The sequence below is a fragment of the Dermacentor andersoni genome, chromosome 2 (assembly GCF_023375885.2).
Source record: "Dermacentor andersoni chromosome 2, qqDerAnde1_hic_scaffold, whole genome shotgun sequence".
In the NCBI taxonomy this organism is placed as follows: domain Eukaryota; kingdom Metazoa; phylum Arthropoda; class Arachnida; order Ixodida; family Ixodidae; genus Dermacentor; species Dermacentor andersoni.
The window spans coordinates 29821561-29893649 of record NC_092815.1 but is presented as its reverse complement, the minus strand read 5'-3'; the positions used below and the strand labels follow the sequence as shown (position 1 = coordinate 29893649).

Below are 72089 nucleotides of genomic sequence, written 5' to 3'. Positions count from 1 at the left end.
TTAAGAGTAGGCTACATCTCCCGGTGGATGCCCGTTTCCAAAGCGAATACCATATCCACTCGAGGGAGGCACAAGCCGTCTCTACAGGCGGGGCGATCCACTCTTTCAAAGAGCGCACCGCGCCCGCGTGACGCCGGCGCGCGTCCTCCAGCCCAGGGCAGATGCAGAGCAGGTGTCGGATACTGTGCCATTTCAGTGTTGCAGTGATGGTATCTGTCGGTGCTTGAAGTCTGGGCTGTTGTTGAGGCGGCGACATCGCCATCTGGCTCGTCTTCGGCACTACTCGCACTTGCTTGCTTCAAGAGCGGCAAAAGTTAAATCAGGTGACGTAAGCTTCGAATGATGCGTCACTTCAAATATAGAATGAGAGTGTCTTCCGCAAATTGACATTTGAAAAATACATTGGGCAGAAAACTCGCAACAGAATAAGCGTCGGGCAAAAAGTAATTAATGCACCGCGTAGGGCTTCGGCTAAGCCTACCTGAATGACTCCCCGATGATGCGCGTCCGATTAAAAACTCGTTTTGTAGCGTCGACTACGCCAATAAAGCACGAAGCAAGGTGGTCACCTGCAGGGTGAACGAATCTCGCCAGAAGCACGTCGCGATGGGAGCCGAGAGGCCAGCGAAGCCTCGCAGCAGTCGAGCGCGAACGCTAACGTGTCTCGGGGCCTGCGGGGAGCCCATTCCAATTATAAGCAACGAGAGGGCGGACCCCACGACCGGTGTCGCACCGTGTGCCTCCCGCTGATTTCCCTTTGCTTCCTTGACGGCGCGCACAACGCGATTATGCAAATTTGAGGCGAGAAGCAGAAACACTTCACGTAGCTACACGCGTCGCGGTCACTCGCTAATTGTCCCTTTGCCCTGGAGCTCTGAAACTGGACGCCGGTATATTTAGGCACCGCTGATTGCGGCCCCGGGGCCGATTTTCTTTACTGAATGCCACCTCAGGCAAAAGCGAAAGCGGACCGCAGGGAAGAGGTCGCGGAGGGAGATGGGCTGGTTAGTCAGCTCGGCAGTTCATCTCTGCCTACGCGCACAATGACCGGCCGCCATCGTTTCACACTTCTACATATTACACACAAAAACATACAATTTCGCGGCTTGCGCAATACACATACAAGGAAGTATCACTGCACTGCACAAATGTCGAACGACATACGGCTATAGTGAAAAAGAAGGCATATTATCCCCGTTGTGTCGACCGTTTGGTCAAAGTGCCCTAAAATATGGCTATACCTCAAAAGTTATCCTTCACGCAGGGTTGGCGAAAGCTTGCGGTGGCATTACTCGTAGTATCGCAGCAGCTGAAGTAATCTAATCAGGTGCTTTGTGACCCCTTCGACGCATGAAATTGAAGCATGACTGTGGTGTGAAAACTCGGAAATTCGTACATGACTTTAACGTCGAATTGATTAAGGATTCTGTATGGTTGACGGACATAATATTGTTTGCGTGGGTCCAAGCAGGCACTCGTATTTCGTCTTCATACTTAGAACAGAGTCCAGTGTGGAATGAGCGTGGGGCAGAAGCATAGTTGACTGACCAAATCGATTTCTTTAGTGTGGGTACGAGTACTGTAATGTCGGTCACAAGCCAAGTGCAGTAAAAGCCACAGTCGACAGGTTGTACTGTCTGGGGAAGCCTTAGGTCACCGACGGTTCAGGTTTAGCATACATCGCTTAGGCCGTCATATGTAACTAAACTTCACGTACAAAGATTGAGTCAAAAATTACTTTGGCCAACAAAAGCTCTTCATGTGCATGCGTTTCGTCCAGTAGCAGCAAGTGAAGCCTATTTTGCGACTTCTACACGCACAAATGGTCGCTTATCGGAATCAAAATTTAAACTTTCCGGTGCGGAAAGAAATGGTTTAGCTTGAAAAGCGCCTGTGCGAGAGGGCTCAACAGCACTCAGAATAAAGGACGGCGCACCGCTGTGGCGCTCTGCTTCCATCTTCTCATATGTGCGCTTTGTGAGCTGAACCCGTTCATGAGAGATATCGAGTTATTGCATTTCATTTATGGTTTGTCTCGCCTTCACTCTACTTCTCCACACACGGTAAAGTGGAAACGCTTCTTTGGAAGAGTAGTCGTGTGTTGAACTAAAAGAAAGATCTTGGTCTCACTTCGGTAGGAGACACCTACGTCTTCTGCCTTGCGTATATATAACAAATAAGATATTCTTCAACGAACCGGAATTTTTCCCAGACGTACAACAAAGAAGACATTCCTAAAAGAGCGGATGTCTACGCTTCGCACGAGATGGAAGCCGATGCTCAGTCTGTAGTCCAGATGGAGCCGTGTAACACCCTTGCTGCAGTGGCTATCGTCAGTCCTTTGCTCAAAAGAGGCGCGCCTGCACGGAGAAGTAAATGAGGATAAAGCGACATGTTCGCAAAACAAAAAATGCTAGGCTTCTTTTTTTTCCTCATTTTGTACCTTTTTGTTCTTTTAGCACGTTCTTTTCAGTTGTGCATAAAGAAAGAACGGACAAATAAACTCAGCGCAACAGAAGCGCCATGAAAGGAGCCGACACAAGATGTCCCCGCACCGGCCAGATGCGGGATACTTATGTACGATCGACTGGCTTCCTCACGGCCAAGGCTCCCCCGTGTATCGGCGAAGTCTCGCAAGCATCGGTTTCAACATTTGAGCGAAGTATTCGATGGAGCGATTTTGTTCGCCTCCCTGTTTCCTCCTTCGTTTCGAACCGCGCTGCCCGTATTTCCGTTTTACCCGTGCTGTCCGCGTCGGTTGCCTATTACATGGCAAGCTCCTCGCGAATTCCTGGTGCGTACAAAAAGCTTCTTTAAGAGGATCTGGAGCGTCTGTACGAAGGCACAAGTGGGAAACGGTTCACGCCTCCGAAAAGAGTGAAAGGCAGCAAAAATAAAGAACTGCAGCGTTGGCGACCGCTTTATGCTTTAAAGCTACGTCTTTCTATTTGATGCGCTCTGTAAAGTTGACGCTGATGTACTACGTTTTCGTGCTTTGCTGGCGCTTCCTTTAGCATTAGGTTAAAGCTTAGTTTACTGTCAACTAAATAATTCCCCTTTAAAGAACACAGCGAAAAAGACTAACCAAATTTGAGTAGCATTCTTCATAAATTACGCAGTCTTCCAGTAGGAGCTATTGCAACATGGTTTGCAAGTAAAGCACCGAACCATGAACACTAATCGTCGGGAGTTTTTCCAGCTCCTAATTACAATTAGGGCGCCTCGCGTAAAATTAAAGGGATCGCAGGCAAATTTTTTATACATATATACGGCTTCTGCGGCCGCATTCACAAAGGGCTTTTGCGCTAGAATTGATCGTAAGAGCAAATTCGAATCTGTCCTGATGCTGAACGTATCATTCGCGAATGTGGCCGGTCAATGGCAAAGACCACTTACGAACGAAGAGCTTTGTAAATTTGGCCCCTCTTCCCTACGCATTTCTGGGGTCGTGAGTGCGACACTCACGTCAGTGAATTGCTAAGGAAGTAATTCCATCGTACGTTCTGTTTTTATTTTCATCACTTTTTGGGTTTCCTACGCCACATAACTACCCTGTGTCAGGCAAAGCCAGCTTTACAAGCCCCCAACGGTAAACTTTCAAGGTCAAAAATAACATAAATCAATGTGAAGGAAACCCGCAGGACCAAAGGTATGGCAGGTTTAAAGCCGATTAAGAAATAAATTAATAGTGATGTAACACCCAAAAGAAAGCTTAGAGAAATAACCAATTAGTGAAAATAAAATAATGTGAGATAAAAGCTGACTGAGAAATGGCGGGGATAATATAAGATAAGAAGCGAAGTAGTTGACAGGAACAATAAATCTATTATGTGTTGGCGGGTTCTATCTACGTGATTCTGTTCCCCTCCGGTAGAGTTAATTGAAGGGGAAAATATTTTTTAACAACCTTGACAGAAGAGAGGCGGACAGATATATTTAGAAGAGGGTGCCATCAAAAAACCAGGAAGGTTGAATAAGTCTTCGAGCTGTTACACAGGCAAGAGGCTGTAAAGCTTTAGCGTAAGATGTGAAGTAAGAGTAAGGAAAAAGAAAATGAATGAAATTAAAAGGAAAATAAAGGGAGATAATGGGTTTCGTGGAAAATAGGCAGGTGAAGATAAAATAATAGTCGATTTAATCAAAGATGGAGGTGGTTTCAAGTGTACCGGAGAGCTGGAAGGATGCCAACGTTATACTAATCTATAAGAAGGGAGACGTTAAAGAATTGGAGAAATATTGGCCTATTAAGTTGCTTTCTCGAATTCCTAATGCTATTCACTGCATGCTTAAAATAGGCATTCAGGCTATGAAAATGGGAAGGCTTAGGAGTAAGGATCATCGGCAAATATGTCAACAACTTTTGGTTTGCCGATGACGTTGTCCTGTTCAGCAACACTGGGGATGAATTTCAACAAATGGTTAAGGATCTTAACCTAGAAAATGTAAGAGTAGGGTTGAAGATTAGTATGTTTTAAGAAATAAAGAATATGGTTTTACGTGTCAAAACCACGATCTGATTATGAGGCACGCCGTAGTGGTGGACTCCAGAAATTTGGGCCACCTGCGGTGCTTTAACGTGTAGCTAAATCAGAGTACACGGGTGTTTTCGCATTTCGCCCCCACCGAAATGAGGCCGCCGTGACCAGTATTTGATCGCGCGACCTCGTGCTTAGCAGCCCAACACCATGGCCACTAAGCAACCAAGGCGGGTAAAGATTGATATGTAGCAAACAAGGTAATATTCAATAGCTTGGCAATGAAACAAGAATTCGTTATTGCCAGTCAGCCTCTAGCGCCTGTGCAGCAGTGCGTTTATCTAGGTCAATTACTCACAGAAGATCCTGATCATGAGGAGTAAACTTGCAAAAGAATAAAGATGGGTTGTAGTGCATATGGCAGGCATTACCAAAGCCTGGCTTGGAGTTTACCAATATCGTTGAAAAGAAAACTGTACAATCATTGAATTTTACCAGTGCTAACATATGGGGATGAAACTTAGCTGTTAACAAAGAATCTCGAGAACAAGTTAGGGACCGCGCAAAGAGCGATGGAACGAAGAAAATGTCTGTAATGTTAAAGAACCCATCACCAGGCCCCATATAAAATTTTGGTTATACTCTGGAAGCTGTTACGTGTCCTTTCGGGAGCGTTCTGCCGCAAAAATTTTTCAAATCGGCTCATTAAGAGCCGAGATAGAAATATTTGAGTGTCGCGAAACCATGATTTCAGCAGGTGGGCTCCTCTTCAAAGCAAGACGCTCTTCTCCAGTCGCTCCGTCTAGCTTACACAAGCGAAATTCCTTCCCTGCGTTCTCTCATACCGGACTTCGAGAATCGCGTGACGCGTACGTCACAGGACCCGCCTTCACATTTTTTTTGCTCCTCGATTTTTTTTTTCCGGCGCTACGCACTTCCGCCGACGGCGTCGCGCGCGACCTGTTGTCTCGGTCGCGCAGCGCGCGATTTAGCACGCTGTGCACAAGGAAACGTGACTAGTGGTATAATTCAGGGCTACACAAACACTGAGGCAGAACAAGCGGATCGCAGAGCATGATCCCGCGCTGGAACAAGGTAGAAAATGGCGTAGTTTCGGTAGCTGCGCACGTGACCGCATGACCGTGGGAACAAGCAGACGAAGCGGAAGTACATCCATCTTGCTTCGGTGCGAAGTAAACAAAAAATACGCAGACATTCCGTTTGTGTGTTTTATTATTTCTCTAAACTTCAAATCGTCAATTCAAGCAACAGGTCGCACAGATAACAGATGTTGTTTTGAATAATTCTCGAAGTCACGTGTCACCACGAGCGACGTCACACTGCGGACACGACTACGTAAGCGCAGGGGCACGACTACATCACCGTCCGGCTTGGAGTGCGGCGGCCGCGTGGAGAAGGAAAAACGGTGTTCGGTTTGAAATTTCGGATCTTACCTCGGCGCGTAGTGTTGTAATACTTTGCAGACACGATCGTTATCGGGCAATGTATGCTCTGCGCTTGTCAGCTCAATATGGCCAGACCTAGTGAGGAGCCCTTTAGGAGACAGAAAGAGAGCGGTATGGATCAGAGAGCAAGCGAGGAAAGCCGATATTCTATTGACATTAAGAGAATAAAGAGGAGCTGGACAGGCCACGTAATGCGTAAGGCAGATAACAGGTGAAGCACTAGAATCACAGAATGGGGGCCAAGGGAAGGAAAGAGCTGTCGAGGATGGCAGAAAATCAAGTGAAGTGATGAAATTCGGAAATTTGCAGGCACAAGTTGGAATCGGCTAGCGCAAGGCAAAGGTAATTAGACATATAAAATATCAGGGAATCTAAAAATATGCGGATGATGAGTAGGAGGAGGAGGAGGAATGCGTTATGAGTAAATAACAATGACGTGGTCCAGATGTGATCAGGCAGTCCTATTGTCGGATAATAGGAGCCGTCCTTACCCCATACTTTATATTTCATTTAGAAAGAGAACGTGTTTATTACTTCAGGAATTATGAGGGCTGGGGAGAGCGTTGCTACAGGACTCCAAGGCAACAGGCCTTTGGACCATTGATGGACTTGGTGCGCATCCTCACATGTGCGCGCTACTTATGTTCTCACTCGCTCTCCCTCCGTCTTCTTTTTTTTTTTCTCTTTTAGCCCCTATGACCATTTCTGCAGTTGTGCAGGGCAGCCTACTGGACGTGCGTCTCGTTAACATTCCTGCCTTTCCTCACTTTTCTCTCTCTCTCTCTCTCTCTCTCTCTATATATATATATATATATATATATATATATATATATATATATAATAACAATATTCAATACTCTAATAACAATACAAAATCAATTTTCGCCCACCCCCCTGAGTGACATGGCATCTTTCGGCCGAAACTACACTTGTGTGCTCGGTCCCATAACAACCCCACCACCACCACCACCACCTCATCGGCTGTTCCCCACAACTGTCTTCGCTTTCTTATACGTAGGTTGTCACTTAACGGGTCTTCCTTTTGGATTTGTTCCTCCATCAGGCTTCTTTTTCTTTAATTTCTATCTTTAGGCCACCCATGCGAGTCCTGACAGACTACTTCACTTCCTCTTCTTATTGTTTCTATGTGTCTACGGCAAAACATGCTCGCCTGCTGCAACGCCTTCACAGTCAAGTGTGGCAATTCGCTGGAGGTATCAGTGGACAGATGGCTGTCGACTTCGCAAACCTCTGTCGGACACTCAGCGTACCTGTAGATCTTGCCCGACGAACAGACATCTAGGGTAAACAGCAGCAGCGCTGAGGACTGGAGACAAATTGTACGCCCAAGGCTGGGAGGGTGGCGCATTGTACGGTCACGCACCGTTCGGCGCCGAACACCTTCATTTGTCTGGGTCTCTTGGAAAAGAGCAAGGCGTCTGAGTGCCCTTATCGATATAGGAAAGCACCTTGCACCGGGTAAACAAAAGAGCTGCGAAGAGACGAGCCAGCCTGGTATCTCTCGTGTCGCGTGTTATTTTTCTGCAGTACCGAACTTTGTCTTTATTTCCTGGCGTTGGTTTCCAATCGAGTCTCGTCTTGCCCTCTTTATATCTTTACCACCAATCAGAACCTCAAGGTGTGTTCTGTACTTCTCTCTTCTGGTTTTATTATCGTCTTTTTCCAGGCCCATCAACTCCGAGTGCACGGCATCGTGACTCGCGCTCTCCTTTTTGTTTCCTTCTATTTTTTTTCTTTTTTGCTGAATGCTGTAACAGGTCGATCAAAAGAAGCACTTTACATCGACACGCGATGTTGTAGGTGAGATGCCGGGTTTGATTTTTTTTTTTTTTTGTCTTTTACTGCCTGGCGTGGCATACGCCTCAAGTTCCCTTCATCCCTTAAGACTTCATTGAACATAACTGTGCATGTACGCATTACATAGTTCACATATTATATGCCACAGCCCACACTTTCAAGTTAAATGTAATAATAATCTGCTGTAAAATGATCACATCTGTCAACATAAATGGCAAAGATACGAAGCAAAGGCCCCTCTGCTTACACACCAACGTAAAAGTCTCTAAAAGGTCTATGATGTTTTATTAAGATGCTGGTCTTTAAAATTGGCTTTTACTACATGACGCATTCCTTGCGACCTCAAGTGTACAAAATGCTTTTATTTATTTCTATCGTATTTCTATGCTTGCAAGTTTCTATTCTGTGCAAGTTAGCCAACCGCGGCTAACTTCCCTACATTCCTCGCTCCCCCTTTCTCTCTATTTCTCTCTGCCTAGGTTCAGATTTCGCTGGCTGTAATTATTACACTCCGGAGATGCACTTCACATAACTCAGACGACGACTAAACAACTCTAAATAAAAAATGTTTTATTGTGAGGCGCTCTGGGCTTTCAAGAAGATGGTAAAAAAAAAAAACGCGTCTGACCTCACGGTAAGCACGCACCAAATTTGCAAGAAAAAAAATATTACATTGTGCTGATGCAAACGAAAACTCTTCCATGTAATATTTGCGCGTATTCCCTACGCAATGTTCTTTCAGCGAGTATTAAACGCTCGTTTAAGCTTTAAGTGTATGCAAAACGGGCCACCTAAATATGCAAATTGCGCTATTTCCTCGTTTTTATGAGACCATTTCTGATAAGCCGCAGACAACAAAAGCTGCCAGTTTCGAAGGAGTCTTAAAAATAGAATAACCATAATTGTGATAAAGTGGCCTCGTCGAGTTCAAAAAGTGTATGTATGCTAAGAGTACTTCTTGTTCTAAATATATCTTCAGCGCGGTTAACACGATCGTTGTCCTGCCAGTAGCTCGCGAATCTTCAGTAACGTCTCTTCTGTGATCCATGCCAGAAACAGGAGGGAGATGACAGAGCCGGCCAGTTGCGCGTCAGGGTGTAATCTGTACTCATCAGGGTGGCTTCTGTAATGCTTTGAACGTGTGACTGATATCATTTTTGTTACTTTAGTTACGCAACTGGTAAATTCAATCGACCGGTACAATGTAAAGTCTAGCGGGAGCTTTCGAGGTTTCGGCGGAGGCATCAGGCCCAGCTGCAAGGTAAAATGTTTGCAACACAGAGCGCGCTGCTATTACTTGTTCATTAGTTTATACGCTACGGTAGCCTTTTTCCTTTCTTTCTCGAAACTTTTTACTGTGTAACATAGGGTACTAGAGTATCCGAGGTATTTTTTGGCTGCCTTTTCTTCACAGCTGTACCGCAGCTGCACCGCCTGCGGCTCGCGTGTACGGGCGCTTACTTCTTCGGTCTTGGAATGGGCGATAAACCAACGTGCGACTGTCGTGGACGTCTGTAAAATATCGAGCGCCTGTCGTGAACCTATCATCGATAAGACGCCCCGTGCATCTCTCTTCAGACAGCATTCGACCAGTTCGGCTTCATAGCACTTTATGAAACTAAAAGATTATGCGACTATAGCAACATCAATCGTTGGCTGTCGTCGGCGTGAAAAGCAATTCGAGCGCTACAGAAGCTGTAACGCGGCAGCTTTAAGGGTTTTAAGGGCTTTAAGGTCGCAGAAAATCCGCCCAGTGTCAACCGTCTTGCGAGCGCAAAATTATTTCGAACCACGCACACCTAACCACGCAGGCCCTCTGTGTAGCGCAGAGGCGTTACTGAATTGAATTTCTCAAAATGAAATGCATCAGAAAAATTGTAAAGGCCGACTTAGACACAATCTAGAGACATGATAGTGTCGGAGTGTAATCTGAATATACGAGAAAACATAATTCTGTTACGAGGAAACTCAAGCGCAAACCTCTGTTCCAGCATATAATGGTTTCCAGCAAGTACGGACGCGAGCACAAGAAGTAGAAACAGACAGGACAACGCTGAACCTACAATTGAAGTTTATTGTGAAAACATTCCAGAAATCTCCGACAATTCCACAATTCCACAAATCTCAGAGCAAACTGGTTACGCTGTACAAAAGCATCACAGGAGAGAAGAAAGGTGCGACTAGTGGCTGTGGAAAAAAGCACACCACTTTTTTCACAAAAACTGTGCATCTTCAGTTGTGTATCGCATACCTCTCTCATGCGGACTGTCCTATATCGGCCAGACAGGTGGTTGCATTAATGACCGCATGCGTGAGCATCCTATCTGCTACCTACAGGTACAGGAGGGAACTTGCCATTGCATTGCAAAAAACACGAATGCCGACCAGTTTTTGATAGTGTATCGATAGTGGGGAGAGAGCGCAGCAAACTGGAAAGAGAAATTAGCGAAGCGTTCCACATGAAAAAGTTGGGCGCGCATACATGTGTGAGCGAACCTTCGGTTCATATCAATGATAAAGAACTGCAATTTCTAAATTTATCATGTTGATCCACGTGTTGTTGCCTTTGTCGGGAAGGAGTGTGACTACGCTTTTGTGTACGTGTAGAACTTTTGTTGATAATTGACTACAAACCTTGTTATTGTTCTTGTTCGTATGCGCATGCGTGGCGGAGATTTGTGGAATGCTTTCACAATAAACTTCAGTTGTAAGTCCAGCGTTGTCCTGTCTGTTTCTACTTCTTGTGCTCGCGTCCGTACTTGCTGGAAACCATTATACGTTCACCATGCACCAACTGGCCCAGCAAACAACTCTACTAAACTCTGTTCCAGCGTTTCTACCATTCATAGAGCGGCGCACCGATTCCTTGCAACACCATCCAAGTGCCGCTCGCCTCCACGCATCCGCGGCCCACGCAAGAGGCTGCGTTTCTACCAGAAAGCTCGTCTTCGTGCATAGTGTTTGCCGCCAGCGTTTCCCGGTAAACATTACGGTGGCATAGGCTGCAGTTCCCAGGAAGCGTGAGAACCAGTGCATACGGAAAAAGTTTGCGCGTATACACGAGGACAATGCCAAGAGAAAACAGGGACGAGCGCTAACTCACAACTGAAGTTTATTCCAAACGCACACTCGAATAAATAGAAAAACCGAAGCAGAACGAAACAAGGCTATCATTTTGAGCATCACGTGTTACCCCGTGTACCTGATTGAGTTGGCCAAGAGCCAAAACCCCCTGTCAGAGAAGTGGACGGAAGTCTCACTGGCGCACTTATCTCCGCTGATACGCATATGGAAGGCTTCCATGAGCTCCCGCACAGGCAGACGGAAGAAGACTGTAGCAAGAAAAAAAGAAAAAAAATGTTTGCAGTATCTCACTTTCCGAGCTTCGACGAACGTAGAACACTCAACAGGGCCCTCCGAAGAATGGGAATGGGAAGACAGAATGACCAGGTTCAACGACATCACCAACCATTACAAGATGCAAAGATGCACTTATCCACCGCCCCATCCACAACTCACTAGATCGCAAGCTGTCCAGTGGTGACAACTACAAACCAAATCGTACAAAAGCACGATACTGATGCACACTATTTATGCAGACATATGCACAACAAATAGATGCAAAGGGTGTGGCACCAGAGCCACGCTAGAAGACACGCTATGTGAATGCCAGGGACTAATACAGGACAATGAGAGCGAAGCCTCCATCGACAGCCTTCGCGCGCGTCGGCAGGCCGCGCTGCTCAGCTCGAATCTGGAAGACCAACTCTGGGCAATCCAGCGGTCCAAGAAAGCCGCCGAGAGGAAGGAACTTTTGGCAGTAACCTAGGCGGGTGCCCCATCCCACTAACTCGCGGCCCCGAATCGTTCTGATTCGAAATAAGGTTTTCTCACTCACTCAAGTACACAGCCCCGTTCTTTCCTTGTGCCAAGGAAGTTGTCTACCAGGTGCCATTATCCTGTGGCGCACTGTACATCGGCCAAACCGGACAATGCGTTAATGAAAGATTAGAGCACCGAAGATTACTTGGGGGAGATTCCCTTGATAACCTCCCAAAACATTACCGCCCGTGTGGCAAGAACGATAAGAAAAAGACCCAATGCCAACCGCTCTTCGACAAAACAACAATTCTATTCCGGCACAAGGATCAATTTCTGCGAGAGCTCATGGAAGCCTTCCATATGCATATCAACAGAGATAAGTGCGTCAGTCAGACTGCCGTCCGCTTCTCTGATAGGGAGTTTGGCCAGCTAAATCAGGTACACGGGGTAACACGTGATGTTCAAAATGATAGCCTTGTTTTGTTCTGTTTCGGTTTTTCTATTTATTCGTGTGTGCGTTTGGAATAAAGTTCAGTTGTGAGTTAGCGCTCGTCCCTGTCTTTTCTCAGCATTGTCCTCGTGTCTCCGCGCAAACGTTTTCAGTGTGCATTTCAACCAACTAGCCCAACTGTCTACTCTCCTAAGTATAATCTTTGAATGATACCGCGTTCCACTCTTAAAGGCGAAGTTTAAGCGTCTTCCAAACTTTTTGCCAGACTGGATAAATTCTCTACAGTCCCCCTGCATCACTTAAATGCAAGCTGGGCTCACTTGGTTCGTCGAAATGATGATGCTGGAAAGCAGAGGCGGGAGCAACTAGTAGAGGTGTCACAAACCAAGGAAATTGCGTAGCCGGGAAGTAGCACGTCCTCTAATGCGAGAAAGTTACTTTTCTTCTATACCACCGACAATGTAGGGTAGAAAACTGGGCTCTCTCTCTCTCTCCTGTCTCTCTGTATCCGCATAAATCTATTAGAAGAGAACACCTGAAAGACACCTCTTAAAGCGACTTTTTTCATGCATCTTTGCCTCTACCTCCCACTTTGCAGATGCTGGTTGCTGCTGCCTTGCCGAATAGAGACAAGCCTACTGCACATTACAACCACAATGGAGCCCCACCCGCTAGGCAACTGCTCACTACCTGTGTCGCATGCGGCCTGTGACAACCAGAAACAACAACTGAAGAAGTCGGCAACTGTGAAGTGAAAAGGAGGTCTGCAACGGAAGCGTCTCCTTTATTTTCAGTTTCTCTCCTTAGAATATACTTTTTTTCTTCCATCGCATTGTTACACCCGATTGTCGGCCTGTGGCATATAGTTTCTCACTGTATTACAAGGCGGAAATCTGGCGCTGCTGTGCTGTTATATTGAATTGAATTGAATTGAATTGAATCTGTACATGAGGGGGATGGCGGGAGCAAAAGCTGCACAAGAGCAGCTTGACTAGCTTCCACCACCTGCAAAAGGGTCGCAAAGCAGGGACATCTAATAGTAAACATAAGATATCAAACATGAGATCGGATAATTATTACAATAGTAACTCAGAACTGTTCCGAAACAAAGTTTAACAGGATAAAATAATTATTGCTCAAGCATTAAAAAAATAGAAGGTAAAATGTACACGCATCTTGAAAAGACATAGAATTCGACTACTGTTATACAATTGGATAAACGACACGTATAATCAATGGCTGCTATAAATTAGCACTAGGTTATGAAAACAGTGCTATAACATCTTCTGAAATCATGTTTACTTTGTTCACGTCAACGCCAATAAGATAATTTAGCATCTTCGGAATAACATTGCATAGCATCTGGTCGCCATACTCAGTGGGTGATCTAGGCACTAACCAGCGATTATGCGGGAATGCCGGTGTTTGTTGACTTTGGATTGGCATCGTCCTCGCAGAGCCAAGGCGCCTTGAAGACTTGCTTGACTAGTACCATTTCCTCTGTCACATTATTCATTTCCTATTAAAGTGGCATGTAAATACCTGTTTTACCTTTATTATTTCAGAAAAACCTGTTTTTTTTTAATTATGAGGAATGTAGGAAGACTGGCGACGATGTCCACGCTCACTCTGGAACAGTTTGACGTCTGTGCTTGCTTTTCTTCGCTCGATTCTGCATTGTAGGTGAATAAACTTCATTGGAAGATGTAATATGAGAGAATGAAGACCTTTTATGACGATTTGGTTTTAAGAACGCGTAATCTGTGTCGCCATCTCCCCGTTTAGACGAAGCCTTGTGCCACACCAGCCAACACAACGCTACACCGGCATTCCCATGACGTCACAGCGCTCGTTGGAAAACTCACATAAGCGGTGGCGCCAGAATTTCCTGTAGCTAATATAGTGAGAAACTCTAGGGCCTATGGTAAACCGGCGCTGCCCAGGGGGTGCTCGTGAAAAACGATCGTCAGCGCCGTGAATGAGAGCGCACCGTAACAACCACTGGCCGCGGCACACGGCCAGTGGTTGGCCGTGTGCCACGCGCTGTGCACTGCAGCTGAAGTTGACCCGCATCGGAACTCTCGTTGGTGCTGAACGTCGGAACGCGGACATCGCTTTTAATAAGATGGACACTACGCGTCACTTTACTGTAGCTGACATCACTATGCCTGCAACAGAAGCTGCGTACCCAAAAGATAACCAGTGTTTGTGTCAGTGGTCGCGGCGACGCGTTGGCGCCGCGTCGACGCATTGTTTCTGCAGTAAACACGAAGCGTTCGCCGTTTATGTTCACTGTTAAACTACGTGATTAGCAATGTCATTTGCGGCCGTTTCGTTTTGTCACCAGGCACTGCCAAAGACGCGCAGCGCTGCAAACCAAGTGGCAATTCACCCCGGCTGGCACTATAATATTATCGCTCCCGAGAAAAATACCGCCTGTATGTATTCTTGTACTAGTAACATGTTCTCGGTCATTCCCATAATCACTTTCAATGAACTCAAACCCACACGCATGTTTTGTCCGAGAAGCTCTAAAAAACGATAGTTGAAACGGCGCGCGATATCGCTTGCCTGCGTCCAACGTTGCCGTCACTCATGCTTGTCGTATTCACGAAAAATAATGCGATCGCGGGGCTATACTGCGGCTTTTCTAGTCGTGGAAATTACCCACACAGAAATAACAACGGCCTCCAAGCTTCCTTTTTCTCGCCTTCTGCACGTCCCCCTCCGTCCCGCCACTGGACATGTTCTTCTGCTTGTATGGCTAAATAATGCACGCTATGTCCACAAGGGGGTGGGCTGTGTGTCAGTTTGAAAGTGCAGCGCTGGTTCTCCATCGCCCTTTGTGGGGATCTGTTGAACTGAATATCAGCAGCAGCAGCAGTAGCAGCCGAATGTGGTGGCAGTTACCCAGGCTGGAAACCAATACGTGTGTGTTCACCCGCTCGAGAATCTTCACGCTCACGCTCGCCGCAGGGATGCTCTTCACGTGACGCCCAACACCGACATTCTCGCAATTTCGCAGACGTGGAGTGCGGACCCGCGGCCGATTTCCGGTTTCCAGTGAGTGTGTCAGTAGAACGGCGAGAGCGCTAGGTGTGCCGGCGTGGCAATTTAAAAGCGCGGAACTTCAACATATCTCGCAGTCGGCCCGGAGAAGTTCCTCTCTATGCTACCCGACACAGAGGCCGAGTGCAGTTGGTGTCTGCGACGAGTACTTTGCTGGAGTAAATTGTGGTGACATGATGGTCGCGTTCACCACCCTTTACATCAGTGCGTCAGCAACGCAAAAGCAAGTTAAACAATTTCTCGCCCGGTGGTTTGTTCTGTAAGGTCAGTCCTTCAACGTTGAAAGTAACTTGAAAGAGCGTAGGTTAGGGCGTGTTGGTATTCCATAACTGCGGTTTTTTAGCGCACGAAAAGGGACGAAAGACAGTCGCGAAACGAGGACACAGCGCTAACTTCCAGTTAGCGCTGTGTTAGCGCTGTGTCCTCGTTTCGCCACTGTCTTTCGTCCCTTTTCGTGCGCTAAAAAACCTCAGTTGAAAGTAAATCCTGCACGTTGAGGATCAATCCTGTCGCATGAAGTTCTCGCCAAGTTACGTCCCATATTTATCGGCGCTATTAGAAAAATCAAGAGGCACGTGCGTTGTACCTAATTATTTTCATGTGCGTGTGTGTCGCATGCAAATGACTCCGCACGCGTATCGAAACATCTGCGCCATTGCGTTATATTTGCATTACCATTGCACTGAATTTGCGTCACTTTGCATAAACATTTGCGTCATTCGCTGTACGTTTGCAAAACTCTTGGTTTAATATTTACGTAAGCATAAAAGAACGTTTTGCTGAACATCAATTCTCACGTAAGCGTCTAATTCTTTTATTTCTTCTGCGTGTTATTTTGAGAAGTGCTCCAGAAAGTGAAAGCAGAAGGGGATTTAAGAAAGCTGTGGAAGAAAAAAAAACACGAAGACGGAACTATTTACGCCATGTTAAAATTTCTTCTCCTCATTGTTTCTTTAATGTAAGTAACTGCTGAAACGCTCCAGCCAATTCGTGCTTCGTGAATGGATATCATGGTTTCGAAATCCTCTAATTCTACTTTGTGAATGTCGCCAACAAAGATATAATTAAACGCCTTCTATTATTCAGGTGTGCAAATAACACGAACAAAGACCCGAATTGTCACCAATAATGCGAACCAGACACGCTCAGTGGCCGAAGCTAGTATACGAAATAATTATTCCCGCTATCGGTTTAACTCGGTACAAAGAAAATAAATATGCACAGAAGAGGCGCACACGTGCAAATAGTGCGCGAGTGCAGAGTTAGCAAATGCGGGTCTTGCCGTGCGCGGCCACTTGTGCTGCTTCATCCGCAAATCTCGCGCTGAAAAACAAACACGGTAGTCCTGCCTAACAAGAAGCGTGAAAGAACGCTAAATCCATGGCTGCGACCAGCTCGCTTAGACTGGGAGCCTGGGCCTTCCAACGAGCGACACCACAATACTGTGGATGTTCGTTATCGCTTTACGGAAGGTGTTGCTTTAGCCGAAGGTTCCGACTCTTTAGCACCACGACAGTAATGTGTGCAGTAAAAGCTGATGACATTTCAAAACAAGTCCTTCAGAATAAGGACCGAATTAAAATAAAATTTATTATCTCTTTTGTTTAAGGTACTTGATAGCCTATACAAGCTGAAACATGGCGTCCTTGTGAAGAAGTGGTAGCACAAAAAGTATTTGCAAACTTCAGGACGAATTCAGGAAGCTTTTTGTTCGTAAGTGCCCTTTGCCACTCGTCTGCCGCTTTCGCTTAAAATATGTCCGCCATGCGGATTGACTGTAGTTTGCGCTTACGAACAGTTTTAGCGTAAGAATGTTTCTGTATTCAAATACGGGCCCAGTTTCACAAGGTAAGCATTAAAACCATCAGCTCTTATTCCTAAATTTACGCAACCCTACTTGCACAAAAAAAACTATAAAACATCCATTACAAAGCAAGAATGAAACGTAGCAAATCTTAACCTTGTACTTAGAAAGCCGTCATGCTACTATTTCAGGTGATTTCGTTATTAAAGAAAGACGAAGACACTAAGGTGTTACTTTGTTATATGGGTTTGCAAGCACACGTTGAGCTGCTACAAGAGACTCAAGGGGAAATAATTTAACAAAACACTCAATTCGTGAAATGACTGTTGCCAAACTCAAAGACGACTCAAAGAAGACACTCTGCTGATCTTGTTATACTGGCCTACTCGTATCAAATACAGAGATGTCTAAATGGGGACCTTGTAAGACCTTCGTTCTATTTTGGGTTCTGAAGAGTAGGACCTGACACGCGCGGCCTTTGGGAATGAATGCCGGTTGATGCGCCGGATATTGCTAAAAAAATCTCTCGTTGCTTTTTTTACATAAAATTTCTAATCGTTCCTACAACTGTCTGTGCCATTTAAGCAGTGCCATACTTGAACTCTTCACATTGGCCTCACGCTATAGTGCGTAACGTGGCAAAACAGCCACGCCTACAAAGCAAATTTTGGCGCAATAAAATTGGCGTGACACGAACAGTTACGGAACGAAGCAAAGCTCGCCTATGTTTGCAAACGTGCCGTCCTGCGACGGGGTGTATCACAAGAAGAAATAAAGTCTTTCGCGCACGTTACACAACGCGAGGAGTTCGATACGAACACAGCTGTTTCGCAACGAAAACGTGCCGCGAACTGGATAGTTAACTGTGGTTACGAAATCAGAAAACGCTTTGTGGTTTACGCGCGATATATTCGTTCTTCACTTATTGCGTTATAAAATTCTGGCAAGCTTTCGTCCACTGCCTATTGCAAGGAAATAAATTAAGTTCGAATCCCCCAGAGCTAAAATAAACATAGCGTGATTAGCGTAACTAGTTTGTTTCTTATTAGCACCTGATATCAAGAGCACTTTCAAATTATTTCAGCCGCCATCATTTTCCGCTTATACTCGTTGCAAACATAATAAGCGTCACGCATTTACGTCTTTGTCAGATTGTCACTGCATAAACCTCGCTTTGACGTTGCCTCCGTTTTGTTTATTGCTTCCAAGTCATTCTAGCATCACGAAGACGCCCTGAAGAATCGAGTGATTGCCATCATGTTATTGCTTTGTAATGCATGGCACCCTCTCTCTCGGACAACTTTAAACGGACTGGACTGGAGACTTTTCTCTGCGTCAAAGATACTCGGATCATGGCTACACCCGTCACTGGCACAAAAAGCGACTCGTGCACTAGTACACTACTTGAAGAGCGGGCGTTTAAGAGACCGCTTATATTGTCCCTGTGCATCATCCCACGTGCTCTTAGTGCTCACTCTCTCCCTCTTTTCTTCTTTCTATTCCTGTTTCCTTTACCCCCAGTGCCGGGCAGCAAACCGGGCGCTCGTCTGGTTGGCCTCCCTGACTTTCCTCTCCTTGCTCTCTCTCTTTCTCTCTCTCGCTCTCTTTCAACCTTGTAAAAGCAAGAATTGTAACGTAATTTTCATGTAACCATCGCTGATCTGCAGTATAAAATAATACGGTAGCTAGCTGGGCGAGTCGGTACAACTCCATTATTATTAGTTACAGCGCACACTAAAAACTCGGACAGAGAAGAAAGACGAAATACCAGTGCTAATAATAATGAGGATAAAATGAGGCGCGAATAAGGTGCCTACGCTTGCGAATTAGTTAGAGTTTGTTGCGGTTTAATGGATACGTACCAGGCGTAAGTTTAGTAGCAAAGCTTTCACTGGAGCGTCCCTTTTGCTTGTTCTTCCGCAGTTCCTGTACCTTACTCTACCTCGTTAAATGTACGCGAAATCAATTCCGAACGTACTGGGAAACGCAAAGCTCTTGCTCAAGACAGATGAACGTAGTAGCCCGAGCGCTCTCCTTCGTATTAAGGAACGTGAGCGAAAGCTATGGACAAACTGTGGGGGAAGTATCCTGTATTCCAAAAAAAAAAGGAAATATCAGTTACGAGTTCCCACACCAGCGCGTATTTCTTGAATTCTACGACGGAAAACGTTAGTGCAGCTGGTGCTTCACGTGCAAGCATGGCACTGATGTCTTCTGACAGGGGAGCTGTACGCAATCAAATTCCCTCATACATAAATGGTTGCCTTCCAAAACTCGAGTTGCGAAAGACGCTGTCTTCTTAGAAAAACTTTAAACAGATTAACACGTGGAGTATGAGTACATTCTAACGTAGGCAGGGTAACGTGCCGTCTAACGCAAACGAATGCAACTACAGTGAACTGCTCTGAAAAGCAATGAATGCAAGCCTGAAGTTTACGTAGATATTTTTCACGAACCCGAAGCTCTCCACTGTTCGTTGTAGCACGTAAGTTCTCATTGCATTCGTGTGGGCTTCATGGGAAATCGACAACGTTTGCTGCATAATTACGCGTCATTCCGCTGAGCGTTCAAAATACTTACGGGGTTTGGGCCCATTTGGATGGAGGGCAAGCAAGGGTAAGATTTTTTTTCCTATGCAAGAGAGCCGCTCATTCTTTCTGCTTCTATTTTTTTTTCTTCTCGTCCTTAGTCTCATGTGAGAGGCTTCCTTCCAATGGTGACCGTAAACGTCAGATTTAGAGCTTCCAAGTATAACTACCGCATCGTGAGTCGTATGTTCTTTAAGGCAATGAATTCGGGGAGATCCGCAAAGATCTCTGGAAAACATTGGAAGCAGTTTGCTTCACATTACATGGCAGTGGAGATACGAGCAGTTTTGTTTAAATATGACCGGTCGTTTGTCGCAGTGAAGACGTGTCCTATCGTCGGAGATGCCTGATAAAGAAGTATGAAGCAACACGTAGGCATGGTCCCATAAAGCAGTGTCTTCGAATGCTGGCAGAAGAATACTTTTGCAAGATGGGTGTCCTGAAATCGGAAAGGAAAGCAAACGTAACCACGGAACACTGTTATTTATGACGCCCATTCTAGCTATATGTGCACAAATCGAGAATTTTTTTTTAAATCGGTGGAAGTATCAGGATGAAGCTAAGAGTGAGAAGTTTAATGATACCTGGAGAGGCCTGGTATGCTGCTCCAGGTGGTGAAAGGAGTGAATTTTTCCGAACCAATGCAACGCATTCGTGACTGGTGCAGATAAGGAATGTGACTCATAGAAGACGTGATTATTTGTTTAGCTGATCTGGAAATGCCGAGTCGACGGGAGAAAATTGCTTTGAAAGGCATATTAAAAGATTATGTTAAACAGGTGAAGCTTCCCGCGCTTTATGTTTTATGTGCTCGACAAGGTCAGTTTACTTTATTAGGTTCAACTTGCGCGAACTCAGTAAACTCAGAAAACATTGCTGCGCATGTAGAAGAGGTGGTCCAACACAGATACTCAAATTACACATGCACATAGGAGTGGCTTAAGGAAATAACCGTCAGAAACTTATCGTGATTATAGTGGTTCCAGCACTATTATTGTGTTCTCCTCGCTTTCGTGCCACTGACCTATGCGCCATGTTTTTATTCTGCGAGACTCCATGGGAAAAATTCTTACTTTTGGTCACGTTTCCTCTATGGCATGCGAGAACGGTTGTCGAGAAAGCGCTCACAGATGACATACTTCCATCATACGCGTTTTCATAATCATAAAGTTGTGAATGCTGAAAAGAACAAGCAGCTTGGTAAATTAGCAAGCTTGCGGTCTTGAATACTATGCACTTAAAGACGAGAAAGGGAGGAGGTGACAGGTTTTATTGATAGGAACGAGAGGGAGGTCTACCTGAGCTGGTGCGCTCTAGTCTGCTACTCTGCACTGGGCAAGAGGTAACGAGAGTGAAAGTACTGCGTTGGATGATGATGATGAGAGAAGTCGTGAGTTCTCATGGACATTACACTAAAGACAAGAAATACAAAAGACGTGTGTGGACGAGCACAAATGAGGCCGAAATGCAGCAGCCATTACAAGTTATATATACATGACAATGCAGTAGCCTCTTCAAATGACGGCGTGGACCCGCTCTTCAGTGAAGTCGACTACTCTGCAGCACACCGAGATGCGCTCGCAGTACAACACGGTTTCTTTGTGTGAGACAAATACAGAGAATGAGTGTTCCATCACGTATTCCCAGATCAAGGACTCGTTGCGCGACGATGCTGGAGCATGAGACAGGACTACGTTCACGAAAAATACACGGGACAGCTAATTATGTGTTCCTCCTTTCTGAAGCACACCTGAGATTAAGCCTTCGTGCTAAATGCCACTTCGAACAAGACTCGTGAGACAATATATCAATATATCATTACTGACTTTTATAAGCATACTTGTGTGTTCCGAAAAATCTTCTAGCAGTAATTAGATGGCTTGTGCTTGGGCTTCCTGACTGTTACCGCAAGCTCTCTCATGATCGAAAAGTGTGAGCGTTGTTAAGCTGCGCCTTGAGCGATAGAAGCAAGCTGAAAATTTAGCGTCGTTACCTTTGTAATGGCTACCTGTAGCTTTGAAATCCATTGTTCTTGAAGAAAAATAAGTACCTTTCAAAAGTCTTTTGTCGCTAGCAAAAGTACATCGTAATTACACAAAACACGTATCACAGCACAGGTCTCTAATGGCTGTTAAGTTCGATGCTATCATACAAGCAAGCATATAAATTCTGTACTTCTGCGATGTAGTTTCCGCTTTGTTAACTGATTTTACGCTATTGATGCGCCTGTATTGCATAAATGCCGCAATACATAACATTGGTGGCTTGACCATCATGTACAGACTGACGTGAATCTTTGTTGCTTTGTGTCGACAATAATCACCACGTAAGACAACCTCGATGACGTCAGAGCTTTAATTTACATCATTAAAGAACCAGTTTGTGTAAGTATACGTAGGCTGTGTTCACGACGTAGATACTTGAAAACTCGAAGGCCGACATCACACGCTTGCGACGTCCCGTCCAACGTGACGCTAATTAGTATTGATTTTTGAGGCAATTCGGAAAGTGACCGAAGAGTCTTTAGCAGGACATTGCAACTGAAACGACGTCGCATTGCATCGCCACGTCAAGACTGCGCGCGACCATCTGTGTTCATACCACGTCGCTGAAGTGAGTGGCATGCGCGAATCATGCACGTGTGTTCGCGCGTTCCAGTGGTGTGGATTTCGTCTGTCGACGTGACGCCACCTGCATCGCGTTTCCGATTGCGGTCGCTGGGCGAGCTCCCCTTGGTGCGTGCCCAGGAGTAACGACGGCGTGCAACAGCGAAGGCGATCGGCCAGCAGCTGCTCACCTGAGTGCTGCCCGTGTTCTTGCCGCCGGTGACGGGCGTGAGCAGGCGCTCGCAGTAGGAGCCCTCGAGGAAGAGCACGCCCGACGGCCGGGTCGTCGTGTCGTTCTCGAAGTAGAAGAGCAGGTTCTGGTAGAGCACGAACCAGCGGAGCTGCCAGCGTGCGCTGTCCGCCGTGCGCTTGCAGAGGTAGCCACGCAGGCAGTTGTCGTGCAGCGCCTTCTCGGACAGCGACAGCAGCTGTGCATCGTTCATGCGCAGCGCTCGCTGCATGGCCCCCCGCGCTCAGCCGGCCCGCCGACGACGACGCAGCCACATGCAGCCCCCGTCGTCGCAAGACGTCGCGCTAGCGCCGCCTCCGCCGGCCGCCCGCGCCATGGGGCGCCGCGTGCCGACGTTGACGACCCACCGATGCCTGTTGGGCCTGCCGCTCGCCGACTCTGCTTTCTGCCGACGCTGCACGGACGGGTTCGGGGTTGGGGGAAGACCCGCTGCTGGAGCTGGTGTGCAGCTGCCGCCGCCGCCGCCGCTGCCGACGCGATTGCCGTCGCCGACGACCGACGGTCGATGCGATGCCGGCACGCGAGCCCCTGGCGGCCGCCTCTTCCCGCCGTCACGTGGGGGGAGGCGAGCAGCCTCCGCCTCCCCCGGCATCTTCTTCCTCCGACTCACCTGGACGCGCCTCCTTTTCTGTCCCCCCTTTCGCTCCCCAGGACGCCGCTCCCGGCCACCCGTGCGGCACACCTCCGCGGCCCCCTCTCGACGCACCTGTGGGATCGCGAGGGAGCGAAAAAAAAGGCGTCCCGCTTCTTGCTCAGCCAGCCCTTCTGACACAGAGAACGCCGGCCCCTCCGATGGGCAGAACTGGGCTAGGCCATCAGAATGTGTGTCACAGGGACGACGCCAGTCGCTCTGTGGGTCAGCCGACGGCGTGCCAACCACGATCCCTTGTGAACTGCTTAGACGCACGAAACGGGAGCTCGAGGTGTAGAAGACCAGCTTGATGTCTATGGCACTTTGTTTTCGAAGCATTTTAATGTGATTAGCATTTTTAGAGTACTTCACGAACTTTCAAGGGTAACCGTTTAGGAAGGAAGGAAGGAAAAAGTGGAGAAGGAAAGGCAGGGAGGTTAACCAGTTTAGCTCAAAAGGTTTGCTACCCTACACATGGCAGAGGGATGGGGCGATGAAAGATGGGGAAGGGAGAGAGAGAGAGAGAGAGCACATAGCACAGCACACACACATCGTCCGTTAGAGTCTATCAATATGGCGTGGTACGTGATATCACTCTCACAGCCACTTGTCCAATCCCGTCTCTTTCAAAAACCGAAGTAGTCCCTTCGTCGCCTTCACCTGCGATGTCTTCTGTCGGCGGCATGTGAAAATCGTGTCGAGCGACAATGGTCTAGTGTGAAGGGTAACCGTTTACCTACCCACTGGGGTTACTGGGTAGGCAGTCCGGTCTGATGGGTTGCGCATCGAGCTGCTACGCTGAAGGAACAGGAATGGAAACAAAGTGCCGCATCAACTTGGGTCACTGCGTATGTGTACTGCGTATGTGGCACTGGGTACCTGCCGTTGTTCAACGAACCTACCGTTCGGCCTGTCCACTCCTTCATCACGTCCCGTCCGAAGTCCGGTTCTTTTCTTCTTTCAACGAACCTCTTTGATGCTGACTTGGGCAAATAGGTATGGGCCATTTGGTCTGGGCCGGTTTGCAATGAACCTCTTTAATGACAACTTTAGTAACTGGTACGCGCCACGCACTTTTGAGTGACGAAAAATAACCTTCAAAATTTCTCCGGTACTCGGCGGAATCGAAGCCGCGCCACGCGCGGATTTCGCGGTGGCGCCGCTAGATGGCGGAGCGTGTGCAGTGGCTAGCAGTGACCCCGGTAGCATACGTGTTTCGGCATTGACGATATGGCATGCCGCTGCACTACTTCAATGCTAGTCGCATTAACGTCGACATTTATTGTGAGATGTGTCCTGCCTGATTTTTTTTTTCGAGCGGTTAGTAGGCCACTGCGCGGTGCACAGGTGACCTTAGAAACTTCGTCGAGATTATACATGCCTAACCGTTATATGTTTCCCCTGATTTCATTTATGTTTTCTTAAAGGCCCATGGGGCATTACATAAGGGGACGCTTGAGTACACGCTTTCATTGGTCGCGAGAACAATACAAACGAGAAAATAAAAAAAGAAAAAGAAAAAGCGATTACGTGGTAACCGGTGGTAAGGAAATGCTAGTCTGGGTAAATCTAACAGGTATACAAACGCTGGTTATCTTTTAGAACGCGAGTATATAGGATGATCAAACATTCAACACAACAATAGTCTACAAAGTAACAATAAATTATTTTGCGACAAGGAGAATAAGTTTATCTGATGTAAGGTAGCATGTTAGTTTATCATAAAATGAATTTCGATTGCTTCATGCGATAATGTTATGAGGGAGGGTATTCCATATGACTATTTCTTGCGGAAAGAATGAATTTGGCACTGCTAATGTTTGAACAGGGATGCGCATTAGGAGTATGCTGTGAATGAGGCGACTGTAAGTTCGGCAAGACGTTTTTAACAAGGCATGCCTTGAAACCGGAATGAGAGAGAGAGAGAGAGAGAAGGGAACACGGAAAGGCAGGGAGGTTAACCAGACTGAGTCCAGTTTGCAGGAAAGCATGTACAAGATACAGGTGAAGGAAGGCCGAGTGTGCCCTTTAGTAGTGTAACACTAGGTTTCCTTGAGTAGTATGATGTGCTGAATCGAGCGACGCGGTTCTGGATTGTTTCAAGGTGTGAGGCGAGGTACATTTTAGATGGGCGCCAGGCAGATGTCGCGTATGCGACTTTAGGTCGGATGTACGTGAGGTGTGCAAGTTTCTCGACCTCTGAAGACGTTTTCCTAAGGTAACGTTGCAGATATCTGAGCATGAACGAAACTTCAGAGCATATCGTTTCGGTGTGCACCGCCCATGATAGTGAAATGATCATGCGACACTTATGTGATGGCGTGTGCTTAACAGGAACTGAGTAGAGATGGCGGTGTGTTAAGGTGCATAAACGAATAAGTGCCATGATTTTACGTTTTTAAGTTTTAACGGTAAGAACAATTTAATTCACAGGATTACGATTGAATCTAGGTAATTTTCAAGGCCAATAATGTCTTCTTGGTCAATGACCGAACCGCAAACAATATAATCATCTGTGAAAAGGCTCACTTCTGACTTATGTTTGTTCAGGAAATCAATAACATAAACTAAAAATAATTACCAACGTAGAAAAGTTACATTGCGAATTACCCGCTTCTGATTAAGTCGTGCTTTTGTCATTTTTTGTCAAATTAAAGATCTCGATAAGAATCAGTCAACGTCTTGATAACGTGAAAAGTCACTTTCACATTTCTGTAAAGCCCAAAACAGAACGTGGTACTCCTCGCTAAATTAACTACATCGCGACAACCTTGAAATAAATGGTTTGAATTTTGGGGTGAATAATTCTTCATTATTTTTGACCGGGTGTGAGCAGCAAAGCATCCGAAGCTAAGAGGACGCTGACGTCTTTCGTTACACTGATTCTAACTTACGTTACGAAAAAATAAAGAAAACGAGGTGCAATATGAAGACACTATCACATTGATATATCACTATACCAATGTAGAACTGTGTTCCGATGTTAGCGAAAGATTCAATAAACCACTCTTATTATCCACTCTTATTATCTGCCACGCAAAGTAACAATATCATTATCGAGATGCAACTTTAGCCAACTGCGAAAAAAATCTGTACTTTAATATCTCCATGGACAGTGAGTCTTTCCGTGATTCCTGCCTTGACTTTCTGCAAAAATTGCATCCTGTTATTACAACTTCTGTTGGACTTGAGCGCAAGAATAAACTTCGTGACGTCTGAAATCGTCAAACACTACTAACAGCTTCTGAGTTACCACATACATCCTTACTGATATCAGTCACTCCTCAATTATCCGGTGCGGATAGTTCAGGGCATTCGTCTGTGCACGTTTCTTCCATGCGTGATCACGGAGAAGCTTTTGTACGAGAAAGATCAAGGTATGATGAAAGCGCTTCTTGGAAGCCTGTCTGCAGAAAGCGGCCGCTCCTTTCCTAGCCCCTTAGCACTTCTCGCATCTTGTCCAGCAACACAGCATAAAGCTTCGAGGAGGTGGCAGCCTTTCGTCATTATTCAGTTTTTTGCTATCTCGCCGACTAATCTGGGCATAACGTTAACGTTTCTGAAGCGCCAAAGAGATGGCCCTTGGATCTTGTCGCTTACTGCAAAAAAAAAAAGAAGAAAAAGCGAAGCTTGCATCTACGTGCTTCACAGGCCGATCTTCATACACACTGGCCGAAAATAGAGCCGCAGCGGACGAGAATTATGTTTCGCGACTAGCTAGAAGGAACGACCTAAGAAGGGAAAAAAATGTTCAGAAACCACCGGTGCTGTTTGTCAGTGTTAACGAATAGCGGAACGTTTCTAGAGAGCTATTTGTTGTTGTTGTTTTCTTTCTCTTTCAGGAGGGATGCCCTTGGCGTTGTTTTTTCCTTGTAGAGAGCGCATTTAGGTAGCGTTCCGCGCTGGGTAAATCCGTAGAGAAGAGAGCGATTAACTAGCACATCTGCAGGGGTTGCATAAGAAGAAGTAGTTTAATTATTGGAAAACGTATAGAGGTCGGCCGGAAAATGGAGCATCTGGCCTGCTACTCTACGTAAGGTAAGGAGAAGAGGGAAAGAAAAAGGGTCACAAGGGGGGTGGGGTGGGGGGGGGGGGTGATAATGGGAGGAGCGAGGTAAAGGACACATTGCATAAATGTTATCACAAGCGTGAGTCCAAGCCCGTGTCGCCTAAGAAACGTGAAAGAGCACGCATAAAAAAACACAAAGTCTGTGTCAAAGAAGTGTAACGCCGAATGCGCCCCGCAACTCGTGTGCCTACGAGTGAATAAATGTTCTTTCAATTAAATTATGGGTTCATACCCCTGTTGTATGCGTGCCTGCAGGTGAACAAATTTTCTTTGAACTCGTCTGTGCAAGAGCGCGTGCCCTTTGCGTCGGCGCCTTTGTATAGTCGGTGAACGCCCGACCACCCACTGCGAAAACGGGCAAAAGAGCCAAAGAAATATATTCGCTTTCAAAATACTTCGCAGATGTATGCCCATCTGACAACTGATATATCAGAGGTGGCGAAGCTGTATAACCGAGTTCTCACACCCTTCGGGAGTACTACGCAGGTATGTTTGCTGCAGCAGTTCTTGCTGCGGTCGAGCGCGGTTGTGGCTGCTTCTTCTTAGTGACGGCCCCACGCAGACTGCGTGGCGACACGACACCGCCAGCTCTCAGCGTCGAAGCCGTACAAATTCCTAGCTGACCTCCAATGTGGAGCCGGTTTGAGGCGACGTGAAGAAAAAGATTATGGATAACCGGTTGAAATAAAAGCTTGCACATAGGTTGTCGTCTTTAAATGAGAAATGCGCAAGGTAACTTTTATTTCGTAGTCATTGACCCTTAAGTTTCAAACTGAATTCGGGACCCTGGAACCTGTTGCGCTGCAATTATATATGATATCGACCGCGCCGGGCTGCACACCGGCCTTCGCCGCCGCACGAAAGCCGTTGTGGGATTCCCCTTGACAGCTTTGCTTTGCAAGAGATGAACCAACAGAGCGGTGGAGGAGGCGACGCTAAAGGAATATGCACCAGTGAGTTCAGCACAGAATACTATGCCATCTTGTTCTAAAAAAAAAGAACATTGGTTTCTCTGAATGATTAGGGACAAAATTTTGTTCTATAGAAAAGCGAGGCCTGAGTATAAAATAATAAGCAGAAATATGATTGATAGCAGAAAAAGCAAATATACGATTTTAAAGAACTAAATCGAGAAAGCTGTTCCGGACACAAGTGTGCTTCAGTGTCAGATTTTATGTAGTGAAACTTGTTCGTGTGGTCCGAATGCATACGTTTCACTCTCTGCATAATTCTTGAGTAACTTTTATAGAAAACAGGCACGAGCAGAGCAATAACGATGCTGTTACACTAAGCGCGGCACTACAGTGGTATACTCACGCGTATCCTAGGAAACCTACTATAGTACTTTCTTTTTGTAGTTTTATTTCAAATACTACGTTGTTCACGCAAAAATAACGCTTATGTTTGCGGTAAAACCAAGCGAGCTTGTTAGACCGTACATGGACACAAATAATTCCGTCCGTAAGCTTGCTTTGTTCCCTTCCTTAGGGTTCGGACTCAAGTATGTAATATCGGCTCGCTAGAAAACGTGTATTGCTGAAAGGCACTTGTGTCTGGTAACTAAACACAGTGGTTTGCTGTGACTGCGCAATAAAAATATGCTCATCTCCTCAAGTTCAGCATTTATCTGTTACTGCTAAAAAAAAAAAAAAATTGTTTATTCTTCTCCGCAATAATAGTCACAGTGTGGCAAAGCACGCTCTAAAGGGGCAAGCGCGCATGGCGTGCTCGATCTCTTGGTTGGCTTCGTGTTTAAAAAATGGAGGATGTTTAAGCTTCGCCTTTAAGAGTGGAACACGATAGATTTCAAAGATCCCAGACTGCTTGTCACGCTTCCCGGCAGCCGTAGCTTTCTTTCGGGTGCGTGGAGGCGAGCGCGATGATGCTGTTGCAAGGAACCGAGCGGGCCACGCCGCTCAGAAAAGGGCATTGTGTTATAGTTTCCGCATAACGGAATTATGTTTTCTGGTATAGTCAAATTAAACTCCGACGCTATCATGTCTGTAGGTTGTGTTTAGGTTGTACATTACGGGTTTTCTGATGTATTTTGGTTTGAGAAATTCAATTAGTTCAATAACACCTCTGAGCCACGCGGAGGGCCTGCTTGGTTGTGGTTCGGAATGATTTCTCGCCAAGCGACGTCCGACGCCGACATCGGATTTTTTGCGACACAGGGCCCTTAACGCTGTCGCATTAAAAATAGGAACAGTTGGATGGTGATGCATGGAAAGCTAAAAATTTTATAAACAATACCACCCTCCTCGTACTTCATGTAATACTCAATGTAGCCATGATGGAGGAGAACAAGCATGTCAAGGACTCTTAAACTGCCCAAGCAGCGAGAAGTACACGACTTGGAATGTGTTCATGATCTGTCAGCAGATCATGAACAGAGGCAGCGCCTGGGATCCTCTCTTCTTTCTAATCCGTGTCTGCATGTTGTGCTGAGAGATCACTCTTAAACTGCATTGGTAAGTATGGACTGGTCAGTTTGTATTACCTGGGCAAAGCTGCGTGTCTACTGCGAGCTCACTTTTCCAGGCTGGGGCGTGAGGGGGCAAGCTTTTCAGCTAGCAACGGGCTTTTCAGCTTGTTCGCAGGTAGGATTTTCAGCCGCAGCTCATTAGCACAGATTGACCTCGACTGGCCAGTACGACAAATACACGTACACCAACGCTGAATCAGCGCACACGTGAACTCAAATGTAGAATATGAGGCACTCCGCGTGTACGTTGACTGTTTTGGAGTCCTTGCAACTCAACGGAGGCGGTCGCGGCATACAGCGAAAACGCACAAACGCACTTCACCAGAGTGATGGATTCGAAACTTGAACCAGCGATGAGAGAACTGACACATCATGTTATTTTGGATGTTACTCACCTCGCTCAGTCAATCATTGACAGCGGCCAAGTGGCTGTGCAGACCAAAATGCTTTCTCTTGCGCGGGCAGCGCTATGGCAATATGTGAACTAAGTGAACCTACAACTCGCAACACCTCCGCTTACCGCATACATAAAGCACACGGGTGCATGTTAAGGGAGCCAGATCATAAGACTACCAACAAGTGGGTGCCAGGCCGTGCTGGAAACCCCTGCGACGAACAGGCCGACAAAATGGCGAGTGAGGCACGCCTCAATCACCACTCCCACATCAAGGCAAGGAAGAGGTACGGCGCCGCCTTCAGAAACGCCGAAAAGAACACCTCCTGGCTGCCATCTCGAGGAGCACAAGTCCTAATAAACAAGGTCGGAGCAGGGCAGACCATGACAGACGACATCGTCGCCTTATGGTTGAGGTCGCGGCAGGGAAATGGCGCCTACCGCTCACAATCACTTCCGCAAATGAAATGTTATGTGCGGTCAAGGGAGGTAACTCCAAATTTCCATCACCTCGTGTGGGAATGGGAAGGACCCAGGACATTCGGGGATATGTAACGGCCTAAGAAGGTGACATCGTTTGATCGCTGTGTCCAACCATGGGCAAAAGTCAAAGAGGAACAACTCACTATGGTTCTTGGCGTGCGACGCTTCCATAAGGAGCCATACTTAGCTTCCATCCATTTGCCCACTTCCCCAAATAAACCTAGAGCCATCATTTAAATGAAATTTATTTATTTATTTATTTATTTATTTATTTATTTATTTATTTATTTATTTATTTATTTATTTAAGCTGGCCCAATGAGCCGAGTAGCGCGACTAAGAGTGGGCGCGGTACCATCAGTGTTAACATGTCTCACGCTCCGCGCTTTTGTGCATTACAGGTGTTCCTGCCGCTTTTCCTGCTGTCAAACACATCCTTGCCTCCTGATGAAAACGAATGCCCGTCCAGCCCGATGCCATCAACGCCGCACTGCTATCAACCGCACCACGCAAACCTTACTGCTCCGCTCGTCATCTCCGTCTTCTGCGCATAACCCAAGTCAACGATGACGTCACCAGCCACAGTCGATATAAGAAGCCGCCAGCGGGACAGTTTCCTCAGTGGGCGCGGGACCATCACTGTCAACATGTCTGACGCTCCGCGCTTTTGCGCATTACAGGTGTGTAACGTTTTCCTATGTACGCCAGAAGGAGCGACGACCGTTTTCTATTATTGTTCCCGCGCCCACGAGTGCTCCGTGATATTGCTGCTGATTGTTTTTCACTGGGTTTTTTTACTACTATGCTCTGGTGATATTGAGTCGAACCCAGGACCCCCGACTCGTTCTCAGTCCTTGGCTGAACTACAGTCTTTGCCTGATGAGCCAGGCGAGCAGATGAAGGTCATATTTCATATTCTAAAAGATCTTCAGGCTCGATCCGTGCAAGCAGCAAAAAGCCAGTCCGATATGGTCAGTGACATTAAACCCATCTAAGTCAGTCAAAAAAATATTCAAATCAAGATTGGCGCTATCGAAGAAAGACTAGATGACTTAGAAGATAAAACGAACTCACTTGACCAAATTGATCACGAAATAGCCACCATCCAAACCTCAGTACAGTCGTTGTCAATCAATTCTGCTTCTTTGCAATCACGGCAGACAGAACTTGAAAATCAATCAAGACGCCGCAACCTCATCTTTTATGGATTAGATGACCACCGGGAATCATGGGCTGAGTCGGAAGAAAAAATAATAGTAGTTTTGGCTGACGCACTTGACACTCTTCCGGATTGAGCCATTGAACGTGCTCATCGCCTTGGTCACTATTCGCCAGGAAAACAACGTCTAATCATTGTAAAATTTACTAACTTTAAGACAAAAGAGATAGTCCTCTCTGCCCGAAAAAGGCTAAAGGACAAAAACGTCGCACTTAACGAAGATTACTCACCTGCTACACGTCACGCTCGAAAGAAATTAGCCGAGTTTGCCAAAAGTGAATCCGACGGAGGTCCGTATCAGCTCCGATATAACAAAATACTAATAAATAAGAAATACTACATGTATTATCCCGAATCTAGGAGGAGGAGGAGGAGACAAAGGGGAGGGAAGACAGGGAGGTTAGCCAGTGTAAGTACCGGCTGGCTACCCTGTGCTGGGGAAAGAAGTAAAGGGAATAAAAGTAGAAAGAAGAAAAAGAGGAAAAAGAAAGAAACCAGAAAATTCACACAGTAACGCGATACTACGCGCTACAACACTCAAAGGCGGTCGCAAAATTCGCATGTACTTAAAAACTTCAGCAAAGCCCTTAAGGCCTTGAGTGCCGAAGCCCGTCTGTACCAGTGTCCTAAAGCTTTTTCCTCTGTAAAGGGGCGATTGTCCAGATTTTCGAGTGCGGTCACGATCCCGAATCTAACTGCGTTAACGAGCATACGAAGCAACAGCCGTCAGATGATAATCGTCCTACTAACTCTGTTAAACAGCACGCGCAGAAACCGCCCTCAGTTGATAATCCCATCAGTTCGGCTCCTGGCAATCCGTAGGGACACTCGAGGGGATGTAGACGTCCTTTTTCGCAGATATCCGCTCTTTTTACTAACATCCGCAGTATCATAAGCAAACGTGACTGCCTTAACTTCGTCATCGACACCTGCAGCGCTGATATCATAGTACTAACTGAAACCTGGTTGCGTCCTGAAATTCGAGACGACGAACTTTTTGTTATCGCAAATAATTCCTCTATCTGTCGTGGCGATCGGATTGGGCGACAAGGAGGAGGCGTACTGCTCGCTATCAAGAAAACATTCGCGTCACAGTGCATCCACGTCAACACCCCTTTAGAGACTGTCTGGGCATGCGTCGCCCTATATAATAAGAAAGTTATTATTGGGGTCTGTTATCGGCCCCCTACCTACACTGTAAACGGAAATGAGCCGAAAAAGGCATTTTAAGGGATGTGACCTCCCTTGAGACTACGTGCCTGAAAACCGTGCTCCCTTAGAGTGGTGTAGAAATGCTCAGCGTCCTCCATTTCTCTCCCTCGCAAAATGCGGATGAAAGAAGGAGACAGAACCTCAATTCTACATCCTTTTTAAGAGGGAGTTTAGAAGATACAGGCCTCCCTTTAGCGTAAACGGAGTTCTGTTTCTTATTTTATGCGTTATTTTCTTTTCTTTTACACATCTGTGAGAAGAAACGAGAAAGGAGAGATATATTGTCCAAGTGGTTCTTCTTCTTTTTTTTTTTTCTTTCTGCAAATTTATACATTTCCGGAGTGCAAGCCAAGTTATCTAGGGCGATATAATAGACGCTTTGTTCGTCTCGTCGACCACAATGTCCTGTCGCGCTGCCAGAACCCCCGGTCGGCATCTGACGAGCTGTCTTCGGAAGCGAGACCATGCAAAACTTCGACGGCTTAGGCCGCAGAATGTCCTCGCTTCTGTTCGTCTTCCCATCAACTAAAAGTGAAACTGAAGGCAAAGCTCGCAAAGCGCCACCGTCGTCGGCGCCGGTGACGGCACCTGTTTTGCTCATCGTAGTTCTGCGTGTGTGTCTATATGCGTGCTTACGAGGTAATTTTGGCGGCCGTCGGAGAGTGTTTCGTGTAGTGTGGAACCTCACAAGAAAGCTACCTGCCCCACTGCGCAGCACGGCGGTGATCGGCCACCGCGTAGTCATCGCATTGACGTGATCTGTGTACTACAATACACTTTCGTGGTTCGCGCGGCCGTGCTCGGGTATTCCCTCCTGCGCCACGATATGACAGCGGCTAGTGAAACCTCACCCACAGTCCTCACAAAATCGGACCGCGTACGGTGTCGACTGCTATTGAAAACGGCGCGTTTCGGATTACCGCTTGCCCAGTTGCCTCATGTTTGACGCGGCCTTTTCAAGCTGCGGTGGTGAGTACGGCGCGGAAGCATTGCGCTATGCGCATAATGCTCACACACGGAGGAAGGAAACTAAGGAGAGGCCCTACCCCCTCCGCGCGCTAGGAGAAAAGTGTGGCGGAAATGACGTATAGGTTCTCATTTCTTTTGCTGCTTTTTTATTTTTTTTGCTGCATGGCCACGCCTTTTGGGCCACAATGGCGGCGTTGTACTGATTTTTTGAGCGCGCACACGTGTTGCTCTGGTAGGTTTCGTGCCGTGGCAAAGGCGCTGTGTGGGCGGGTTTGCGTTAGTCACCGTGTCTTGTTGCGCTGTGTTACCTGCACCGTGCTCTGCCGGATGTTGCGCGAGCGCGCGCGCTCCGCGTGCGAAACCACGCGCAGCGCGGCGTGGTTTCGCGAAAGATGTAAACAAGAGAGGAGGGTGGCACAAAAGGCGGAGCATCGCCATGAGCAACGCCAACTTCCGGCTTCACTTTTGCTTCACAAAGAGTGACGTCAGGGCCTCTCCTTAGTTTCCTTCCTCCGTGTGCTCACACCTTTTATGTCGCGGTGTTGAGACTTACCGGTCCTCTCAATAAAACTCAAGAAGCCAGTGCCGCACAAAAAAGAGACGTTTCAACTTTTTTCTTTCTCTTTTTCAATTTAATTGTCGTGTTTTACGTGTCAGAACCATGATCTGTTCCTGTGACCTCGTGCTTAATACTAAGCACAGCTCCAAGGACGCTTATAACAACCACGGCGGGTCAAAGAGTATTGGAGTTTCGTCATCAGGTGTGTTTGATAACCACTTCGCCTTAAGTGTCGATATAGGTTGTGACAGCCCACTTGAAAAACACAACAGGAAATTTTAGTCTGTCGTTCTGTTGTCCGTAGTGTGACGTCCTGTAGTTCTTGATGAATATTCAATTAAAAATTGACAGAGACCTCTTTAAGGCTATGTAAATTTGTTTGTAGAAAAAAGAAAAAAGAAAGGAAAAAAAAATCTCCCCGCAGGGGATTCGAACTCCGGACTGAAGCATCCCGAGCCCAGCTTCTTACCACTACGCCACGCCGAACATGCGCGTTGGTCCATAATTCAGTTACATAAAGACTTTGCGTTTATGTTTATATTTGCATTTTAAGAGTCAACAGGTGCTTTCATTCCACCGCGTCAACTGCCGCATCTCTAGAAAAGTAAAAGTGTTCTTACCATCGACAGGTACATTGTGTAGTGCTAGAACATCGATTTTGCTGTAGGATATCCATATTAAATAAGAAATACAGAAATAGACAACGGTGACCGGGGACACTGTTAGGTTGTTACTGCTAATTTCGACAGTTGTCTCTCGCTCTGCACTTTTGAGCGCGCATATAATTCTATGTTCAATGCAAGATAGCTACATAAACATTCGTGGATGATTGTTCATTCTGACAGCATACTGGCATCTCTCGGCAGCGCTGTACCAGAATAATGAGACCCGAGCGAGACAGCTTTTCACGCAACTTTGTGGAACAACCCAAAACTTCTTTTTCGCTTTGTAAAAGCTTATGCAATATTTCTGGGAAGTTAACTGTGTCAGTGTAACGGCACACGTAAGTCCACAGGCCTGTGTGCCACATCTTACCAAATAACACAAAACGGATACGCAGCCATTCCCGCAGATGATATGATTTTCATCAGCGGCCGATTTTGAGGAGGCCGGTAGGGCATTTATGGTGCTTCGTCGTCACGGCACAATTATAACAATTGGCCACTTCGACTTTAATACCGGTGTCTGTGCTATCAGCATTGCCGGCTTCAGAGAAGCACGATTGAATACCGCGCAAGAGAAAAGTACAGGGTACACCACCGATGCGAAATTGACATACTATTTTAAAGCGTCGCGACTGAAAGCGCTTCTGTCGCGGCGTCAGAAATCATGTCGCTGCGACAGAAAGTGGCACATTTCTAACGCCACGACCGAAAATGTGTAGTCCCGACAGAAAGTTGCGACGTCAGAATCGCTGTTGCGATAGAAAGTTGCTGTTGCGACTTCAGAACTCTTGGTGTTCACGACAGGATGATTCTGTTGGGACATCAGAATTTCTGTCATAATGTCAGAAATGTCTGTCGCAACTACAGAAACATCAGGAACTTCTGTCGTACAACAGAAATTTCCGTAGTTGCGACAGGAACTTCTGTTGTCTTTTTCAACTGGGAGCGATTTGCGTCACAGCAACATTATTTTTAAGGCGGCAAATTACTGCTATGCAGCATGAACAATGCGAACAGCCAGCCTGTTTCTGTGTTAAATGGAGGCACGCAGTGTGTGCACACAATTACGTTCATTTTGTCAGTTTTGTGAAATAAACTTCAAACTGCATGCATTTTCACTGGGAAATCTGTACCAGCACTTCCTTGTATCAAGTTGTCTATGCACAAAGGTTTGTGCATTAGAAATCACAGTTTCAGGCAGTCACAGCCTACAATTTCTTTTTTTTTTTTTTGTATACAGACACTAACTGTGTTTTCATAGTCATGTATTGCACGTTTGACCAGTGCTGAAAAGGACAAATGGAATAAATTCAAATAGGCCTGCGAATTTGTTTGCTTGGTCAGGCTTTGATGTATTTTAGTAACGTGTTCAAGTGCAGATGTCGTGTGAATGCATACTTGGACTTTAGTTACGTTTCACTGCATCAAAAGAAACCACCCAGCCAATCTCAATTTCCTTCCTTGTTTCTTGCCCTTGGTGTCCACATACCTGAATGTATTCTGAGTTTTTGTACCAAGACAACAGCAGGGCATCACACATGCTAGAAACATTAAGACAAAGAACAAGGAATGTGGCACAAATGATCCACAGAGTCACAAAACAAAAAAGAGGCTTCAAAGAAGCGGAGGCAGTCTGACTTGTGCGAGCATTAATTATTAGCAGGGTGACCTATAGCCTCCCCTTTCAAAAACTAAATAAGGCTGAAATGTCTAAAGTGAGCTCCATCATCAGGGCAGCTAGGGCTCCCAAAAACACATGTGCCAAAAAGCTGGAGGCTCTTGGTATTCACAACACATATGAAGAACATGACACGGCATGTGGTCATGCCTCAGAGAGAACATCTGAATTCTACAAAACAAGGAAAGGCTCTGTTACAAAAGGCAGGATATCCCCTGATAGCGCAGTATGGCTGAGAAAAAACAGTTTTGCTACCCAGACAAACAAGAGAGGAAATTCTAGTTTCACGAATCCCAAAGAATATGAGCACGGAACACCACCAAAGCAGAAGAAAAGCGCAATCAAAGGCTTTACAAAAGAAATGTGAAAGAAATCCAGACGTATACTACACAGATGCATGTAGAGTGGCAACAGACAAATTCAAAATAGTGGCCTTCAATTGGTCCACAGGGATAACGACTTCCATTCGGAACCCTTTAACCTGCACCATGGAGGCAGCAGCCATAGCGCTGGCCTTTCGAGATGCAGAAGCAAAAGAAACAATCTGCATTGGCCATGATGGACTCTAAGGCAGCATGCTGTTCGTGCATGACGGGTACCGTCCCATACAAAATTCACAGAATTGCACCAGGTGGTAATTTGGTGCCCGGCGCACTCTGGACTCGAGGAAAATGAGAGGGTGGACCGAACTGCTCGAGCAATAAGCATCCGAGCACTAGTCAGTCCTTTCAAGGAACTCCCATTGACCCACACGACACTTCGAAAACCAGGAAAAGGAGAGACAAAAATACAGCCGCCCGCACTCCAACCTTATGAAAGAACAGGCCAGGGATTCGCGCTGTGTACAGACTAACACATATTTACACCTACAAATACTCACTAAGGTACACCCTGCATTCTATGAAAGTATGTGTTCTTGGTGCGAGGAGCTGCCAACTCTTGCCCACGTAACATGAACGTATAAACTACAGCCTCCAAATTCCAATTCGCCCCTTATGGCGTAAGTGCCAAGTAACAGGCACTGGGATGTTTGGCTTGCTAGTGAAGATGTAGAGAGCCAGAGAGCTCTTCTCGATCAAGCCCAGCAAACCACAGAGATCAGTGGAGCCCTGGACTGAGGGACGCACCGACCGCCCAAACCACTTAGAGAAATAAACTTTATACTACTATTACTTGCCCTTAGTGCTATCAGCCATCAAGTTTACCTACAACTACAAATGAGCCACATGTCACTTGATTCACTCAGATTCCATTTCACTCTTTGTAGGAGGGCATGCATGACTGATTGCGTATGTGCAGCATTTTGTTGCCACAGAGGGGTATGTAATATGGAAACCAACATAAACATTAATACACTCTGTAGTAACTTGTTCTGAATTGAACTTTTAAAAATAAAGAGCAATTTCAATAAATGACAACATGTGTTTTCTTTTTTTAACTGGGTGAGTAGTGTGCTACCGTCTGGGATTTTTTTTATTCCACGTGGTAGAGGTGTGTGGCTGTCACTGTACTGCTTTCAAGCTTCTGCATCAAGTGTGCTTGTGGCACCTGGGACTAATTCTCAAAGCAAATATGCTTCAGGTAATTGTGAATTCTCGTCAAACATGACATGCATATTGCTGTATTTGTCTTGGAAAATTTATTCAGAAAAGCAGCTTTTATAGCTTCAGTAAATTATTCATTGTGGCCAATTCAGGTGACCCTTTCCGAGATTGACCATTAATTTTACAGCAGTGGCTTTCTATCATTCAAGTATTCAGTGTGTATACTGCTTCTTTTCAGATATGTTAACATCATACAAGTCTGCATTCCTAAGAACATAAACAGCCAGAGGCCACATTGCAAAGACAGGGATCTGAGTATCAAGAAAAGAAATCAGTAATAAAGGTAGCAAGAAGTACTCACAAGCAAATGTTTGTTGTCAGAGGGATGCAAGAATAATACAGCCCATCCAGGGGGTGCGCGAAAGCCAGATAATGGCCACAAAAAACAAAGCCTACTCATATGTCACAGCCATTTTAATCAATATTGACATTTAACTCCAGGGTATGCATATTGAAGCCTTGCTAATTATGTAAATTTACTAGCACTACCGTCCAGTACTGCTGTGCTCCTGAATGGTGGCTCACATTTGCAGGCAGCAATAGGTGCAGCGACATCCATCATTCGTGCATCACTCATTTTGGACAATACACACCTTGCTGCAAGGAAAAGTAGCCACAATATAGCTTTCTAACAATTATTGGCAATTAGTTTGAGAAAGGCGTTTCCAACCACACCAGGCTAGACCGGCATTGCTTTGCAGCATGCTCTACACCGGGAACGTAACTCCTTGCCCCCGAACCCAACATGTCTGTTTACCTGGCATAGGACAATGTGCAGACAATGCTCACCCCCCCCCCCTCCCCAACACATGCACCAATATATTCCTGGCTACCGGCACTGGTCCTTGTTACAAGAAATAGAAGTACGGATCCTTGGTCTCTATGTTCGTCAATCCGGAACAAGATCAAATTGGCTAGGCAAAATAAAGAAGACACCAATGTCAACCTTCCACCTTATATGAAGGATTGCATCTAAATGTGGAGAAGATTGTACCGAAATAGCCAGTAATACTGTTTGGTCTGTACTCCAGCCACATATTATTTATCAGGCTCAGTTTTACTGGCCCTCACTGAAGTAGAGGGACCAGATTGAGATCATTATTCAGAACGTGATGAGGGCAATAGCTGCTCTCCCTCTGTTCGCTCAAGAACATGCCCAGGTGAACACCACGGCAGCATTGCTAATTCAATGTGAATGAGCATTTGAATTAAAGAGGTTGCATGTTGCAGTCACTTCTGATTGCTTGGGTGCAAGAACAGACTTAAGGCCATGGCACGGCTGTACACTGATGTTCCTTTGGACCAATGTATTTTGTACAGACGCTGCTATTACAAGAGATGGAAGCATAGTATCAGTCAGCCTTAAGTACTTCCCTCTTTATAAAAATAATGAATCTACAATGGATGTCTGCAACTCTACTTGAGCTTCAAACCATACATGACAAGAGTCTGCAGAACGGGCTGGTACACGGTAAAGTCACACATGACACCAATGAGGCAGCCTCATTTTTATCAAACTTCACCCAAATACAGACACACCAATTCCTTGAGTGCCATTTAGCAGCTGAAGCAAGACAGTAAAGCCACATAGCTTTGTCAGAAGATACACAAGCTTCACAACTACTCACTTTTAATGCTTGCTTACACTAGGTACAGGGACACATCTCTGGCCTTTTCAATGCCATGGCAGATAACAAAGAACACAACAACATCAAGAACATGTATCTACCCGCACCTCTTGTGCCAGGCTCACTTACCGTCTTTCTACCCTGAAAAGTTTGCTCTGATGCGACACATGCTTTTACGCTCAAGTTTGACAGCCATTGCTGCATCAATTTTGCAAGCACTGTCAAGGACGCAGTATTCTTAACTGCAATTTATTATCAGGAAATACGTAATTTTAATAATGTGAGCACAGGCATCTCAATTGACTCACTTATTATGAATGGAAAGAAATGTCACTGCTGCCTGAATGAAAAGAGTAATCTTCTGCAGTTGTAGAGAGTCAGTGTAGCTTCATGCAATACTGTTTCACAGCAAGTTTGTACAAAGTATCATTACAGGCAGGGAATTATAGGCCTAATTGTGCTTTTCACTTGCTCTGAATGTGACCTTAAACAAAGCATTGTGTGTAAAAAGGGCAAATGTTCTTTGATATGAAGCATCTATCAGGGAGTAGCATTTTGCCTTTTGAGACTTTTTAGCATCCATGGGGGAGAGATTAAATTGCCAGTGTATCTCTATAAGGCATGCCTCTAAAGATGCACATGGCGTTTAGGAAGGTAAATTTTTTTGAACCAGGGAGGGACGTACGGAAATAACTTTAATGAGAAAAGGATCTGCAAGGTTTCCAGCCCAGGCTCAGGCCACCCGGGCATTATGTGCGGTGAGGCATAGCCTTTCCACTGCTGCCCGGGCCCACTGGATAGCCCATAGTTGGTCGTGTAGTTCCGAGCTAGTCAGAGCGCTTAGCTATCGCTCCTCGAGAAGGTCCTGTTCTATCTTGTCCTCTAGATATATCGATCTGATCTGTGTGCACTTCCATGAGATCTGTGCATTGTATGCGGGTTCGTGCTTGCAGAGCTTGCAGCTCGCGTCTGGGTATTGTGTTGAATTTACTCTGTCTAAATGTACTGGGTTTCGGAATATTCTGGTTTGCAACCTCCTCGAATCTGTTTCTTGAAACCTGTCGAGTTGTTTGCGGGGTTGTGGGTATGTTTCTCCTCGTTTCGTATAGTGTGTCAGTATGTCGTGGTACGTGACCAGTCTGTGCCTGTTGTCTCGTATCGCTACTTCGTTGTCGTTGCCTCCCCGCTGTCCTTCCCCTTTCCCCGGGGGTTGCGGGGTGTTGTGCCGTCACTGTCCGAGACGCGGTGGATTAGTTCTCGTGCGGCTCGGTCGGCCTTCTCATTGAGGTTGGGAGGGCCATTCATGGTTACTTCTCCCATATGTACTGGGATCCATTTGAGGTATTTGGGTCATGTCAGAGAAACACAAATGTATTGTTCCAAAATGGTACAGTGTTACTCCGCTGCTAGAAAGGTGATTTAGAAGAGCTCTCTAACTCCATTGACTAAATTTTCAGAGGTGATTGCAATGGGTGATTCCCCTGTTACTCTGGTATTGCTAGTCTGGTGCTTACTGTCAGTGATATACACAGCATGCCAGTCTTGGAGCTCAACTTTCAAGAGCCAATTAAGAGGCATGTCATGGGTGATTTAATAAGCTTATTAGGCTTCTTTTTAAACAAACAATTAATTTATTCTTTATTTTTGCTGTCATTTTGATGGCCTGTCTATGCTTTTTGTTTTCAAAGGCCATATTATTTTCATAATTATGGCCTTCAATGTTTAATTGTAATATCCCTTATAATCCACAGTGATTACTCGTAAAAGAGAAATCAATATAGAACAAACAGTAGATGTGGGTAAATGTATGTGCATTGACTTGAACAGCCACCTGCAAAAGTTTAAAGTCAGGTTGCTCAATGGATTGAATAATCTCAGTTGGAAAGCAGCACTAAGTGTGTTCATATGACCCTCACTCATCCAGTATACGTAAATGTAACCAAATGTAGTATATGTAACCAACACACTCTCAGACTTTAGCGCAATAAGTTAATATGTTGTGTTATGCTGTTGAGTTGAGACTGTGAATGGAACGATTATTAAAATGAGCAAGCTAGAGACAACTATTGCAGTGTTTATAATTTGTGGTAATTGCAGCATGATATTGCAAAAGAACATAAATAATGCTCCTCTCAATGTTTCTATCTATGCCTTTCGTTCATCTCTTAGTCTCTCTGAAATTAAGCAGCAGAGCATGGCACAAGCACTGCTGCTTACATTTATAATGGAGTCATCAGTGGGTTTCAGACAGAGGCAACTCCTGTCCCTTATGCACATATGTTTTGGTATTTTCAAGACTGTTCCTGTCATACCAAAGCCAAGGCTCACTGGCCCCTCATGGTATTGAAGCTTGCTCACCAATTACTCAGAGTGGATGATACATTTTCTGGATTTTGTCAGGTGCCATCTGTCTTGCCCTAATCATGGTATGAAAGGTAGGTCCTGCTGGTCCAATGCAGCTATCTTAATAAAAAAATATTATAATTTGCATGTTTCTTCTCTTGACCACCGAAGTGCATCATCCAAACCAAACACAAACACTTTTTTTCCTAGGCGCACTCTTGAAAACAAAGGCTTGCAGCCACATGCAGAAGAAAGTACAAAACAAATTATGCAAATTAATGCTCTGCAGTGTGCAGATTATGCAATGTGTACATAACTAAGGCTGCACCTCTAATGCATTAACTGTATTCAAGATTATGAAAGCTTTTTGCTAATTAAGCCATGTTCTAAAATTGGATTGCATGCCCTAGCTGCATATGTGACTAAAAATGTGGTAGCTCAGTTGAAAAAGCTACAAGTGGCATTCCTGTGGGGTATGTTTGTTCACTTGAAAAGCAGATTTTACTCAGTTGGTCATATGACAAGAAATTTTGTTGTTGTGTTCTTAATACTTCATTCCTACATTGCATATTACACTACACCCTAAAGGTCCACACAGCCCACATATATCATCATTAAATTAATAAAATGTGAATACCATCTGCACATTTGTAATGTTCCTCTTCAGGCGAATATGTACGGTACTGTACCTATATGCCGCCTTCATCATTCGTCTACACGCTAATAGGAAATTCGTTTACATAGTTGTGTGCGAGAAAAATACTACACAGCACTTCATCGGCATGTCGTCGGCGAGCCTATCTCATGAGAGCCTCTCAGCTGTACGTGCCAATTCGACCGAGTCATACATACATACATGCGATTCGGCAAACATGAACCTATCTTCAGGGCCAGTATGTCAATGGATTCCTTTCTCGGGGTTATCGTTATTATTATTACCTACCGTCCATATAAACGACCTATCGGTGATAGTGTACGCGCAGCACGGCAAGGAAAGGCCCTAGCGAGTACGGCACCTCGATCATAACATAGCATAACCGTCGGAATAAAGTGATCGCAATCGCACCTATTGTGTAACACAATAAGAAAAAAAGACTAATGCCAACAGAGCTGTGATACGGAAGCGATCGACGTTTCACGTACCGTCAACACGCTAACTTAATTGTTGACAAAACACGATTTTACTACTAGCGCTGGCCAGACAGAAAGCGTTGTCGGCCGCATATGCCAAACTCGGTCCAAGGATGCTCGGGGCGGCCAAGCAATTGCTGACTCGGGCCCGGGCCGGGCTTGGACCTAGGAGCGTCTGGCCGGGGAACATTCATTGGCAACAGACGGGAAATCAGCGAGTCGTGGAAAGTTCTTGCGCGAGCGAAACGCAAGCGAAATTAAAATATGTTACAATGTCCACCGTCTACAATCGGGCAGCGCGAAGCATTGGGCCGCGCAACAGCTACGCAGTTAATCTGAACCCTCGGGCTAATCACAGGTCACATACCGAACCCCGCGTCGTAAGAATGGGCTATTTTCCCATGCCCTTCACCTGCGGGGTGCCCTCACGCAGCGAGCGTACTACCATCCAAAAGTCAATCTATTATTGCCCGGCCGGCACCGCGTACGGCGGACGTGAGGTGGCACACAACGACGGGAGCTTTGCCCAAGCCGGATTAGCAAACGTTAAGAAACTGCCGTATTGTAATAAGCCGTGGTTATCAGCGCGTCAAATGACAAGGAAGAGCTCAATCATAAACTACGCTTATCCATGCCGGCCTGGTCGCTGTGGACGCGGATATAACACATAGCGTTACAGAAAAGTGTTCACAAACCATTAACAGCCCTGCTCGTGTATTTAATAACGTTTTCTACTCATCGTACCTTTGCGCTAGCTGTTACCAAAACTAAGATAAATCCTAACCAATTCGCCCACCTTGCTGTCTGGCTGACATAATATGACTGATGAAAGTTATTCTAGTGCATGCACATATATCGTATTCACATGTGCATATATTGATTGTTTACTTCAGCATAAAAAAAAGAAGGATGCTCCATCTGTATAATTTCACAAAATTACATTTTCCTTCCTTTCTTTCCTTTTTTTTTTACTGTTGCAGTGGGTTGAGTACAATATGTACAAATAAAATATGTCACTTTCACACTACTCCATCACTTAGGAACAGCAAATCAGCAATCAGGATGACAGATATATTTATTTTCTTATTAATTTTTTAAAATTTGTAGTCAGTATGAGACAGCTCACACTAAGCTTGCTTGGTTTTTAACAAGCTCTTGGTCAACAACGACACATACGTTTGGGACTCGGAAATAAACTGTGCAGTGCGTCTGTCTCAGCATGCTTTAAGAATGACAAGCCAAACCTTCATCTTATGCAAGTGTGGAAACTGACAGTTTATGCAACCACACACCCATAACACGTCTACAAACCTGTCATTCTTATGCACTAGAGGTTGAAGTTTGATGTCAAAATATATGTCACTTTCATCACTCATTGATTCATGCGTGACATCTCTTCTTGTACTAATCAAGACGTGGCTAAACGATACCATCTCCTATAAAATTTTTCTTTTCACATCTGCATGCAACACTTTTTGTTGTGAATGATGCAACTGCATAAAAGGTGGCATGCTCATAGCTTTAAAAAAATAAATTCTTGCAGTTCCAACTGGCATTCGTTCATTCCTAGAGCACATTTTCATTTCACTTCAATGCTCAAGCAGAATGTTCTCATAAGTGCATACTACTGCCCTCCGGATGTAAATTGTGCATTTTCAAGCGAGTTTCAAAACATTCTAAATGAAGTGCATATGCTATTTTGGCATTCTACTGTGATCATTTATGGCAATTTTAATTTCTCCATTATTAACTGGACAACAGAATCTGTCACAGCTGCTCACGCTCAATGGCATATTTTCCTTCATTCCTGTCTACACTTCATGTTACCTCAACTCATTACTCTCCCAACCTGTTCATCATGTACACTGGCCAATATTCTAGATCTCATCAGAGGTAGAAAAAAATTAACATTCAAATATGCAAAGCCATCAAAACTGCCCTGGGCCTACCATCTACGGCTTTGACTACGAGACTTCTCAAGACGGGCATACACAACACCTGGCAAGAATTAGCCGAAGCTCGTAAAGCCAGTCAGTTAGAATGACTTAAGCTCATGCCCACCGGGAGATCAGTGCTGCAACGGCTGAGCTACAGTGAAACCTTTATAGGCCACCACGGACTGAAAAGAAAGAATTCCTCCAAACATCTGCAAATCCCTGTGCACAGCACCAATTGTACCACAAGGAAAGAAGACAAGCCCAAGTGGATGCCCTACGGCAAAGACACAGGCAAGGTCCGGATGCCAGATACACCGACACAGTCAAATACCCGCAAAGAAATGCTTACGCCCTGAACGTCACAGATTCTAAGGGCAGAGAGCTAGCGTCTGCCACAGTCCGTGCGCAAAACTCTGAGACTGCAGAAGAGACGGCGATCGCCCTAGCAACTACCACGTGCAGACGCAGCTGTAGTTCTTTCCGATTCTGAAGCAGCTGTCAGGAACTATGCTAAGGGTCTAGTGTCGACAGAAGCACTAAAGATATTGAAGCACGACAGCGCTTCGATCCGCTACACCTGCGTGACCTGGGTTCCTGGGCATGACGGGCTGGAGGGGAACGAATCAGCACACGCCGTGGCCCGAGGCCACACCTGCCGGGCCAACCCTTCCTACTCTCAAGATGCCGGTCTGCGTCAGCAGGGGCAGAGACCGTACCCATCACCTACTCAGCGATCCTTCAATATCACAGGCTGGAACGCAGGCTGCACCCACCACCTCACCCAAAGCTCACCGAAGAAGAAAGTACCACACTCAGAAGACTACAGAGTAACACTTACACCCACGGAATACTCATGCACAGACTATACCAAATGCTACAAGGAAATACTCATGCACAGACTATGCCCAATGCTACAAGGATACCGCTGCCCAATGTGCGGCTTACCATACACCTTGGCGCACCTGATCCTCGAGTGTCCATGGCATCTAGATACAGACGCATTGCCTTCACCGAAAGAATATAATGCCAGACAAGAAAGCGAAGACCTCATTGAAACGTGAGAGGCCAAGCTCGTCTCCGAGGGCCTGGAGCAACAATGACACCTCGTCGCCAGGGCCAAGGAGGCAGCGAAGGCCAGAGGATTCCTGGAATGAGGAGACCTCCCACCTAAAGTAGAACTGGGGCTTAACCCGGGATACTGTTTCAAAAATAAATGTTTATTCCTCCTCCTCCTCATCTCAACCAGCGATCCTCTAATCTGTTCCGGCATTACTCACCTGGACGGGCTGTCTGATCATGCAGTTATAGTAGGTCTGCTTAACTTCTCTTTAACAAAAAAGAAAACACTACTAAACACATTAGGTGCTACAATAGGGCCAACATTACTCGGCATAATCGTTAATTAGCCACCTTTGCAGACACAGTCGAGCTATTGAAGAGAACTGGTTATGTTTAGAGCCACCTTTGCAAATCTTATCAAAATGTTCGTCCTTTTTCTCAGCATTAGATGCAACAAAACATTCAATAAACGCCTGCAGCACCTCATAAATAAAATGAAGCGCTCTATAGAATGGCAAATAAAAAAAAAGCCAAGACATGGCAAAGATACATATTATGTGACAAAGAATTCCAGATGCTACTAAAATCCACACGTCAACAGGTTTACAGCTATGATTTATTATGAATAACAGTGATTATGGCACGTAATAAACCCCTATTCACAGCCTGACATAATCCTAATTCTGGTGGTGATGTAGTTCCTGAGTTATAGTGTATGCAGTTACTAAATGACATGTTTTGTTGAGTGTCCAAATGTGAAGACATCACTGCATGCCCTGACTTCCCCATGCAATCTGACATGTCTGAAATTGTTATTAGTGGGTCGGGCATTTTTACCTTACTAAACAGATTAAAAACTTAATCTACAACAGGTCACAGCAAATTTAATAACAAGCTACTCAAGAATGTGCCCCAGCTAGTGTCGCAACATACCCCCTGGGTTCATTCTTAAGACTGGTGAGTGGCTAAAGTGATCCCATTCTACAAATCCAGCGAGTGTTTATCACCCCTTAACTACCAATGAATATTATTAACCAGTACAATTCGCAAACTTATGGAACACATTACTAATTCACAAGTCATCGACTATTTCGAAGATCCCAGTTTAACATTCAACTACCAGCACAGGTTTTCATTTACATTACGACTTTGCATGAAACCACCACATTTACTCCATCTTTGCAGCAGCTCACCACTCTCTTGGCATCATCAAATTAAACCTAAAGCATGCTTTTGTCAACGTACATAAACTTGCTTACACTACACTAATCCACACAAAGCTCGAATACGCATCGCTAATATAGCACTCTGGCAGGTAAACATTGTTGACGAGATTGCATTTGTTCAAAACTGGGCTGCTCACCTTCATATTTTCCGACTATTCATCTTACACTTCCGTGTCATCATTAAAAGCACGTACTGATTTACAAGCACTATCCCTTCGCCACAAATCAGTGCGTCTTTGCCTGCTTGACAAACTTTATAATCGTACTTCTCTTCACAATGATTTCTTTCAGTCACCACCTGTCGTATTTTCATGCCGGGATCACCACCTCATATTTAAGCGTACACCATCTCGCACGTTACAATATGCATGCTCCTTTATACCCTGCACCATCACTGAAGGGAACTGCTTTCCCTCTGATATTGCCACAGAATCTGACATTAAAATTTTACGACGTGCTACGCACTGTTACTTAGTTGCCTTTTTTATTACATTCTTGTTTAGTTGTTTTTGTGCGTTACTAATAAATACCTGTATTAATACCGTAGTTTATGTGTGCATGCATATTTTCAACATTTTATTTTGCTGTGTGCATAACTTTTGTTTTGCAATTCTTATGATTTCTTACATTCTGTTTCTTAATACCTAAAAAATGTTAGCATACCTTTGTTCTGTACTTTGTCCTATTATTTGTTGTAACTATTTCTTTGTAATCTCATTTATGTTTGTACTCCCCCTGCCCCTGTTATGTGATGGGCGCAACTGATGCCTTTAAGGGCACCGTTGAGCGCTGCAACACTGCTACTTTGATGTAGCAGTGTTGTGAGGCATTTTGCTACCCTAGGTAAAGTCAAACTACTGCACTCCTCTCCACTCTAGCACCAAATTTAGGTGCACCATGTGAAGAATTTTAAGACACATTGTAAGGCATTATAGTAACTAATATGGGAAGAAAGTTGGTACACAGGTTTCCAGGCATCACTTCATTGTTCTTTCAAAAGTCAGTCATCCATAGTGCATTTGAAATTGGATATTTTACGGAATCCAACATTGTCCTTTGCCATTGGTGAAATGTAAATGTTAAAGTGGGGTGAGGAACGACTAGATGCGATGTGCCCATCTAGAGCTGCCAAATCTAAGTGGCCACTTGTTTTGCCTACAGCACAATATACCTCTGCTTGGTTGTGTTGCTGGTCAGAAATATACATACAAAATAACAGAAGGTGCTGCTGTGCCAATATATTCACAAAAGTCTTACATGATTATACAGGTGCCATCCATTAGCATCAAAACATGGCCTGCACAACAAGCACAGTATCTTCAGCGGAAATTGTAGTGTTATATCTTGCATACAGAAATGCAGAAAAGTGTAAACAAGGTGCACTCTGCTAAAATTTGTCTTGTGAATTCCTACTGTGCCAACTGTGCAGATTGATGGCATATAGTTTGATCTGGGAGCTAGCCCAATGCGCATGTACACAAAGGAAAATGATTCACCTCTTAAATATGTGAAATGACGCCCAGGTAGGCACAGTAAATTTTCAACTTTGTATGCTTCAGTGTTATGCTAGAAGAAAACGTTTTTTTAGTGTGTTGCTGATTCACAATTATATACCAACTATGCATATAGGAGAAGAATCTGCAATCTTTTAGGCTGCGTGTTAAAATACCATGTATACAAACCCAGGGAAAACATGGGGAAGGCAGGAAATGGAAATTCAAGACGATGAGCAAACCGAGAACAAGATGAAAGCAGGAGCCAACGTTTCAACAAGTGGACTTGTCTTCTTCAAGGCGACATATGCTTTCCTCGCCACAGTTACAGATATTAAGAATCAATTTGGTTGATGCCCAGCCTGATACTCCGTGATTATACTGATAGATATGCATACAATTGTTTATCCTTTTTCTGTGGAGTGCATTTCACCTACTAACAATTGAAAGATATCAGTCAACGTGAGATGCAAATAGTGTTGTACTTTGCGGAAGGTATGTATATATATATATATAGCACCAGCAATTATGTTACGACCTTTGACGAGTCATGTGACGCGCTTGACACACCATGCTCGCCGCTGGGTTGTTGTGCTTTGAGTGCCACATGTTTTTCTGAGCACAGGTTTGACCGATAAAGATTTAATGCTGTGAAGTGATGTTTCCAGTGATGTCACAACAACGCAACAATGCTCTGAAGTATATATTTATTGATTTGACAGCAAGAATTCCATAGACATTTTCTGTAGCATGAAGGAAGGAGATGCAGATATGGTAGCAGATCTGAATCATTATTATTATTATTATTATTATTATTATTATTATTATTATATACATAATATTACTGTATTAATCATTAATATACATCATTGTACTGTGTGGTAGTACAATATATAGTATACCACTCAACACAGTCAGTGCTCAAAGTTAGCCAGGGCTCGAGAGAGTTCGGCCTCTCTTCCATTTTCTAAGCAGGGGTTCGGCCCCGTCTTTGCAGGTCAACTGTAGCACTGCGGCACCCATTCGACAAGCACTGTAGGTGATTTTATTGCCAATAGTGCCTTGTGAGGGGAAATTCCAACTCTCCAATTTTTTGGAATAATGACTTAAATAAACAACAAATCGGTTTACTACCTCTGTCCAAGCGGCGTGATTATGAATGCCTTAAATTGTTGCATAATTCAAATAACACCCCACACTACTCATTAAAGAACAACTATCTGTCTCCTGATAATTTGAAACCTACTAGGAATAGCCACAAACTTAACCTTGCTCCATTTCAACTGCATACTAACCTGTTTAAGTATAGCTTTCCTCATACAATTGAAAAATGGAACTTACTCCCAGGTGAAACTAGGTAAATTAGAAAAATCACTGTATTTACTTGATTCATGCTGCGTTTATTATACTGATTGTATCTTTTATATTGAAGTTATCATGTTTTTTAAGGCATTGAAGTTGATTTGTGCAGAAAAATATTTTGTTATATGCAATGTACAAACCCACTCCTGCGATAGCCCAATTGGACTACAGTATGTGAAAATAAAAATAAATAAATAAATAAGTGATTAATCAGTTGATAGAGCATGAGCAAAGACAGAGCAACAGCTATTGTCCTACTTCTGCATGCATTTCCCCAAGGCATTGCACATGACAGTCACCACCCTTAATTGCTCGACTAATTAAGATTCTTGGCACAGCTAGCATACTGTTTCATGAGTCAGTTGAGTGTGAACCTACCTGTTCGTGAATTATTGAAGGTTCACCTTGGTTTCTTAGTTTACAAATTAATTTTAATTCGTTTATTTTTGCATTACGAGTACAGTGCTATACCATGCATGTACTTTGTACACTTTTGCAGTAAGCAGGTGTGAAACCATGAAATATATTCTTGTAGTGCCCTGAGGTTCTAGGTCCTTTCGGCTCCCCTTATTACCACCGGTACCACTATAGCCGTTACCACCAGTGGTACGTGCGGCCGGTATGTCGATCGATACCGCCGGAATGCTTTATTGAGCGATATATGTGTGAACGTGACACGCGCGGCTTGCCCGTAAATCCGTTTCACTTGCGCGTGCCGCGTCAACAGAAACACGCCGCTTTTCTTTCTTTCTTTTTCTGGTGGAAATGGGGCACAACATCGAATAAACGAAGCTTTGCACAACACGTTTACAAACGGACAAACACGAAATAACAACCACTCTGACTCATCATTAACATGTCTAATTGACCAACGATTTGGCGGCTGTCCATTGTATTCGTTAGGTTGTTAATTATGCTGTTTCTCACTGGTCAACCAAGCGAGACTGTACTAGTAATCAAATCATGCAAGCCGTTCGTTTTCTTGCATTTCGTGACTTGCTCGTCCGGCTCCTTTTGCCGACGAGAAGCAGCCTATATTTCTCGCTTTATCCCCAGCAGCAATACTCTACAAAACGAAATATTGTCCCTCCATTTAAACCCCATTCAACCAGGTTTAATGTCCTCGACATTGAGCCACAATATGTAAGGAATATCGTTTAAAGGCCGCAGGCCAGCTGACAATGGACATAAATCGGAGGGGCCGAGGGGCCAAAGAAACTAAACTGAAACATTGTTTGCCGTGAGTATTTTCTAAACAGCATGTGCCTTATATCTTAAATAAATAAATATAAAATAATCTAGACGGACATATGTTAGAACTTTGTTTTGTTTTGTCCATATTCAAACTCTTCTAGGTGGCGCCCCAACAGCTCATCGAAATGCACGCAGCGCGAATTCGAATCCACAGCGAGATTTGAGCGCGGGAAGCTGTTATGTGCCAGTATGCTGGGGTAGGCTTGACAACTCAAAATTTTCTATTTGTACTTACGAAGCAGCAGTATTTGACAGAAAAGAATAATACTTTGATGCTCTTCTCACGCCTACAAGCGAGGGCGGCGTGATTAACAACACAGCGTAATGCGCAACGGTGAACGCCAACGAACTGCGTGCCGCCACCAACCTGGACGAAGCATTTTGGTAAGCTCGTATTTTATTTCTTGTTTGCAAAGTTTGTCGCAGGCAAACAATTTCTTTATTTCTAGAAGGATCGCATTTGACTTCGCTATCGTGAGTCTCACGCCGTGAACAACGGCTTCTGCGATATCCAGAACGTATTGATGTGCTCAGTGCGCATGCATGATGTAAGACGATAGAATAAGCAGAACTGTGTAACCTCTATATCGTACAAGGGGGAGAAGGCGCGAAGATTATATGTCAGTTGAATAAAAAGGACACATCTCGTTTGTACGCGTCCTTTTGTTTTAGTTACTGTATATTTTGGTAATGTATCGTCATATGGGTTTACCAGTCATGGCCGGACTTGGTGCTCTCGTTCTCGCGTGCAAATGTGCCAGTTGGCTGAGGTGGCACTGTGAACAGCGCCAGACAGGGCGCGATTCCCCCGGTTCTTGAGCCCCTGGCCAAAAACTTATTTCTGGTATAGGAAAAATTTTTACAGCTGTGCACTGTACCCACCGTGGTTGCTTAGGGGTTATGGTGTTGGGCTGCTAAGCACGAGGTCGTGGGATCGATTCCCGGCCACGGCGGCCGCATTTTGATGGGGGCAGAATGCAGAAACACCCGTGTACTTTGATTTAGGTGCACGTTAAAGAACCTCAGGTGGTCAAAATTATTTCGGAGTCCCCCCACTATGGCGTGCCTCATAATCAGATTGTAGTTTTGGCAAGTAAAACTCCATGATCTATTTTTTTTACCTCCGCACTATGTGTTTTGAAATGTTCTCCCTTGTTTAAGCGTGTTGGTACAAGCATTTACCGTAGTTTTAGCTTTAAGATTTGACCATATTCTCTCGGTGCGTAATGCCTTTATATACAAGAACCGCGGATAGAAGTTGCGACTGTTTGAGATCGTAGCGCCTTTCCTCTAAGTTGTAGTGATTAGATGTCATTGGAAATGTGTAAGGTTGGAAATGCTTGTTTTCATCCTTCACATTCTAGAATACAAATTTATACTAGGGTAATTAAAACTTGCAAAATGCAGTGTGAAACTTCATACTAAATATATTTATTCAAAGAAAATAAACAATATTTTCAATGTCCCTTTATAATAGCATCATTGTGCACTGTGGAGGTGAACTGGTTCGAAGGCACAAACTGACCGAATGGATTCTTATCTTGCTTTAGCATAACTCAGTTTGAGTATGGAAGAAAAAGTACAGGTGACAGGATGAGCACTAACTTCTAACTGGTCTTATTCCACGACCCTACTGCACATTATATGCGCCGCTCATAGCACGCATGAGAAAAACCACTGAAACAACAACCTTACAAGAAGCAGGCGGCTGCAGTTCACTGAAAACGTGCCGACCAACTTAGAAAGTAAAGTTCCTTGCCTGATAAAGATAAGGAGGGTGTACTCACGCACACCCTAACGTATTTGGCAATGGCATTAGCCTGATCAGTAATCTCGCGCATCAGTTGAATGTTACTGCATCCTATGATGACACATTCTTTAAAAAAACTAGTTTGCATCCACAAGTCTTGCAATGCATCGCAAGGGGCCTACTTCGTTAACTTTTATGAAGGTTGTAACTATGCTCGCCCAAGCAATCGTTGATACTGCATCAGAACGGCAAGTTGGGCCAGTTGGTTGGGATTCATACTAAGGTTTGTTACAGCGCAACCTAAGACAAGGACAACAGAACGTACAAAACAGCGCCGTGTCGTCATTTTGTACCTTCTGTTGTCCTTGTCTTAGGTTGCGCTGTAACTAACCTTATTATGAATCATTGATACCCCTTCCCGTCTGTCTAATGTAGACGCCCTTGCACAACAAGGGAAACTTTTATACCATAGCTCAAGTGCAATTAACATGCCCGTTCATGTCTTTTTTCCAACCAGTGTGTCAAAACAGATATAAAATACTCGCAAATATGCAATGACCACTACGTCACTTCACATTTATTCTGCAATATTCTGCTATCTCAACTGCAGGTTGCCAAGAATAAAAAATTACCAGAGTGCACTACTCGAATGGTGTTCACTGTATCTGATGAGTGTCTTGATTTACCTAATTGATGAGATGTCAGTGAAAAGCTTTGTATGATGGTTACAAATGGCCGGTAACAGCATTTAAGACAGCCTAGGATTTGTGAAGGCACGAGAATGAAAGCCCGTGAAATAAATAAAAGGTGAAAATAAACTGCCCTTACCATAACAATGCTTCTGCGCACTATTGCATCAATCTTTACAAAAACTTTGTCAAATAGGGGCACTGGGAAAGAGCAGCTGCAGTTTTTTCTCGACATGTCAGCAGTTTTTGGCGTGCAAGTACAGTCCCTACCAAATGCGAAGTAGCGCGATCTTGGTAACAGTTCGCTTTGCGAACCTTTACAAGACTGTGCCCCAGGTTTGCACATTCATAATATATGCAGTGCACTGATGACACTGTTTCTGTCTGAGACCACTTATTACTGATGCGGAGCGCATTGTCACGTGAATTTCTAAAGAAAAATTCGCTTGTTTGTTTGTTTTCTTTTGTCGGAAAAAAAAAAGACCACACATGAACTAGGTCGTTGTAACGCTGTTATCGGTCATTTCTCGGCGTATTCCACAACCTTTGCATTGGCACCATATTCGATAAGTAAGGAAATAAACATTCATTACAAGTACATATTAATTGCTTGTTCACAATGGAAAAAAAAAACTTGAGTAGCACAAACATAAACCTATCAACATAGAGTGGGTGATGTTCACGGAAAGCACTCATTAATTTTTTTCTTGGCCACAGTTAGTTGTCATATCCAGTATGTAATTTAATGGTGGTTTCCGAGAAACCTGTACAGGTCTCCTTCGTAGCTTCATGCTAAAGTAGGGTGGGTGAAAATTTTTCCTGTCATGAATTTTACTTGCCTTGCAGGCTTCCACAGAACTGATCTGCCATAATCAAATAGTGCTCTGTAAAGTAAAATAAGGAACACCTTTTCTTCATATACCTGTATTTCACTCATTGACCTCTACCAAGCTACTCATGTAAATATGTATTTACTGCTCGAAAACGGGCAATTCATGCTCCAGTGTGTCAAATTTGCCACCTCCCAGAGCTGCTCCAAAACTTCTTTGACTGCTTCCATCCCTGTATGAGTGGCCCATATAATGTTTAATGAAATTATCACTGGCATCCCAGAAACTTCAACATTTAACATCCGCCTGCCAAAGTGTCTACATCTCAACATTTTGGTTAGAACTGATCACTTTATTTGCTGCAGGACTGAAGCTGTCTTGATATCTACAATACATTGGACACTACATGCAGGATTATGAATGGATACCTGAACACTGCTTGAAGGAGCAAGCTCTACAGCATCACTTATGCTCCTTTCCATGGGTTGGCAAGAGGAACCGTGGCACGCAACTCTACAGGCACCTGTGCTCTTCACTACCTTCGGAGGAGAGATGCATTGGTATGCTGTACATATATTTGACTGTGGGTTCCAGCTGCATCTCTTGCATTGTCATTCGATGTGCAGGTAGAGGAGTTACCTATTGGGCGCACATGTTGGTTAACGATACAAAAAGGAAGGTGCTTCTTTGAACACCGATGACCCTGTCCTCCACTTATTTATTTTAATTTTCTTGTAACCTTATTTTTGCTGATTATATAAAGGTCGCAGGCAATTAAGCCAAGAAAAGCGTTGGTGTAATTAGCTGTGGTTGAAATTGAAATGTAGAAAATATTGAAAGAAAGTCATGAAAGCAGACGAAAGGACCTTGTCTGTGGTGGTGACTGAACCCACAACCTTTGCAGTACACACGCGATGCACTACCAATTGTGCTAACTTGGGTATTTGTGGTATTTATGCCCTGGGAGTGTTAGCCAGCGCCATTTAGAGCCATGGTGGGCAGATGTGGAACATCTTTTTTTGCACGATGGTGTCGCGTAACACCTGAACTGAAGAGAGCAGGCATGTGGCTAATAAACCCATGCATGCTACCTAAAGGCATCAAAGCTGTGAGGTTTCAAACCCTCGCATGAATGAATGAGAAGGAAAACGGGCTTCATTTTTTTAAAATCACGACCATATAAAGCCAGCAGGCAATGAAGCCAAGAAAAGCATAGGGGTAACTAGCTGTGGTTGAAACTGAAATGTTGAATTGGCTCTGCGGCCATCTATCAAATTTCACCGCAATGCATTATCATAACTCAATGGGCAGCACGTTTAAAAATTATAATTCAGAAGACTGCCAGAATTTCAACAAATGAGCAGTTAGCAAGAATGATAGTGTATGCCCTTCTAATATTCTTCGTATTTATGGCACTTATTCGTAACTTTTCCGCTGTGTTATATCAGTGTTTTAATTCGGACCAAAACTGTGCTATAATGTAGCAATGAGGTTATGGTCTAGTGGCGTAAATGTGCATGTTAATAAGAGGGCAAATCACCTTAACGTTAACTGAGATTTGTTTAAACTTGGGCAGCCTTCCGAAATATACTTTTTTTGAAGTTGCTGTCCATTGAGTTACACTGGTGCACCGTGTCATGCGAGCTACCGCAACGAGATGGCGCTGTGTACACGGTCATGTAAGATGCAGAACGCCTCTGGGAGAGCGGACCAGACTGTGTAAGCCGAGCCGGCATGTAGCCGTGCTTGTTTTGCATACACAACCTAGTAAACAGTTCCAGTTAACACTTACGTTTTGTCAATCACGTATGCTCGTCACCCGACCATGACATGGAGGCAACGGTGGGATACTCGACAACGCTGTGAGAAATGCACCACGCAAGTAGAAGTCTACATCACAGCGCACTGCGGTGAATACGAAACTTTGCTACCCATGGCTTCACCTACAGTGTCCACAGCCCAGCACGCAGCTCCACTAAACTCGTTCGTCGTCAAACTGCCGGAAAAACTTGATTTTCGGCAGCCCGAGGAGTAGAAACGGTGGCTCACGAGAAGGGAGGGCTATAGAGCTATCTCCAGACTAAAGACGACGACGAGACGCAGGTGAACACACTCATTTATGCCATGGGTCGTGAAGCCAAAGACGTCCTAGCCTTGCTCAGGCTCTGTGATGCTGAGAAACTCGACTACAACACAGTAATGCAACTGTTCATAAAAAATTTCCTGACATGGATAAACATGATATACGAGTGTGCAAAGTTCAACAGCCAGAAGCAAGACGTGCATGAGACAGCCGATATGTTCATCACCGAACTCTTCAGGCTCGCTGAAGCCTCTGAGTACAGCGCCCTGAAAGAGGAACTGATCTGTGGTAGACTCGTGGTCGGTCCCACAGACACGTAGGTAAGTGAGAAGCTGCAACTTAATGCTGAGCTTACTCTGGAAGCCGCTGTCAACGCTGCTCGCAACATGGCGGCAACAATCAAACAGCAGCAAAAGGACCTACGGCCACAGCTACAATCACTAGAAGCTGTAGACACCATGCACAGCTTCTCGAAGAGCAAAGGAAAGTCAAATAATTCTCGTAAAAACCAGCGTGACCAAACTGCGCTGACATGCAAGTGGTATGGCTCAACAAGACACCTATGATTCACCATCACACACTATGTGCACGGCGAATGGCAAAACATGCAGTGCCTGCAGTAAAAAGGAACACAGCTGCCATATGCTTTTCCGCTTCCAAAAAGCAGAACAAAATGCACATACCAAGCTGTTTTGGAAGAGGTTTACTTGGACAATTAACTGACCAACAGGATCCTGGGCCATGAAAAATCAATGTGATGGTCAATGGCTTCAAGGTAGACACTGGTGCAGATGTGACTGCCATGCCAACAAGCCTCTACGACGAACAAGTCACGGGAAACCTGAAGCAAGCAAAAGAACAGCTGCTCGGACCCGGCAGGACCAAAAAAAGCAACGGTTAGACTGCTACCGTGTGCTGAAATGGCTGGTTGTGTCAAGAACAAATTTATGTAATAGACAAGCTGCATGACGCACTTTTTGACGTCCCCCCGCAATCAAATCCTTCAATGTCCAACCAAGTCTCCTAGAAGTAGCGGAGTCAAAAGGCAAGGTCAGCGACCCAGCCAACATTTTATGCCACTACCTCTACCTGGCTACAGACCTGGGCCTACCTTCTCAGGACCGATTACAATATATCGCTACTCCCTGATGCCAAGCGGTGTGCTATTATGTACTCGGGGCGAGTACCTCTGCCCATGTTGCCGAGTGTCCAAATGTGAGTTGGAGAGAACGGAGAGCCTGGGTGTCATCATAAAGGTCGAAGAAACCACAGAGTGGCATGCACCTATGGTAGTGGCTAAAAATAAAGGAGGCGAGCTTCAAATCTGCAGTGACTTTGGAGGGTTAAAATAGAACATTCTGTGAGAATGAGTCTTAGTGCCCACCATCAATGATTGCCTGGCCAAACTCACCGGAGCTGCCTGGTTTAGCAAACTTGATGCTATAGCCGGATATTGGTTACTGGTTACCCGAGTCCCAGAGGTACAACACTTTCCTGACGCCACTTGGCCATTTTAAGTTCCTCTGATTGTCCTTCACAATTTCCACAGCAACTGAATTTTTCCACTGGGAAATGCTAAGACTGCTAGAAGGCCTGGACGGCCAAGCATGTCTGCAAGACGACATAATAGTGTTTGGCCGCACGAAGACAGAACATGATGCACGACTGCACAAAGTACTTCAGCACCTGCAAGAAGCTGGCATCACCCTAAACGCAGGAAAGTGTGTACTACACCAGCAGTAAAAAATCGGGCCCCTTGGTTAACCCCCTTCTCGTTCATTACATAACGAGGGTCTCGAATCTGGCAACATTGGTGCCTTCAGGTACTACGTGTGGGTTTATTGACCAGTTGCCTTCACCCAAAAAGATCACATACTCGTGATGCCTGCGACAGAAAGGATGCTCTACATATCGCCAAGGTTTGTGAGTGGTGGCACTGGCTAACAATCCCAGGGTTAGTTCTAGTAGTAACATAAATACCCCAGAAAATAGATGGGAAGACGGTGCTGTGTTAGCTCGATCGGTAGAGCATCACACACGTAATGCGTAGATGTGGAATCGTTCCCCACCTGCGGGAAGTTGTTTCTTCATCCACTTTCAGTTCCGTTAATTTTCCCTGTGTTGTCCTTGGTGCCTTTGTTTGTTGGCGTCTTATGATTAATAAAAATCGGGCCCCTCGGTTAATCTGCTTTCTTCTCGTTCATTACATAACAAGGGTCTCGATTCCGGCAACATTGATGCCTTCAGTTGGCATGTGGGGCTTTATTGACCAGTTGCCTTCACCCAAAAAAGATCACATACTTGTGATGCCTGCAGCAGAAAGGATGTTCCACATCCACCGTGTGTGTGCCATGTTTTCTAAGAAAGCAGGAACTATTCATATAATCTCTGGAAGTTCATGAAAGAGGGGGAGGGAGGAAAGATTGCAAAGAAGGGAACAGGGTCAAACAAATCGAGGTGTAGCAACCTGTGTAAACCGAAAGCAAAAAACATTCATACACATACTTGTGAGAAATAGAAAAAAAAAGAATAATTACACAGTCATTCTTTGATATTAAAAGAGCTTCTGATATCAGTTGTGAATTCATGTTTCTACTTCTGCCAAGAATATATTTCAAGTTGTGGATGACAAGTGCATGTGTTACAATGCTCACCTACATTGGTCTTACTTTGTTTTTATATTCTGCAAATGTTCTCTTGCCCTTTCATCAGTGCAGCGTCCAATTTGGCTTGTGTAGAGCTTACCAGAAGTAAGAGGTTATTTGGTAAACCATTCCAATGGCACAATTCATGAACGGTGTTGCATGCCTTTTGTTAAAAGCAGCTGTATTTTTACACTCAAGCGTGGGAAAAAAGCTTAGATGGCTTCTTCGGAACCAGCAGCACGAATGGGGCCCCATATTTGTCATTAACCTTCTTCAGTGAGTGCAACTGCTGTGCTCATGAGGCAGTGCCTCTGGCTGCTTCAAACTGCGCACTGTTACCTTTGCTGCTTTCCACTCCTGAAGTTTTCGCAGTAGGGATTCTGAGATTCCGATGATGAGAGTGAGGGAGGCCAGCTGTTATGAACATGCCAACGCGAGCACAAAATCTATTGCGCCTTGTGTTAATACACATTTTTAGAGCCTATTCAAGGCACATTGGGCAATTGTGGGCTTAACATGGATTTAGGCTGGTTCATACAGTAGCTAACCTTTCTTTGCTCTTAGTTGGTAACTTCAGGAAACATGCGTTAGGGTGAGCATCAAATGTTTACCTAAGATATGCAGCATATTGTCAATGGGTTAATGAAGTTGAGTCTGACGAAGTCTTGTCCGGTTAGGAAGAGTCAAGGGAAAAAACAGAACTGACACCGACCAAAGTGAAAAATTATTTAAAGACACGTGGGAGCCTTGCTTACAATGCTTTCACCATGCGTGTCTCATGTGTAAAGGTTAGTCCTTTTCCGTGCCCATTAAAGACATTTCAAATGTTATCTACCGTATTCTCATGTGTCATATTAGAGTTAGGTTGTAAAAGAATCAAGATATCGATGTATGTAAAAACACTTAGAACCACGGCGTTGTCAAATATCTAGTGATGTAATGTCACAAAGCACAGGAGCATTGCGATTATCACATCTCAAAACCCCTACTGCAAAAGCTTAAATTCCAAATGCAATGAAATTTCACTTTGGCTATATTGGTAATAAATTAGTAGTAAATACTACTGTAGTCATCTTGGCAAAGCTGCGGGGCTGGTATCTAATTTTCTTTTTGATACTCTTTTAATACTGTATTAGCAGACGACACATGAACCTGGTGGTTAGTGGCTATGACGAGAGTCCACATCGCCTTCAGGTTTTTATCACTGCAGGCAGCTGCAGGTGGTCCCTTATCACGTAGGCCACACTAAGGTGCCCTGCAATCTGAGTCATGCCTCACTGCCAGTTACTGGTAATCGTGGCATTCATTTCAGTCTCGGTATCAAGATTGATAGAATGCTGTTTTGTATTTACACTGTTTGAATCATTTTTTTATGCAGCCCTAACTTTTGTTGTGGTTGGGCTTTAAGGGCTGTAAAACAGCAAAAGCCAGCAGTGCGCACACTTTAAAGCAGCTGAAGCAGCTGGAAGTACTGCCTCATGAGCACCAAGTGATGCACTCACTGCAGAAGGTTGCTGACAAGCATGGGCTCTGAGTTGGGCTGTTTGGTGTTGCGCTGCCAAGCCTGATGGTGGATAATCAAATTGTAGCTGTGGCAGCTGCATTTTGATAGGTGTGAAATGCAAAAATGCATGTGTGTTTTGCACTGTATGCACAGTAGAGTAACCAAGGGGGTCAAAATTATTCCAGAATCCCTCGTACTTCATGCCTCATAATCATATTGTGGTTTTGGCAAATAAAACTACAGAATTTGGTTCAATATATTAGTTGGTGCCCTTTGTTGTTCCAGTTCTCTGATTTTCTTGCTTATAAAAGCTCTGTTCTTGGTATAAATGATGAATTTGTTATTACAAAAGGCTAACCTTTAATCTAACTTAACTCATTAATTTCCTTTAGTGTCCCTTTTCCATGCATTAAAAGCATGGAACACTAATACATTTGCATTAATTTTTATTTGACTCGTGCTCAACAGCTAGATGCCATAGAAGAGAACTACTATCGTGGGCTTCAAGTTGATAGGTTGCCGTATAAAAGCTTGTCTTTTCTTTTAGAGATAAAAACTCCTGAGCCAAGTTTTCTGTCTTTATATAGACTATTGAGATAGGCAAACACCACTTGCATGATAGATCAGTGATTAGTTATGTGTTCAGTTTTTGCCCCCACCCCAAAAAAAGAAAGTGAACTTGTGGGATCGTTCTCCACCTGTGGCAAGTTGTTTTTTCATCCACTTTCATTTCGATTAATTTATCATTTCGTTATTTCATTTATTAAGCTCAAGTAATTTCCCCTATGTTGACCTTGGTGTTTGTTGGCTTCTTATGATATTACTAGTAAAAATTGGGCCCTCGGTTAACCCTCTTTCTTCTCATTTATTACATAACGAGTGTCTCGAATCAGGCAACATTGATGCCTTCAGGTAGCATGTGTGGGTTTATTGACCGCTTGCCTTCACTAAAAAAAGATCACGTTCTCGTGACGCCTGCGGCAGAAAGGATGTTCCATGTCCGCCGCCAAGGTCTGTGAGTGGTAACGCTGGCTAACACTCCCAGGGTTCTACAAGGAAACAAATACCCAAGAAAGTGGATCGGTAAACGGCGCCGCGGTGCTCAATTGGTAGAGCATCGCATGCGAAATGCGAAGGTTGTGGGATCGTTCCCCACCTGTGGCAGGTTGTTTTTTCATCCACTTTCATTTCCATTAATTTATCGTTTCATTATTTCATTTATTAAGCTCAAGTAATTTCCCCTATGTTGTCCTTGGTGTCAGTGTTTGTTGGCTTCTTATGATATGAATCATAAAAATAGGGGCCCTCGGTTAACCACCTTTCTTCCTGCAATAACATTTTTCATGGAGGATAACAAAAGCACGCTTGACTTTCTTTAAAAAAATATGCTTCATGTAGACAGTTTCTGCTTCCTTGTCTGTTTGCAACCTAAAAACATGAAAAACAGCTAGTAAAAGGCAGCAGAAAATTTTAAACGAACTGCTGATATTGCAGTAATAAAAACTCTTCACAAAGAATAGCTAATAAAAATATTTTAGAAATTTCAGTGGTTTTCTGAAAATAAAATTGGCATGGAAAAGGTTAATCTTGTATGGGGCACTAAGAACAGTAGTAAAACAAATTAGTCACCTAACGCAATCTGTGTAATGAATTGAGGATAAGTGCTCTATAAACAATTACATGTTTTCGATGAGAGATGGTGATTATTTTCCGACACATGTCGATCTTTATTTGCTAATATGGAAAACCACAATCGCTTCCCTCTCAGCTCTCTCGGGGCTCTGCAACTAACCTCATGTGCTGGAAGATAGGGAAACACCCACGGCTCATATGTTCAGCCATGTGGCTACTGTAGTTATTTGTGCAAGTTCTGGGTTCACCCACTCCCTCATTGAAACATTGATAATGATTACGATTACTAATACTCGTTTCCATCCAGGAGCCAAATCAGCTTGTAGTTGATGCTAGTCCTGTTGACAGGTCTTTATCCTTGTTTCTTCCTGCTATCATACTTCTAAGAATAAATAATCTTGCATACTATTGCTGAAAGCTGGGAGAGTTGGTTACTGGCATTAGGAAACATAGTTACTACACTATAAGATGAAACACATGAAATGCACAGGATGAGCACTACACATGAACTTGTTTTAGTACATGAGTGCGATTATATGAATGCATGAAATGCTCAAATTTGCAGCAAAATTTGACTATACGTGACATATAACATACATCACTCATTCTATTTTGCATGTACCGTACATCTTTTTCAAGTAATCAATTCTTATATTCAAGATTTCAATAGAAGGTGTGCTATTGCATTTATCGGTTTGTCTGGGAAGGCCCTTATATATCAGTGTGGAATTTTAGGCTTACATTTTCTGAGTATGTTGTGCTGTTGTATTTTGCCATGTATTGACATCTTTTACAATGTCCTGCAAGTGTTTCAGGCCTTGCTGACACGCTAACCTGCGCAGAATGCTCAGCCTGTCTTTGAGGCACCTTTGAGTGCCTTTAATGCCTTCAGCAGCAAGTGTTATACCCGTCACACGAGCATGCCAAAGGTCCTTTGAAGTTAAGGAGCATTGAGCTTTCAAAGACATTAGTTCAACGGATATATGTCGGTGCTACATGGTCTCCAGGTAGTCTCCGTTGAAGCTTTTAACAGAGACCGCAATGTATCCTTAGCGCTACCATCACCTTGAAAGTAATAAAAAAATATAGCCCAATGCGTCTTATAATAAATTTGTCACATTTTTTTCAGCAACATTTATTTTTCCTAATACATAGAAACATCAAAACAAAATGCACACGTAGTAAAGGCATTACTTTATCACAAACAGATGTATTTATTGTAATGATGGCCACCATGTGTACCGCTTCGTACACCGCACATTTGCGTCGATTATTCATTGTTGCCTTTGCTTCAGCTGCTTTGTTTCGTTCTTTGTGGCTAGGTAGCGGTAGGTACACGTAAACGCTGTAAAAACTAAAAAACAAAAGTGACAAGGAAGGATGTGCAGAAAAAAGCCAAGGAGACTGGGATACCTAGCAGCCACTAACCAAAGAACCAAATCGCACATGGCAACCGTGTTGTGTCGAGGTTGCTGCTGACGACAGGCCGTACCGGTGTTGCTGTACCGGCGCTTTCATGATGGAGATTGCGGGTGTCCCGAAAGTGTTTAGTACTTTAGTAACAGTATTCAGTACTTATAAGCTTGTTCTGAAGAGGTAAAAATTGAACTTCCATATCTTTAGATTATTTTTTCTACTGTCAGACGCCCTCTAGTCTTGGGAGTATTCCCTTGAGGTTTCAAAGGACGAACGCGCACTCCTTTGACTCAAAGCCACCTTCCAGTAGGGCTCCATTGCTGTGCCTGTGTGACAGTGCACATTCTCCCTTGAAGTAAAGAATCTTTGGTTCAAAGGACTTTGAAAGTGCCCGTGTGACTGGGGTATTATGTAGGATAGACCAGGATTTGTGGTAATGGCAGGCTGCAGGAGCATTGTGCACAGATGTAGGTGGTAACAGCATCTGGATATCTCACAAAACATTGCAAAACATGCCAAACTGTGACTGTACACATGCAGTTTGCAAATATAAGGCAGGGAAGTGCAGATTTGTATACTAGGTCTTTTCCATCCAAGAAACCAATAACTGCATTAACAAACCTTCTACAGGGGTCTTGAATAAAGAAGTTGGTTACTTGAACAATATGATGTATGACATGGGTGCATCATGAATCACATAGTTTATATGTCGTGTATTGTGAAATTTCCTGCGAATGTGTCGTTTTTATGTATGTAATCATTGTTTAGTGAGGTTGCTTGATGTCCAGCACCCATTCTCTGCATATCATGTTGGTATTTTGTTTTGTCTTAGAACTGTAATTATGTTTCATAAAACCTTACATTGCTAAAATTAGACTTTGGGGCAGTTTGGTCTTTTCATCCACATTCTTGTTTTTGTCATTTCCCTTACCATGCAAGCATTTTTCTGGAGCACTTGCAGTATTTCGTCATGCTCTTGCGTTTACAAACCAGATGTCTGTCTGTGAACAGCTCAAACCACTTGTAGCATGCAAATCTGATGCATCCTCAATAGAACTCCATAGTGAATGTATTGCTAAAAATATTTTTCAGGGGATGAAGCACTTCTATAACTACAAAGTTTTGCAGCAATAAAGAAGCAAAATGCTTGCATCTGTGTAATCTATATATAATATTTTCTTTGTATCATCTTTTATCTGACTGTCTGTCAGCATGGTAACATTGCATATTATCTTCTTAACATTCATGAGTTCCAAATAGCTACTATAATCTTTTTGTCCTCACATTTTCTGCAATATCCTTCACCGGAAGGACAACTAGCAGTTCACTTGATTTACCACTTACAGGCAACAAATTAATCATAATAGTAGTGTCATGCCTATTGCTTAAAAGCTCCTAAACGATTTTGCACATCTGAAAGTTCCTTGAATTCATGCAAGCAGGTGCTGCTTATATGATGGCTGAATGCTCATGTGATTGGTTTTTAGGCCAATGTGAAAGAAAAACGCCAGTACCTATGTGTTGCTTTATGATGTTGACCTGTATTTATTATTACGTTGGTGAACTGTGTGTGCACTCTGAAGATATGCACATTACTGCTGGTGTTTCGTATAATCTGTGTATAATACAACAACTTATATTATCAAGAACACATTCATTTTATTAGTTTTTGTAATATGTTGTCATGATTTCCTTTCATTGTCAGTGCTGCAAGGCGTCCTAATACCTAATTAAAGAGCTTCTGCAGACATAAAGAGTTGATTCAGAATTTCAGAAGCTTTTAATCACTGCAGCTATAGGTTTTTTTAATATAAGCTTTCTTCACTACAAAATGGGGGTTCCTAAATTGGTTATTTGCGCCTATAAACCACCCGAGCTGGATGAAAATACTTTTCAGAAATTGCTCGAAGGTCTATTATACTTAAGTCAGAATAAGAAGATACTCTTTGCAGATAAAAAACATTAATGGTCTATCTCACATAATGAAACATTCTGGAAGGCCTTGTGGTCATTCGTAGAAGCACTTGTTTGTAGCTTTGTCAGTGCCGTGATGTTTCAACCTTAGCCTACAAGATAACGATACTCACACCATGTGAAATTTTCGCGAAGTAGTCTGTTTGTGCATTCTGCGACTTAAAAGGAAGAGGTCTGGACACTGACCAAAATGGTTTAAAGTACTTATTTGAATTTTTGAAGCTATGTGAATTTATTTGAATTTGAAAATGTAAAAAACTATTTTAAACATTTTGGTCGGTGTCTGGACCTCTTCCTTTTAGTATGCATCATCCCGACCAGACGGGCTTTCGTCATACTCTCCACTTCATCCAGTCTGCAACTGTACAATGGGCTGTAATTTTTCCTAAAATCTGAGGTGGCCAAGATGCACTTGGAGTGGTAGCATTGAATGGCCCAGCACTGTTGAATAATTGGTGATGCTATGTTTAAATATTCATGCGGTGTCTGTTTGCAATACAATAGTACATAATCTATTTTGTTTGGTTTTCCAGAATGCTCCCTATCATGCACTGCCATCTCAACAGTACCATGGCCTTTTGTGTGGATTCCTTCCCTTTTGAAGGCCACCACTGTTTGCACAGCATCACAGCCTGCCTGCCTTGATCTTGCGGAAGAAGAAAATACAAAATGCCTATTTTTTGAAATGCATGCATGGCTTCATGCAACACCACCTGTCGTCGGGGTGTTAAGGCTTTTTGCAGAGAAAATGTAATGACGCCTTATGTGTGCCCTGGTGGCAAAGTGTTTGCCTCTTTGCCTGTGTAAAAATTTCACACTTATGGATACTGTTAAAGGTTCCTGTATCATATTTTCTTTCACATCCTAAGAAATTTTTGTTTCATTATAAAACTAAAAATTATAGTTGAATTGCTGCTTTGTGTGATATGCAATATTCAGCTGAAGGTGATCAGCAGAGGTCGAACAAGTGTTATGTCAGGTGGAGAAATTTTTTTGAGAAGTGGACTTCTTCGTTAGGGTAACAACCGTTTTCCTTGGCAGTATTTATATAGTTCACTTTTCTCCACTCCATGGATATCCAGCAAAATGAGTGAGTGCATAGAGAAGGTGAGGTAAGTTTAAATGCTCACCATGGGGGTTTAGTTGGGGTAGCAAGGTGTGTAGAAGTATGGGAGTTTGGCAGGTTGCTGGCACCAATTTCTATGAGTGATCTTGTTGTTTGTGTCTATGTCAGTTATATAAGGCGAGGCGTCTTCTGACGCCAGAAATTTTGAAAAAAAAAACTCCTTATATTTGTGGAAATTCAGTATGTGCCCCTGGGGCTACTACGAGCACTTGGGGCCACTGGGTAGATGCAGCTCTCCAATGAACTTTTTTGACACAAACTTGTGTATGTACACTGGGTGTGTGCCATTGCATATGTGCCACTCTTTAATGAACCTCTTTGATGCTGACTTAGGTCATGGGGCATCACAACACAAACCTATGTAGCGACATCTGTGTAGCAAGTGTGAGCTGGAATTGTCTGCTTGGATTTTCTTTCCCTGATGACGACTAGTCCCCTTGTTGAATTAACTTCAGCCTGAGATATCACCTGTTTGTCTACTGTTATCACATTATGCCCATTTTGCTGTGAACTTGTCATGTTCTCTAGCTGGCAAGCTTGAATTTCAGGTGCTGCACGCTAAGGAAATTGATTCAGAGTGGGTGGTACCACTTCTGCTTTTTCTTTGCAGCTGTGTGTTACATGAGAGAATAAGTTGTACGTAGATGTCTATTAGAAATAGCATAGGTATTCAAAGGTACTTTCATTATGTTCTAGGTCATTGGTGCTGTCTGGCCTCCTTTGCATCATTTTTTGTAGCATGCTTTTTACATGCAAAAACAAATGTGGCCTGTTCTAATGCATGCAAGGACTGCCCAATAGCTCATGATGTTTTGAGCCGCTGAATTTCAGTCTTGGCTGCACTTGTGGATTTTCAACTGTACTGAAGCTTGCAATATGCTTGAATTTCCTGTCAAACTGGTTTGCTTGTTTGTATCCAATTTATTGAATTATTTCACTTTCATTATGCTAATAGTCATTGATTGTACTATCATGCTGGCACATTTGATTCTGGAACTGCAATAAATTTCCAGACATTTTATTGCTTTGTCATGGTTTTTGCACTCGTCAGACACAATCTACTAAACACACACACAAAAAACTCCCTTCAACCTCGTAAAATTCCCAAAAAGTGCATAATAAACTCCCAGACCTACCTGTAAAAGCCCTAATAAGGAGCTAAAATGCACTCCCAAAACATCTGTTTAAAACTCCCTTAGTAAAACAGCTCCCTAAAGCTGTAAAAATTCACTCCTAAGCATTCTCGTATATGTTCCCATAAAAAGCAAAAATCGAACTCTCAAAACTATCCATAAGTGCTCCCTTAAGCAGAGCTCCCAAAATATGGGAACGGTTGCTCCCAGGTTTACACCTAAGCACTCCTACAAGGAGGTAAAATGATTTCCCAAAGGTATCCTTCAAAACGCCCTTAAGAAGCCAAACGTTTCCGAAAATATGTACGTAAGAACTCCCATCGCTTCTCCTATAAATTCCCATAAGAAGCAAAATAAAATACCCATGTCAACTTGTAAAAGCTCCCAAAGCTCCTCATAAGAACTTCCATAGTTCTGGTGTTCAAAAGAGGAATGAAAAACTCCCAACGTTCCCCATATAGACTCCTGCAACCACTCGTGGGTTGGTGTTCAAAGGAGAATTAAAAACCTCCCATAATTCTCCATATAGACTCCTGCAACCACTGAGGGGTTGGTGTTCAAAGGAGAATTAAAAAAACTCCCATAATTCCCCTTAACACCACCAAACACAAGGGTGTGAAAAAAAACTCCGTTCGAATGGAGGATATTGTCCTCCCTTAAGGGCTGAAGTTATGCAACGAGGCCAAAACTCCCTAAAAGGGTCAAACCTGTTTACAGTGTAGAGTGTGCCGCAGAAAAAAATAATTTGATCGTGTTATTAAATGACAGCTCGCCAATGTTCTTGCGGGGGTTTAGTTACTCAAGCTAACAAGAACTTCTCGATGGCGTTGAATGGTCAACGGACATAGAAACGCACGGTAAAGTTAATTTTCCGGTTCTGGTAAAACATTGTCTCATACGGAGTGAAGGGGCCCAGCTCTACCCAAAATATACTAATTATAAAAGTTTTCGTCACTATTTAAGCAATTCGTTGGGCGAAAATCTGAACTTTCAAAGTTTTGCAAATATATTGTGTGAGTCTTACAAGATCTGCACAAAGAAAGTCACTGTCCCAAATAAATGCACTGCAATTTACGGGTAATATGAACGTCTAAGAGCAATTAGAAGACGGGCAGAACGTGCTTACCGCCGCAGCGGAAAACTAGATGACTACAAGATGGCACAGAAAGTTCAGTAAACTTCGCGTGGACGCTTACAAAAATTAGGTACGAGAAGGTGACGAGAATACTGCGCGTCGCTGTCTCCTTTCACTCCAGTTCCCGGAATATGGTCAGTTGTCCGAAATTTTAGTGGTCCAGTTACCCAGAGCCATCCTTTCCGAGCGCTTGCTGTAGCTCTATGCACTCCGGAAACCTCTGTTACTGACAAATTCTGTCAACTTATATCCGGACCAGGAATTCCCTTTACTTGCCTACAATTTACAAGTTCCACAACACTAGCGGAACAGAAGGTTCGTGCGTGCTTTATGTCACAACACCCTCAACTTGACTGTGAGTTTAGTTTAGATGAAATCGGCTCTTACGTTATGCCGTACAAAGACAACCGCAGGCCCAGACGGTATTACGTATGTGGTGTTAAAGAACCTCGGTCCGGCAGGAAGAATGTCTCTTTTGGAGATAATTAATTATATCTGGATAAGAGAGACTCTTCCAGATTCATGGAAATTAGCTCGGCTAATTCCAGTACTGAAACCAGGAAAGACTCCCCTTTGTCTTGACTCCTACCGACCCGTCAGACTCACAAGCTGTTTTTGCAAACTATTAGAGAAGATGGTAGACAGTCGACTGCAACGGTGGTGTGAACACACAAATGTGTTTTACAATTACATGACCGGTTTCAACAAACTCGGTGTACAACGGATGCAGTATTAGACATTGTTACATGCGTCGAACATGAAAGAATGTGTGGAAATGTGGCATTAACAGTATTGTTAGACATTCAGAGAGCATTTGACACTGTAAGTCACATACACGTCCTTGCTGGTATCTTAGAGCTTGGCCTAGACGGTCGAACACTGCAATGGATATCAAATTTCTTGAACGAAAGAAAAATATTTATGGAAACAATAGAAGGAGAGAGGAATTGTCACATCATCACGCAGGGCGTTCCGCAGGGCAGTGTTCTCAGTCCGTTCTTATTCAATTGTGTCCTGGCAGTCTTACCGCAACGACTACCGTCTGGTCTACAGTATTGTCTGTACGTAGATGACATCTGCATATGGGCCTCTGGATCTCATATACAAGACATTCAAAAAACGCTGCGAGAGGGTCTCTCTAGTATCTACACCTTTTTAAAAGAAAGGGAATGAGTCTTTCATATGCAAGGACAGCCGTACTTCCTTTCACTAGACGACCGCTGAATAATTTCCAACTTACGCTTAATTGGCAACTTTGCTGTTCGTTAAAGAGCATAAATTCCTTGGAGTTATTCTTGACCGCCAGCTGACATGGGCATCAGACATCCGCGCAATTCAAAAGCGACCAATGCTGTAATAAACGTACTTCGGTGACTTGCTGGCACAATGTGGAGGGGATCAGTCTCTTCACTATTACAAGTTCATAATAACACACTCATAAAACAAAAACTTGCTTATTAGGCACCTATTCTGCATGGTTTATCGCAAACTTCCTAGGAACGTTTTCAACGTTTACTGGCAAGGGGGCTGCGAGTATGTCTTCGGGTTCCGCGGGCTACCTCGAGTTCTCTAGTAATTGCTGAAGCTCGTCACCCACCATTTCCAGTCATACGAACGGTTGAAACATGCCGACATATTTGTCACATCTTAACCCAACACGAGAAGCATCCATGAAACCTCGCGCTTAGTGAACGAAAAGCAAATTCATGATGTTGTTCAAGAACATGAGGCATTATTACCAAGATTTGAGATATGCAAAGTGGATGTTAGTTACCCTCCTTGGACGTTAACAAGTCCTAAGATAGAATGATCGGTTGACGGCATTATATCTAAGGGAGACATGTTCATGGTAGCCACACAACAGTAACTGACACTCTTCCAAGTTTACTCATTATATGTCCGGTAAATCCACGTGTATACAGACTGTTCGTGCCATAAAAATTCCTCGGCTTCAGTATTCGTCAATCCACATTTGGTGCTAGAGCAAACATTTAAATTATTCCGAGAAACATCTTCCACCGTGGCAGAACTGTTTGCAATCCTGTGTGCTTTGCGTTTCATAACATCAGAAAAGAATTCGCAAAAATGGGTTATTTTTAGCGATTCGCAAGCCGCTCTCACATTACTACAAAACAAAAAGAACAATTCTTTGAACACTTTGATATTGTATGAGACGCTCAAAGAACATACAAAAGCAAGTGCAATGAATCACGTAATTGCATTTCAGCGGATACCCGGGCACTGCAATATTCCTGGTAATACTGCAGCGGACGCAGCTGCGAATCGGGCTCACCATAACGCAGACACAATCAATCTGCCCCTTATGCGTAGTGAAGTCAGTCTGCTCCTGAGACAGACTTCCTGTCGTCTCAGCAAAACTACCTGGTTTGATCAGCAATCTAAGAACTCGGAGTTATGCTTTA

At 44.2% G+C, this 72089-nt stretch overlaps 1 protein-coding gene and 1 long non-coding RNA gene across 2 annotated transcripts in view; one reads left to right on the top strand and one right to left on the bottom strand.

Moving 5' to 3' along the window:
• LOC126542489 (ras-specific guanine nucleotide-releasing factor 2-like) overlaps positions 1 to 22820 on the bottom strand; it is a 402122-nt gene extending 379302 nt beyond the window's left edge. Inside the window, exon 1 of the mRNA XM_072286375.1 lies at positions 22291 to 22820. Within this exon, the coding sequence (XP_072142476.1) occupies positions 22291 to 22560 (270 nt within the window). The 5' untranslated portion in view covers positions 22561 to 22820. The remainder of the gene's footprint in view (positions 1 to 22290) is intronic.
• A 31530-nt stretch (positions 22821 to 54350) lies between these two features.
• On the top strand, positions 54351 to 68419 carry LOC140215912 (uncharacterized). The gene is made up of 2 exons (XR_011892505.1): positions 54351 to 55578; positions 66806 to 68419. It is a non-coding gene; the product is annotated as an uncharacterized lncRNA (long non-coding RNA).
• The last annotated feature ends 3670 nt before the right edge of the window (positions 68420 to 72089 follow it).